This window comes from Aplidium turbinatum, chromosome 9, assembly GCF_918807975.1.
Source record: "Aplidium turbinatum chromosome 9, kaAplTurb1.1, whole genome shotgun sequence".
In the NCBI taxonomy this organism is placed as follows: domain Eukaryota; kingdom Metazoa; phylum Chordata; class Ascidiacea; order Aplousobranchia; family Polyclinidae; genus Aplidium; species Aplidium turbinatum.
The window spans coordinates 10,041,242-10,113,330 of record NC_137480.1 but is presented as its reverse complement, the minus strand read 5'-3'; the positions used below and the strand labels follow the sequence as shown (position 1 = coordinate 10,113,330).

Below are 72,089 nucleotides of genomic sequence, written 5' to 3'. Positions count from 1 at the left end.
TTTTTGTTCAAGCCATATACAGTAACGTATCTTTTCATTACCTTTGCATTGACCTAGCTTTTAGAACAGGTTGTCCCTGCCCAACTTTAAATCGATGTTGGTGTGTGGGGCACAATTGGACACAAATTTTGGGGTACAATTGGACAGCAACACACATGATAAATAATACTGTAAGAATAGTTCTTTTAATATTGCATGGTCTCATGTAATACAATGTCATTTAAACGTTGTTATAACATTAAAAATCTATTTTTTTTAGGAAACAAGATAAAATTTTAGGGAGGGGGGGTTAAATTACTTTTCCAAGACCCCCTTCCCCCCGTGGCAACGCCCCTGATTATACCGCAATAAACAAGTAAAACCTATTTATTCGAGTCATTGTCATTTTCTTGACGACTTTTGTGTTGGTTTAAACTGTTGTTTCTAAACGATTGATCAAATTTGCAAATGTCCAATTGTGCCCCATTACCGGGGTACAATTGGACACAAACAATATTCTTTTCAATTGAATATAGTATTTAATATGCATTGCCTAAGTGTTGTTTCACTTTCTCATTTTGTTAACAGTGTGATACTTTGTTATTGTGCAAAAGTTGGATTTTGTTAGACTTTTAATAAAGACGGGATTTCTATTTTACTATTTTTGTCCAACTGTGCCCCACTCTCCCCTACCCATTACTCGAAATCGATCACTGGGTAGAGGCAATTATCGTAAAGTTTCTTGCCCAGAGAAACAACAGCAAGTGCGGGTGGCTGGAGTCGAACATGCAGGCTCTCGACTGCGAGGCCAACGCGCTAACCACTCGGCCATTACTGGCAATCACCTCTTTCATTACCAAGGTTTAACATTTTATTATTTGCAGACGGTGATATGCCAGGGAGTATCCATGAGCATTCACAACTCAAGTACTGGTGAGATGTGTGCAGTTGGGCTTGTAAGCCTGCCAAACCAACGCATATCAATAGAAGATTACGAGAAAATTGCCGAAAAGAGTCAACAAAGCTGCGGTGCAAAGTTAATGCAGATGATTCGGGTAATTAGGTCATCCGTGGTCACCTGGAGATGTAACCATACCATGCTATCTTTAGGTAGCCATGGGTCATCTGGTATGCAAATATTTACATGTGACTAAGAGCAATAGGCCTAAACCAAACTCAATCAAGGGTAGACATTAAAACATAAAAAGTTTTGTAAGACAAATGAATCATTGGATCAATCAGAAGTTGCAGGAAAAACAATTTCTGATATAAAGTATATTAAGACAACATTTCGTCGTCCACAGCTTGGCTTAGAGCAATGGTTCCCAACCTGGGGTCTGCGGACCCCTTGGGGGTCCGTGATTACCTGGATGAATTTTGGAAAAAAAAAACGAAAAGCTATTTACTTTTATTTGTCTCATTAAATTTGCTTACGTTGAAAAAGTTTCGGCATGGCACTTTGGGTCACCTTAATATTCAAATACTGCTGACATTTCTTGAACAATTCATTCATTTTCTTATTTGAGCAACTGTTTAGCCTGATATTTCCCGCAGGAGTCATAGCGGCCATGCAATATGACACAGTACAGTAGTTGAGTTATTGAGTACCGGTAGCATAATTATTACAATAGTCAATAGTATGTTAATTGAGTTTCAGGCAAAATTTAGGTAGGGGTCCGCATAATTAATAATTTGTCTAAAGGGGTCCGTGACAACAAAAAGGTTGGGAACCACTGGCATAGAGGGTTAAGGCAGTGGTAGTCATTTCCATGACGTGTGTTTGATTCCCACCCAACACATAACTCTTTTTCTGTAATTACCAAACAAAGTTCAAAGTAGGATAAACTCTTTGGCTAAATGTTAGAAGGGTCACAATTGGACGGTAGTCACTTTTACATGATTATTCTGATTATTGGCGGTGTCACTCATCAGATCTTACAGGAAATTGTCGTTTAAGTGGTGTTACTTGAACCAGAGCTTCCCAAATTGTGTGTCGTGTATTTTGCAGTTTGAAGATTGCATGGACCGCGCAGCGGGGTTAATGCTCGGAAGCAACAACTTCGTAGAAATGACCGTCGTTTACATTAAGCCGAAGTATCAAAAGCTTCGTTTAGTCGACAAATACACAGAATGGTAAATATTTACTGTATGATTATAAACTCACACTACCTACCACACGTTGTTGTCGTTCCAGGTATTAATTTATTCGTTCGATGTAGCCGTCGGAGCGGACATCCTGGCATGTTTACTGTAACGCATTTTAACAAACCATAGAAGCCTAAACACGACTGTTTGAGAGTTGAGTGCGGTAAGATATGTTTACCAGGGTGGCGTTTATAAAAATAGTTCACACGTGCAATTGTGGTTACCAGTGTATACATTTTTATCTACACACCATTGGCTCCATGCACTAAGCTGGCTGTCTATCGATTATGAAAAATACTTAAACTGATTACAAATATTATGTTTAGGTGTATCAAGATTGCAAAGGAGTATAATTGCCAAGGTGTCATCAGTATCGCCAATTCTCATTACTCAGAACGGACTTTACTTCGCCACGGATACGTGCCTAAGAAAAGAATTTTTTATAAAGACTACAAAGATCCAGTGAGCGGAAAAGTCATATTTGCAGGGGTACCACCTCCTCATAATTGTTGTGTGCTTTATGTCAAGACAATGAAAAGCGAATCAAAGCTGTAATTTGGGTCGCATGATTGTTGTAAAGTTTTGACGTTGCCGAATTTGAACAATTAAACGGTTGTGTGGTCTGTTATGATACCTCTAAGCTTAACTCTTGTAATGAATTGTACAGTTTCGAGTCTGATTTCTTCAGAAAACTAAAAAGAAGATTTTCAGCCAGAACGTCATCTGAAAAATCTTGCAATACTTCGCTGCACACGATCACATTTCTTCGTGACAGCATCGGCAAAGTGGGTTCTCGACAACTGGTCGTTTCCGGTTTCGACCGGCTAAGAGGCCAAGGCAGGCCCATGTGATGACGATGAAGCTGAAATTAACAAAGATTGCTAAAAAAAATTACCAAAAGTTATATTTCCTGACAATGTTGTCAAAATATAACCATGTGACTTCTGTCTGCTGTAGCACAATCGTGGATATCCCATCGAAAAAATTGCATAAATGCGTTAATTGGACATCACTAAACAGTCAAATTGCCTTTCGAGAGGTCATTTCAGCAATATGGTTGATCAACAGATCAGACGTTGAATCATCGTAAAAATACTAAAATTTTCTGTATGGGTAAACCACTCATCTATACCTTGAACATATCACCATTGTCACACCGCCACACTACCCCTTCAACACTCCCACTGCATCGTTCAGTGTCTTTATTGAGAAACCAATCCTTCATGTGCTCATATTGCACATCAGCAGGAAGGTTAACGGCAGAGATAGATCCGTGAGCCACTAAGACGTGAAGCGGGTGTTTCTTGGTACCAATTTCTAGTCAAATAGAGGAATAGTTTGACTAAAATGGCTTATTATTAAAATGAAGAAAATATTCTCAGCTTAGCTCAGCCAGAAAAAATATTTTTTTTGCATTGTTTTAACGTTGCTAGGTTAGTGGTTAAATATTGTGCGTCTTTGAATGGGTAGACGCGGTTTCGATATTCTGTTCGGTCATACTACTGCATCTTGTTTTAGTTTGCAAATAAGCAAAAGAATGAGTTCACTGTAGTAAAATAATAGGTCATATAGCTGCGCTGACACTGTGTTTTGTGAAACGCTAAGAGCAACTCATATCTGCGATTGATACAGCCCTACATGAAACGCATTATTATTAATTAGCGTGATCTGTAGACGTCCTTACCGTAAGGATTGCCATTCACATTGGTGCCAATCAGTTCCATAGTTCTTCCTTCGTATCTGGACATTGGCTCCACAGACAATCGTAGACAAGTCGAGTTACATTCACTTTCACTGACATCATATGATTCTTTTAAAACCAAGACCAAGTCCTTAAAGACAACCGTATGATGCCAACAGTATTGCTTTATGTTGCAGTCAATTGGTACCCAACCTGTAAACAAAGTGAACAAAATCGTTACGGCAATAGTAAAATGTGAAAAACATATTAAAGAATGACAGGTTGTAGCCTATACATCTGCTTGATTGTTGAATATAAAAATCAAATTGTCAGGGTGTCTGTACATGATACATCTCATTAAAGTCATTTCATCAATCGTGCAGTGAACATAAAAGTGATCAGCAGATATCTATTAAAATGGTTCATACATCAGCATGACTGAGATGGTTTGTCAAGCTGTGATCGAATTCAAACATTACTAAAATGACTGGGACTTATGCTACAACTTAAAAAGGCATTCAAAAAGACTACAAGATTGACTGCAATAAAAACTCACAAGGTTTAGTGATATTAACACATTTTAGGCAATACTAGCAACAGCACAGCAGACCAGGTACATGTCCATTGGCATCTGGGACGATGTTACCAGTCTCTTGATCTCTGTCAACACGGTGAGCTGGTATCCAAGAGTCAGGCACAACTTTCATATCATCAGGGTAAGAAAAGTTAAATTTTGGTTCAGGATTCTAAAATTAAATGCATGCCAGATTACACCTTTCCATAATCCATATGCTTATTGCCTATGTTGTCAGATGAAACCAGATAATCGTATAACTATTTTTGACAAGCTTTTTCCTTTTTTGAGCAAGATACATGCAATTGTTTGAATCAGAGTATCCAATTATTATCTGATGATATAAAATTGACGAATCTTTTTGCAATAAAACGGTTTCTCTGTTAAACTAATTTCGTCTATACTTCTAAATCTTTTCTCCTGGCAATGACATTAAGTGCGAAAATACATAGCATAAAAGAGTAGACATTTCAAAAACAAAACTGACACAACAACAATTTACTTACCGCATCTCCATGCTTGATCTGTTGTTTTTGCCGAGAACAATAATCCTTGAAACGTTTATTTGCTAGTTTGTTTAATTTCCTGTCCAACCTGGCCCATAAGCACAACTTTCCTGCAAAGCAGCATAACCATGTTTAAAAAACTATGTATGTATAATTGTATATATATTTCATAAAAGAGGTCTGATGCAGCAATTGGTTTATCCTTATTTTCACTGTCTAAACTAGGTTGAAAGTGACTCTTTGGGGTTTGTAGGATTAAAGCTGCCCACATATTGATTTTTTTCTTCTCTTCTGCTTTTTATTTCTCCATCAGACATATCTCTCGCTTGGTTGCAGATGTATCGTTCACGTCATGACATACCTCTTGCTTGACATTGTCATCTGTCGGAACATAGAACTGATCTCTTGCTCATTTTAAATTTATGTTTGTACGTCCCTACAAGCAGGGCCATGTGAGCACCATCTCAGGACCTCCCTGAAATCCACTAGTGGGCCCCTACGTTTAATAATCGAACAATGCAAAATCTAATGTCTGAAAAAGTAACACTAAAAGGGGGTGTGGGGGGATGGCCCTCAAACAATTTTGAGAAATACAATCTTGTTTTAGTCACTTTTTAGGAGCAATGATGTGTTTTTTTTTTTATCAAGATGCACACTTTGTATGAAGACCAAAATCATTAAACTAAAGCTGGATTGGGGTAGAAGTTTTTGTTGAAAATGTAAGTTAGCTACAGAAGGATTTCAATAATTCATTTCTTGAAAATTTGCATAACTTAGTCTGGTGTAGCCTTTCAGCAGGCTAGAACTTTAAAATTTATATGAAGAGTCCCCTCCTTCACAGATAGTATTTTCATTTCATAACTCATCTCCATTAACATTTATGAATATATTTGTTAATTAACAAGGCTATATGAGTGAGCAGTGTTTACTTTGAAACATTGCATCATTTTTTTTTAGCTTTTTTTAGGACATAAAAAACTTTTCATTCCCTTAATCCCCAATCTATGCATGCCCAATATCACCGAGGTGAAGAAAATGGTGTCCGGTCGTTTGGTCGGCAGACGTTTGGTCGACAGACGTTTAATCGACAGGACATTTGGTCGACAGGACATTTGGTCGACAGGACATTTGGTCGACAGGACATTTGGTTGACAGGACATTTGGTCGACAGGACATTTGGTCGACAGGACATTTGGTCGACAGACATTTGGTCGTCAGGACGTTAGGTCGACAGAACGATTCATTTTAGAGTTAGGATCGTTCTGTCGACCTAACACCCTGTCAACCAAATGTCTTCTCGTCCAAACGTCCTGTCGACCAAATGTCTGTCGACCAAATGACTAGGTACCAAAAAAATGTGGTTGAGCGAATGAAGCGAGCAAGAAAACTTCACATAAATAAAAAAAAATATGTATTAAATGTCACCGGTATATATGAAATCACAAGCCGAAAAACGCTGAATGAACAAAATATGAGTGGGCCGGCCCCAAAGCAAAAGTAGACAATCGGTCAGTAGTTTGGAAAGCAATAAATATGGCCTTGTATGATTTAAACTATTGAATATCAAGCTTCTGTAGCAGATATTTTTTAAACATTCAAAAGACATTAAACAGACTAACATGGTGGGCCCCAAATCAGACATGCCCCTTGGCTGGGGCTACGGTTAACACGGTCTTACCTAGAAGCCCCTTATTGGTTAATGGTTATCAAAATTTATCTATATATAAGGAGTTGGGGATCTTGAAAAAGGGTGCTGAAAATAATATATCTTATGTTCATAGGTTGCGGGTGCGACCTATTCCATCTACTGAACACTTCGTCCCCCGATTTTGTTCCTTGACAAAATCGAGAAAAAAAAATACAATAGAGCTGTAGTCACTGATTGGAGTTGCCGCAACCATTTCAAAATCTTTTTTTTGATAAGACCGAGAAAAATAATACAACAGAGCCGAAGTCGCTGATCGGAGTTGCCACCGCAAACATTTCAAAGTTTTTCTTTGTAAAGACCGAAAGAAAAAATAGAAGCGCTGATATCGCTGATCGGAGTTGCTGTTGCCGGAACAGTTGACCACGCTAAGTATATATATTGAAATAATAGTTGATAAACTAAATCTCACTTTCGGGTTAGGGTTATCGAATTAAGATTAGGGTTAGAGTTAGAGTTTGGGTTAGTCGAACTTATTTTGTGGTAGCCCATAAAAATTCAATGATTAATTCAAGTCTGAGAAAATTCAAAAAATTTTGCGGAAACTCTGATCAGCGACATCGGCTTTGTTTAATTTTATCCTTAATCTTTTCAAGGGACGAAGTGTTCAGGGGACGGAATAGGTTGCATTCATGCTTTGAACAGACTATGTTTGATCATATTCTGGTGGTCAGGTCTTTCTGTTACAGCAAACATAACTTTGCTTTTCTGAATAGTTGTTCGTAAAAGATACACAAAGAAACACTTTGTTGGTTATAGGCTACAAATCAAGTTTCCGGAGAGTAAAATTTATAAATAAAACAAAGTTTACCATTAACTGGTGACACAAAGCAGCAAGTTCCATCAATTTTTTCACTTGGAGAAGCATTGGATATTTCAGACAAGATTGCTTCCTCACAGCACTGCTCCGTAGCTGATACTTTAAAGCTTTGTCCAGGCCTTTTTGAAGAGTCTTCTTGAACTATACCAGTGACAAAAACACATTTAATTTTAGACTGAACGTTATTTATGTACAGTTGCAACATTACACTTCAATGAAAACAAAAAAGTAAATAAAACAGTGTTGCCAGATTAATAAATAATGACTCTGTTTTCAAAGAAAATGAAGTGTCAAACAAAATTAAGATTTCTTCTCATTTTGAACATTCAATAACTAAAGATTGAAAGCTTGGCAATGAAAGGCTGAGATGCACAGAAACTGCAACCTCAGTTCAGTTTATTCTGTTGGCGAAAAAATAAATTCATGTAGTGCCCAAGCACTCTCTCTGACGTCACGTGCGGTGGAATCCACTTGAATCCGCGGACTTTTAACGCAATGCAGCGTCTTGCTTAGAAATCTGGGGAACTGAATTTAGGGAATTGTAAGCAATGATTCAACGTCTGCAGACGTTGATTTCAGTGGCGGCTCGTGTAATGGTGCTGTGGCGCTGCAGCTCCACCAATTTTTTGGGCTCATTCTGCCCATAAAACACGTCGTGATTTTTCATTATTTTTATCGAATTTGTTTAGGTTTGCAGACCTTTCCAACCTTTCCCTTTGTTGACTGGAAACGCGAGAGGGAAAGAAAAAAAGTTTCTCTCAGAGAGGGAAACTACCTCGTTGTCACATGAATTCCACTCAAGCTTGACCGCTACGATTTCGCTCTGTCAGGCCTTGGTCAGGCGCTGCGATTTTCTGTGCACCGAAGCGCAAGCGTCATAAAAGCAAACAAACCAAGTCGAAGTCACGTGACAATGACGTTGCTTATCAGTCTGGCAATGCTAACGTTCGTCGTTTTGGCGCTGTCTTGAACAGCGCGCCTAGGGTTGCCATATTGGCGATTTTATCGCCAAATTCAAAAAATTTGCCCATTTTCAAAGGTGTTTGTCTACATATTTGGGGTTTGGTTATTTGGTTCTTTTTTAACTATTTTTTAGAACCGATTTGGTTTAATTAATTGTGTTTGGCGATTCCCCAACCTATATTACCTTACTTGCAGAACAATACATTGCAAAAGTGTTTAGCAACGCTTTCTGCCACAATAATGGCTGCAGCCAATCCACCAATTCAATTTATTTTTGCTTGTCTTAATACAAAAGAAACGACATAGTGGAAATAAAACACAACAACGAAACCAACAAAAGAAAAAAGTTCAAACCGCAAAAGTTTTATCCTAACTTTTCATTACAATTTAACCCTTTATCCTGTGACGTATTTTGGCCAGTTGACTTGCGGACGGGGGGGTCGGTTCGACACTATCACTTTGAGCTCGTGTAACTCAAAAACTACACAAGATAGATCAATTAAATTTTCACATGGTGTAGATAATTTATCTGACAACATAACATCGAAACTCTTTTGCAATTTGTTCAACAGCGCAACTTGAAAAATCAAATAATTTGATAGTTGGTCATATTTTTTTATTTGACTTGAGAAATTGCTTCGTAATTAACTTATAATTGAGTGTGACGGGTTAATTCCATTGTGTAGATTTTAATCTCTTACGCGGAGACGTCGTCCACGCTTCAATGAAATCGTAATTGGCGTCCGACTCGCGTTTGCTTGTTGTTTTGCCGGAGGCATTGTAAAAAAAATTTGCTTTGTTTCAACATTTGCAGAGAATGAGACAAAATCACCACAAAAAAACTATTTCAAGTTCTTTTTGAGTCACATGTTTATAGTCTACACTTTTTCAAACGTACTGTCATTACTTGATATTGGAACTAAATCAAGCAAATTTTTTTTCACATTCACACTGTCGAATTTGGTTATGCATGATCAAGAAACACTTTGTATTTCACAGCACATCTCAGGAAGCTATTTATTCGTTTTTAACATTATTTCAACGTCTAAAGACGTTGAATCGATGTAAAAAGTGTCTGATTTGCTGTCTGGGTAGCGATTGAATACAGAAAAGTAAGGTAGCCTGTGGTGTCACGTGGTATTTGAACAACAACCTATCCAAAGGTAGTGACTTGCTTCGATAGGAGCTTGTTCCATTTTAGGCCATCATGCACTCCAAAAACAAAGAGCGTCTAAAACTCCTTACTGATAAACTATGTCACGATGCATTCCAAAGTGAAATGTTTCAATACTTACCAACAATGATCACTTTGAATGAAACAATTTTGCAAACAGTTGTGACAAAATGTAGTGATAATAATCGTTTAGTCAAATCGTGTTGGTAGGCTATAGAAGAGGTCGTTTGCCAAATGGAACTCCCGTTCTGCGTGACAAACTCAAAGTCGTGGCATAACGATACGAAAAATAGAAAAAAATTATTTTTCAGGCCAAGTGCTATTGTCGTAAAAAAAACAAAAAATCACTAAAGTGTTGACTTTTTCCTTGGGCAAAATTGAAGGTTGTTGATATTTTAAAAATGCACGTTTGTGTCAATATGATTGAAGTGTTTTTTTCATGTTGTTAACTAGATTTGCAAAATAACGTTTTCTACATTTTTTTTCTGATTTGTTGGACATGCATTTTGTGTCAAGTTATTTATTACGCATTAGAAGATTTCTTTCTGTTCAAATATTGAAATAGCATTTTAGATGCAGTTTGCGGTTGATGGCGTTACTGCAAAAACCATCTTTTGTAATTGACACACATCCAAAAACAAAAAACGCATAAACTACTGCTGGCTGATAGACCACGTCACAATACATCATAATGATGTTTTTCCGAACCGAAGACCCAGAAAACCAATTTTGTCGTATATTAGATTAGATGTCTGCAGACATTGAACAAATGACAAAAAGTGATTTGCTGATTTGAAACAAAGTGATTGCTGTTTCCAATGTGCAAACATTTTTATAAAAAGTAATCAAGTTTTGGCCACAGCATTTTGGTCCATTTAGGCTACTATGGTCAATCAACTCACGTTGCAAATAACTTGTTTTGTGTAAAGTCTTGCTTGTGAAAAAAATCGAAGTAAAAACGCAAAAATGAAGTAAGCTATATTTACAAAGTATTATATTCTTGAATGAACCATAGTTTTAAAAAAATAGTTTGAACAGGTTTCATCTGATAGAAACTATAATTGATATCATCGCGAAGGATCAAATAGCTGCAAAAATCACTTCAAGCAATTCTTTGGGGTGATTTTCATTATGCAAACCAAGGTGAACCTCAATATACATATTTTTATGCCAAACGATAAAAATCGTTCTTTCTTTTTTTCAAGGACAAGGAAAACGATCCGTATAAAATATAATTCAATTCAACATATTTCCCTTCTTTTGTCAGATATGCATTTTGTGTAACAATGCTTTAGAAAAATTGCTGAGTATGGCATAGCGTTTGAATTGCAGTCAGAGAATACAACTCTATGGTTGATGGCGTTATTACAAAAGCCAATCTTTTGTCACGGAAATGTATTCGAAAACAAAAAGGCACAAAAGCGCTGACTGATAGATTACGTTACGATACGTTACACAAACGAGGCATTGATTTCAGATTCTTTCAACCCAACAAACAACTTTGCTCCAAATGACACAAACGTCTAAATTTATGGAGAAAAAGATGTAGGCCTACACCGTTTTGTGAAAATAAGCTTTTGAAGACCAACATTTGAATGAAAAGTTTGAAATTATTGAGTTGGTCCTAATAGTGTTTCTGCTGAGATATATCAAAACTTTTCAATCCTCGTATAAAAAAATAATTTTGTAATCTCTCAAGCAACTGCAAAATTACCATTTAGGTAAAGATTCAGTGATGATACAATATGCACAATGCTTGTCAAAGCACAATAATTTAGCTGCGTGTGTTTTTCCACAAAAGCCAAGCAGTTTAGATAGTCTGTGTCAAGTTCTTTTCAATATCCATCAATCTCTCGTTTTCATAAAACATTTTCACAACATTCATAAACATTCATGTGAATATAAGTGTACAGGTATATGGAAAAGTTTATTGGCGGGTCAAGAACGCACTCCTTGCTTTCCGACAAGAAATCAAGAAACTTACCACTTCAGTCTGTTTGTTTTATGAGATAAACAGAGTTTTGGCAAGAATTTTCCTACTGCTTCTTGTTATAAGTTAGAAACAAAATGTATTCGCCATAGAAAACAACATAAAATTACATTTTTTCAGTATAGCTTATCGGATGCTCTCTGATAATTTCAAAGCAACTCAGATGTAATTAAAAGATTAATCAAAGCAACTCAAAACTCGAGTTTGCAAACAAAAGGCGGACTCATTACGGTTGAGTGCTTTACAACAAAGCCAACTCATGAGATATCTGCGTCGCAGTTCCACGCACGGCGGCGCTCAGTAATCCTATTAATCCGTATAATTTTAAAACAAAAGGGCTAGCTAGTAGCTAGCTAAAATATCAGAGTATGTTATGAAAATCATGCCATATCTCTAAAACTATAGACAATAGCAACGTCATTTAAAGCGGAATAAATACTTGAATAATTTTTAGGAAAAGTCAAGAAATTTTAAAGCTGTGGATCGCGTAGTTCTTCAATGATATTGCTTTGAAAAGTACCAAGTCCCCACCGACCCCCCCCCACAGGAAATAGGGTTAAAACTGAAGATGCGCACAGAATGCACCAAATAAGTGTCATTTTTCAAAATTTTCTGGGGGAGGGCTCCCAGACCCCCCCGCCGTTTTACTCGCCTTCGGCGAAGACGCGGACGGGCTACGCCCGTCCGCAGCACCACCACTTTCACACCTCACGAGCCGCCACTGGTTGATTTAATGTGGAAATGACGGAATTTTCTGTCTGGTTAGTGCTTCACGGCAGGGTATGGGATGGAAGACGTTTTTTCCATCCTTCATCCTGAGATCAATTTTATGAGGTTTCTGTATTAAAAATGTCTGTTTTAGTGTATGAAATAACACAGAATGAGTTGTACAGTATAGCATGCGTAAATAAATGTATTTATTCAAAAGTCAGCGTGAAATTTGGGCTTGACTTCTTGCACAAAGTCCCTTAATATCTGGGGGCACATTCGATAAAACCACCCGCATTTCTTCCCCGACTATAAGCAGTCAATCTCGATTTTTAGTTTTTATGTTCGTTAGTACGGAAAATCCACTCTCACATATCGGTATGACGTGGAAAACTGCACCAAAAGCACAATAGCTTTCTTTCCGACCCGGTCATTTGGTTGACAAGACATTTGGTCGACAGGACAATTGGTCGACAGGACGTTAGGTCGACAGAGAGAGAGAAACCTTTTATTTTGTTTGTTGCGACAATAGTACGGTACAATTATACACAATACGAATAAAATATACCATAGCTATATAAATACCACAAACAGACAGGAAGCAGCGAAAGACTATATCAGTCATCGAGTCAGCTGCTTCCCAGTTCTTAATGTGACAAATGTCAAGCATCGGAAAATCACGTTGAAACAACATAGACTGATGTTCAGTAATATTAATGAAAGAAAAGAAGTCATGTGCTGCTGCGATCCTCAAGTGAAGTCCTGTGGTTTTATTCAAATATAAACTTTATTCCGGGTGATTAAAAATAGGAAAAACTTTTGAAATCAATAATACTCTTGTAGCAAGGGCGTTTAAACTTCAGTGCAACCAAGAAAAGTTCAAGCCAATAAATAGTACAAGGCTACGAGTAAAAACAATTTCAGTACCGGTAACAGTATTACCATAGATAATGGTATTACAAAACAAAGATAATCACAATTTAAAAAAAGGTATAGGCCTATTGTTTTGTCATAAAAGAAATGGCTGAGTGACTCTCAGTGTGACCAGTTAGGCTGCATGAAACTAGCGCAATGTGACCGTATAATTTGACAAAGAAATTGAATAGAATGTAAATGAAAAATAATTGAGTGTAACCGAATAACACAATAGGTCAATAATGTTTTCTTCAGACGAAATTTAACAAATCAAATCCAGGCAACGTATCATTACAAAGTTTGAGCCAAAATAACAATTTATGACAATTTTTGTCACTTTTCCACTGACATAAACCAATAAAATTTAAATTCAATTATTTTAGAACAAAACGATTCATTTTAGGGTTAGTTAACTAACCTTAACCCTAACCCTAAAATGAATCGTTCTGTTGAACAAATGCCTGTCGACCAAATGACTGTCGACCAAATGTCTGTCGACCAAACAACCGAACACACTGGCGCCAAGTCCCGGGCGGGCGGGCCGCGCCCGCCGGACATTTCAGGAATTAAAATAAAAATTAATGCAATTTTAAGTCCCAAAATTTCTGTAACCATCTGCCACCTTCTGATACTAGCCTACTTACCTTATTCGCAGGGTTTTGTCGCCATATGATATACCCCACTACACCTAATAATTAAGCGATTAGTTCTCGTCAATTATTGCCACTGTTACATTTATGCAACGTTAAACAACGTTGATTCGCCGTTAAACGAGCAAAAGTGTCCAGCCGCGCCGTTTGTTTCCACTCCGCCGCTCGCAGCCCAGTGCTATAAATCAAGTAAATTGCGCAAACCTGCGAGGAACTTCATTCGCGGCAAAAGTCTGACCGCAATTTCCACTGCTTTTACATCGCCAGATGTTAAATCGGTGTAAAAACTGTAGCATTGTTCTTCAAAGGAGTAATTTTCTCTTAAACGACGTTATCAATTAACTCTACTGCCAAAATGCTCTATTTTGTCGTCTCCAATCATCACAGTTGTGGCTGTTACGTCACTGATAACTGTGCACACGTGTTGTTGGTTTGGCCGGATGAAACCGTTGGTTGTCATTAGTTGCAATTCAGCTCCTTCGTTATATAAGGGGAGATCCTCCAACAATGCCCAGTGTCCTACAATGCTCAACCTCCATTTTTGGCGGCAATCCAATCTGATTTAACGCTTTAACGAGTTTGAGGTATTGCCACGTGACCAATGATATCCCAGTCACAACTTGAAGGCTTAGCTAAAGACAGGCAGCTAGCTGCGAAAGGATGTTAAATTTGAAGGAAATTATTATTATTTTACATAAAAAGGAAAACCGTGCTCATCAAATCATCATTAACTATATCAGATATTCAGCAATGCCATTGTGAATAGGTAGCCTATAGTCTTATATGTTACGCTTTGGCAAGACATAACTGCAGCAATTAGGAAGTTACAGCTTGCTTTGTTCAAAATGGTGTCGGTGTCAGTAGTGCCCACCAACGATAGTTCCAACAGTGCTCAGGGTGGGCACTGTTGGAACCTTGCGGAATAAAATTGTCAGCTGACAACTCGGTAGGATAGGTGGTCTGTAGGCTATTAGCTTGATCAAAACTACATTATCAAACGTTTTACGGTTCTCCATTTTCAGTTTTTTCCTTTGACTACATATGTGTATACGTATAACTTAATTGCCTATTGTTGCAGAGTGATCTAGAAAAATGGCTAAGAAAATGGTCAAACATTCTCCGGAAATCATGAAAAAAGTTTGCAAAGAAGTCCGTAGCGATAGAAAGTCTATCAATTCTGTTTTCAAAGAATTCGGCAGGACACTGAGGCGTTATTTAGAAACGTGCACCAACAATAAGTTAGAAACTTTAGCACTGAAAAACGTTCAACCGAACTAGGCCTATACTGTTAACAGAATATTCTCCAACGAAGAAGAGAGGAAGCTTTGTGAATATCTTCAAGACGCGCAAAGCATCACTTTGGTTACAGGACCAAGACAGCTAGAATAGGCTACTGGCATTCGAACTTGCTGTAAAATACAATAAAAAAATGCCGAAATGTTGCTGGAACGAAAATAAAAATTCTGGAAAGAAATGGTTCCGGTTTTTCATGCTAGTTAGTAGTGGTCACAGCGGTAAACCATAATCTCTTCGTGGGAAAATTGTAACATAAGATTTCCGAATCCGTTCGTCTGTATGTATCGACCGAAAAAGAAACACTCCTTGAAACGTCTATTCAATAAGTGTATTCCAGTAAAATTAGCCCGCGGCTATCGAAATCGAGATGCAACGCCGTACACCTCTAAAAAACTGTCACTACGATACAGATTACTTGGATAAAAGACGGAGAATTTGTCCAGCTAGCAAGCACCAAATAAACCAGTTAAATGTGCGACCGACTTCCAACAAACAACTTCAAGAATGAATCAGAAAAATTTGTGATAACTCAAAGGCACGTCAGCAGTTAGTGTGACGCAATATTTCATGTTTAAACAGGTTTCAACTGAAACAGGTTTAAACAGGTTTGACACAAGTCTTACGAACGATCCCAGGTAGCAATAGTCGGCGTGCAGCTGGCGTAGTCAGGGCTGCGAGCGCTCACATTGGCGACATCGAAAATCGTTAGCTGTAGGACAGCGCCTCACTGGCGAATATCGTCATGATTTTTTTCTTTAAATTCATGACGATATTCGCCAGTGAGGCGCTGTCCTACAGCTAACGATTTTCGATGTCGCCAATGTGAGCGTTTTCTGCTAGCTTCGCGCCGTCGACTTTCGAGCAAGAGACGCGCTTTCGATTTTCGCTCGCTTTCCGCTGGCAACGCGCCGTCGACTTTCGTCAGGTCAGATAGTGTTGGTTTCGTACGAAAGCCGAGCTTCGCGCTTGATTAAAAGAATGACATCATCATACCGTTTAGTTGCGCTTGATTGAAGTCACGTGCCAGTTCAAACACGCGGTTGATTTGAGTTGAAGCCTGTTTGTCTAATTGTCAGTGGTGCCACTCCTAGTGTTTTTCCACTAGATCTAGTGTTTTTGGATTGCCTCTAGTGTTTTTTTTAGCGATTTAGCGCTATGTTGGTGTGCATAAGTTTGGACAGTGTTCAAAGTAGCCCCACTTATTTTTTGTTTGGCTGCAGCAATGTGTTTGTAGGACGGCGAGCGCTCACATTGGCGACATCGAAAATCGTTAGCTGTAGGACAGCGCCTCACTGGCGAATATCGTCATGATTTTTTTCTTTAAATTCATGACGATATTCGCCAGTCAGGCGCTGTCCTACAGCTAACGATTTTCGATGTCGCCAATGTGAGCGTTTTCTGCTAGCTTCGCGCCGTCGACTTTCGAGCAAGAGACGCGCTTTCGATTTTCGCTCGCTTTCCGCTGGCAACGCGCCGTCGAGTTTCGTCAGATGGTGTTGGTTTCGTACAGATGTCTGTGGTTTCGTACGAAAGGCCGAGCTTCGCGCTTGATTAAAAAAATGACATCATCATACCGTTTAGTTGCGCTTGATTGAAGTCACGTGCCATTTCAAACACGCGGCTGATTTGAGTTGAAGCCTGTTTGTCTAATTGAGTGGTGCCACTCCTAGGGTTTTTTTCACTAGATCTAGTGTTTTTTTAGCGATTTAGCGCTATGTTGGTGTGCATAAGTTTGGACAGTGTTCAAAGTAGCCCCACTTATTTTTTTGTTTGGCTGCAGCAATGTGTTTGTAGTGCTTTTCAAAGTGGACAGTGAGTTTTTTGTCTGGTTACACCCAATGATGACTAAATTTGAGATATTTAGCATAAATACTTTAAAGAATACACACAAATGAATGTGAAAAGTGTTTAAAGTAGCTAGCGTAGCCTATCGTACCTTATGGTAGGCTTACATTTGATGAGTGTGGAGTCCTTAGATTAGACTACACTATAGATCTCAGGGACTGTGAGTAATATTGCGTTTTTGACAATATATTTACAAAGGCCAAATTTGGGCAAAGTTTGTTCACCCCCCCAAAATGTTTTACTCTCCGACGGCTATGACTTCAGGGCTCTCACTTTAAGAAAATTCAGTTCTATTTCAAAATTTTAAGGACTTTTAACACTCACTAACGCCATTGGCTGTCATTTTGTACATTATGCATGTATTATAAATGATCGTGTATTTATGATACTAGTGTTTTTTTTGTGAATCTAGTGTTTTTTTCAGTCAAATCTACTTTTCCATGACAAGGGAGTGACAACATTACTAATTGTCTTTTGCGCTTGCTCAGTTATTGGGTAGCGCTGTGCAATAAAGCTTACTCTGCATTTATTTTGCTGTACCCGGTTACGCTTATGCCTATAGCATGTAAGAAAGTGTCGAAAAAGGAAGCTGTGTCCTAATCTATTGTGTTTTAACCTTAATTAAATGAAGATTTAAGCTTTGTCTGTCTCTACAGGTACCAATATGTCTGCACATAAACAACAATCTTATTGGACCAAACGACGCATTGTTAGAAGGAAAGTAGATGATTATATGCTTTTGTTAAGAACTACATCACCTGCAAATACCAGCGTTTGTCAGAACTCGTCAATTTCATATCCTGAAATTCAAACATCTACTTCTGATTTGAATGAAGTTTCTGAAAATATTGTCATGTCTGAAACTGGTTGTAAAAATGATCATGACTGTGCTTTGAACTTTTTTGAAAACAGTGAAAAGTCTGTTGTTGAGAATTATGAATCTACAACTTCTGTTAACAATGAGTTTGCATGTGCAAGTACTGACAATGAATATGATACAATTGATTGCAATTTTGAAGAAGGTATGGAGAATGATTACTCTGACACTGAGAGCATTTATAGTGATCAATCTGATAGTGATTCAGAGACAAGTAAAGTAGGCTTGGCTGAAAAATTAAGAGACTGGGCTGTAACTTTTGGTATCACAGCAGTTGCTCTTACTTTCCTTCTGCATATATTACAATTTCATCATCCAGAATTGCCAAAGGACTCCAGAACACTACTCAAAACTCAGATCAAATATGAGATAAAAGACATTGCAGGTGGCCGATATCATCATGTTGGCTTAAAGCAACATCTCCTACAACTCGTAAGGCAACTACCTTTGACTATATTAAAATCTTGCAAAACAATGTATCTGCAAATAAACATTGATGGCTTGCCTCTCTTTAAAAGCTCAAATCTTAGCTTGTGGCCTATTCTTATGAGAGTTTCAAAACCATTTAAGAGCAAGCCCTTTTCAGTCGGATACTTTTTGGGTAGTAAGAAACCTTCCTGTGTTAAAGAATATTTAAATATGTTTGTTGAAGAAGTTAAAAACTTAAAACTAACTGGAATTTGGAGTGAAAATAAGTTGTATTTTTTTAATATAGAAATAGATTGCTTTATATGTGATGCTCCTGCACGTGCATTTTTAAAATGCATAAAGGGTCATTCAGGCTATTTTGGATGTGAAAGATGTGTACAAAAAGGAGTATATTTAAGAAAACTCACTTTTCCTTATGTCGATGCTCAGCTACGTACAGATACAAATTTTTACAGTAAAACCAATGTAGAACATCATACTGGTGACACACCACTGACAGAACTGTCGGTTGGTCTGGTGTCTCAATTTGTTTTGGATCCAATGCATTTGATTTATCTTGGAACTGTCAGAAAGATGTTATGGTTATGGTGCAAAAGTCCGTTGCCACAAAATTGTAAAATTGGTTCTGTTGCTATTAAAATGATCTCTGACAACCTAGAAAGATTTTCCCAATTCTTACCAAAAGAATTTACACGCAAGGGTCGATCTCTAGTTGAGTTTGAGCGTTGGAAGGCTACTGAATTTCGTACATTTTTGCTCTATACTGGCATTGTTTCTACTAAACAAGCTCTCCCTGAAAGTACATACCAGCATTTTCTTTGCCTTTCTATTGGTATCTATTGCTTATCAAACCCTTATCTTGTTACCACGCATCGTGATTATGCAAACAAGCTATTACGTTTTTTTGTTGAGAATTTTGCAAAAATCTATGGTTCAAATATGTTAGTTTATAATGTGCATAATTTAATTCATTTAACTGCTGATGTTGAAAATTTTGGACATTTGGAAAACTTTGCAGCATTTTCGTTTGAATCTTATTTGGGTAGTATTAAAAAATTAGTGCGATCCCCTAATCGCCCACTGCAACAAATTATCAGAAGACTTTCAGAAAAGCAAACAAAGTACATTGATTCTGATAATAACTATTCTAACAATGTGTCAGTAGTAGAAGCATCTGCTCATATAGATGGTCCCATCTTGCAGAGACATGTTTTTAATAATGGCCAGTTCAAACATGTGATGTTAAGAGGTTTATTTTTGTCAAACTCTGCAAAAGATCACTGTGTACTAATTAAAACTACAATTGGACTAATTAGAAATTTTGTTGTAATTGGAAATGATGTCAAATGTGTTTATGAATCTTTTAAAAAGAAAGAAAATTTTTTTACGCATCCTTTGGATTCTTCACAATTGGGTATTTTCTATGTTTCACAGTTAAGTGGTGAATTAAATGATGTTTCTATTAAAGACATTCGTTGTAAACTTGTAAGTCTTCCATACAACAATGGATATGTTGTAATTCCTTTAATTTCTTGTTAGCAAAACAATGGTGTTGTGAAAGGATAAGCTAGTTATGATAATAAGCCTACTATGTGTAAGAAACAGCTAAAATAGTGATGTAACCATGCACCAATGTGTTGTTGCTACATACCACATTACTATTCTAAGGGTCATTCCATGTCAAATCACCCAATGGGTTTAACCCCTACCTCTTCGATTTTGCTGAAATTTGGTATATAGGGAAGCCTTAGCATAATTAGCCCAAATCCAAAATATTAGCTCAATCGGACCAGTGGTTCTGGAGATATATGCCCTCGAATTTCCACATTTTGGCAAAAATGGGCGCGGCGGCCGATTTTTAGGGCCCGATATTTTGGCAACCGGTGGGCCGATTTTGATGAAACTGGTGACCTTTTGACCTATTGTTTGACCTTGTGGCCCACGTGACCTTGAAAATAAATTAAGTGTCACACATATTTAACTTGCTCCTATCAAGGAAAGAATTACAGATTTGGATTCCTTGCGAAATTACCTTTCCAATGACACCAGTTTCATTAAAATCGGCCCACCGGTTGCCAAAATATCGGGCCCTAAAAATCGGCTGCCACGCCCATTTTTGCCAAAATGTGGAAATTCGAGGGCATATATCTCCAGAACCACTGGTCCGATTGAGCTAATATTTTGGATTTGGGCTAATTATGCTAAGGCCTCCCTATATATATATACCAAATTTCAGCAAAATCGAAGAGGTAGGGGTTAAGATTTAACTTTTTTTTGGGTGATTTGACATGGATTGACCCCTAAGTGTTTTGTCCAGAAAGTTGTAGCAAAATGATTTCCCATTGGTCTCTGCGATATTCAATTGTGTTGCTAACAAATTCACTAGCTAGTTGATTTGATGCCTAATGGTGTCTGGTATTCTAGTCACTTACGGTAAACCACTAAATAATGTGAGATATAATTTATGTTAACATGTTTTAGTACCGTATTGCATTAAAGATGTAACTACCAATGAACATAAGTGGGCAGTTCTACTTAGAAAAAGAGAATTTCGAATTTTTTATTTTATTGATATATATATATATTGGAAATTTATCGTAGATTCCGAATATGCAGTCAGTTTTTACCGATTTGCCCTCATTAGGCTTCAAACGGAAGGTTTTCTGAACGCACCTCAGTTTAAAATGTGAATAAAAATTTGCATTTTTGTGAGAATGTTAGTTGCAAGATGTTTTGTATTTTCCCTTACAAAATCTAATAATCACTGAATTCTTAACAGCCTGTTTCACCTCAAACGGATCATCAGAAGGGTCTTATTCAAAGAATTCTATTTGAATAAGACCCTTTTGATCATCTGTTTGAGGTGAAATAGGCTGTTAAGAATTCAGATAGTAATAACTATATTTTGATTTAATTCGCTCTGCTTTGCTTTTTTGCTTAGTTAGCATTGAGCACTTTTTGTAGTATTTTGTAGTAGTAGAAGAAAAAAAGTCACATTTAAAGTCAAAGGCATAAATTTACCTAATTCTATTTTTCAAATGCGATTTACTCAAAATCTTGTTTTTTTGCACTAAAAATGTTTCTTCTAGAAAACTGCTTGTCAGAATTGGCTAATATTTTTAACAGATGTACAGTAGGCCCTTACGGACATAATGATTGAGTTTTGTTTCAATATTCAGAGTAATAAATATTTTATTACCAAATCCTGAAGTCAAATTTGCTCTCGATGCATAGCAACTATGAAATTTTTTATATTTAAAAAAATAAAAGAGTTAAAATAAATCCCCTGTAGGAATTTATGGCTAGGATACCCTACTAGATTTCCAGTTTGAAGTCCCTACCTCTAGCCATTTTCGAGTTTTTTAGGGCTGCAATGTAGAGACAATCGGTTGATTTTATGTACAAATTCAAAATGGTATAAACCCTTAATGGATTGCCCCAGCCTAACAAAGTAAATATTTTTGGATAGCTTGTTTCCTCCTTTTTCCAGCAATATATATGTGGTTTGTGGATGAGCTTTTGTGTGTAGATTGTTATTTATGACAAGTATGAAAAATGCGATTCTAGTAGAACTGCCCCCTTAAGGCAAAAGTAGATAAGGAAATAGCTACAAAACAGATTGGGCTATCGTGTTTTTCAGCAAGTTTTTAGGCACATTGATAGACATTTTGGTGATGTAATTACTTTAGTGCTACAATGCAATAAAAACCTAAGTCTGAAGTTAGTTTGTGGTACAGGTATATACTAGTTGCTGTATAGATTGTGTATTACTAATTTAACTTTTGTATATGTATATATTATATTACAAAATTAAGACTGGAACAAACCATATGACGAATTATTTGTTTTACATGTGTTTTGTTTACAGGTTTATTCTCAACTTACTGTAGTTTGTTTATAGCCTATACAAAGTTTTCTTGGACGAGAGATATAGAAATGGAACAATATCATGTAATAGAGTTTGATGGAGAGGATGGCGCTATGGCAATTGTCCATAATAGTTGGATAGTTGGATCTGAAACCTGGTGGCCGCCATTCAACCAGACAAACGCAGCAAAGAATGGCATTCAACCTATTCCTGGAAAATGGACGATGTTTCGAGTTGTAAGAAGATATAGCTGCGGTTAGTTTTGAAGTGTTCACAGTGCTTCTAAAACTCGGTCCACGACATTAAGGCACGAACAAAACGGCGCGAGACAAAACGGCGCAGAGGCAAAACGGCGCAGACAAATTGTATCAGCTTGGCAGGTAGGGGCGTAGGGCAATGCTTTTCACACAAAATATTATATTGAACAGAAAAATATATTGTTTTGTTAATGCGTGTGCGTTGTTGGTCATGGCTTCAGTGAGTGAAGTTGCTTAAACCGGCAATGCTTTTTCACACAAAATATTATATTCAACAGAAAAAATATATAGGTGAAAGTGCTTAAACCGAGAATGCTTTTCACACAAAATGTTATATTGAACAAAAAAATATGTCATGGCTTCCGTGAGTGAAGCTGCTTAAACCGGCAATGATTTTCACACAAAATATTATATTATTACCGTAGCCAAAAAAGGACAGACAAAGACTATGGATCTGCCATGATTTACAACGTAGGGATACTTCCGTAGGATTACTTCCAATAATGTTCGGAAGCTTGAATAGTTTATTGATAAAGCTTTCACCAACGCAAACCTGGACTAACAACAAATAAAACAATAATAAATCAATAAAACAACAATATATTTTTCTGTTTAATATATATAACATTTTGTGTGAAAAGCATTGCCGGTTTAAGCAGCTTTACTCACGGAAGCCATGATATAATTTTCTGGCAAGCTGCCAAGCTGATACAATCCACAGACTTTACTAGGAATAGCACCTAAACGACCGGGCGCCACAGTGCTCCGCACCTAAATATCCAGACGCTACAGTGTGCGCGCCTATAAGACCAGCGCCTAAAAGACTTGTTCCCCCGTTTTGCCTCTGTGCCGTTTTGTTCGCGCCTTAATGTCCTGCTTTGTCTAAAACTAGAGATACACAGGAAAGCACCAGAAATAGTAGCTTACTGGTTTATTTAGGTAAAGGTCCCATACTCAGATACTAAGCTTTGGGGAATGAGAAGATAAGGTTCTCATTGTACTAAGCCTTCGGCACTAAGGAGAGTAGGGTGGCCAGTTCCTTTCTCTCGGCCGCCTTTACTTCAGCAACTACGCCCACCCAATTTATTACACCCTGGGTAGAAGTGAGCGGTGTTTTTCAACAACCAGCTGAAGCCGGGAGTCGAACCAGGTTTGTATAATTGGAAAGCCAACGCCTTATCTGTTGCGCCATCCCATCGCTACTGGTTTATTATCATGATGTAAAAAATGGCAAAACCTTTTTTGATGCTAACATGATGCAGTATATACTGTTACCGTAGCCTATGCTTTTCACGAAAGGATCGACCCAAATTGTTGACTAGGGTCACTGCATTAGCCAACACTGTACCCAGTCAGCAAATCAATCCCTTTTTACATTAATTCAACGTGTGCACTGTGCAGACGTTAAATCAATGAAAAAAGTGATTGATTTCCTGGCTGGGTAGTAACCAAGACTGACTACTCTTCTTCTGAAGGTTGTCCTACCGGTACTTGCTTTTCAAAACTGTTCTGATTCTTATTGCAATTTTTGGCATTTTTCTTTGTTTTTGCTGTAGTGTACGGTAGCTTCTGAATTCCAATTTCGAATATCAAGTTAAAAAAAATTCAATATATATATATATTAGGGTGGCTCTTAAAATTGAGTTTTTGAATTTTGCTTGGGACACCCTTTCAAATGGTGAGGTTGTCAGAAAAAATAACTCTTGCAAATTTTTTTTTAATTTGAAGTTGATTTAGAGGTGGCCCTCCCCCCCTAAAGTTCTGTGCCCTCCCTCGAAATACCAAATCTGCATAACTCGAAAACCACTTGAGCTAGAGATACAGTTATTGTGTTAAAAGATGCAGAAAACATGGTTTTCTATCTGCTTTCTGAACATTGAATGCATCTATCTTGAGTAGAAAAGCAGTTATTTAGAAAAAACGCATTTGACCAAATCTTGATTTTACAACCTTTTTTGTGACCACGCAACCGTCTACAAAATTTCTTTTTTTTTGTCTTAATTTTTGCACCTTAGAGGGAACACTGGTAACGATATTCATTTCAAAATGTAATTCTGGTCAGTATCATACTGGAAGAAGCGATATTATTGACAATATTTTACATATTGCCTTGCGTATCGTGACAGGATGTCTGCGACCTACACCATCGGACAATTTCCCTGTCCTTGCAGGCAACCAACCAGCTGAGTTTCGTCGCGAAGAAGCCATCCTGTCTCTCTCTCGCCGCACTACGAACCCCAACCACTTGCTCCACTCAAATCTCTACGAATCTGTGAGCGAGCAATCGAGCATCCTCGGCAACTGAAATCGAGACACCCATTTGTATGTGACGCACAACTCCTGATGAAAACCGCTGAAGACCAATCCATCAGCGCGGCTACCTGGGAGGACAGCAAATGGAGCTCAGAGTGAAAGAAGAACTCCTCAAGACTCTAAAGTTGTATCTCCGACACCAGCCCCCATCCAACCGGAATGGATAATTTGCCAAGGAAGGCCTGGGTGCGGCTCAACCGCCTGCGTACTGGGCTAGCCTACTGGAGTCAGACTATTCCGCTTCAACATGCACAAATGGGGGATGGCTCCATCCGCAATCTGTGAGTGTGGCAAAGAGGAACAAACCACAGACCACACCATCTGTAACTGCACCAAATGGTGTGCGTGGTCTGCTTGAACTGGATGACGAATCAATGGACGAATCAAAGGATTGCTGCTCAACACCTGCTCAAGCATCTAAACAGCATCGCCACTGCCCAAGAGTGGTAAAAGACAGAGCCCTTGACCCCTGGAGTAACAAAGAAGGTTTAAAGTTTAAACGAAGAAGAATAGACAATATTGTTCTTGTTGGAATTTGGAAACAGTTTCCTGTGTTCAGTAACAACTTGCAAAAGAAACTGAAGTTGGTACTCATCTTCAGTTAAGATTTTGTTAAAATCCTGGATTAGACTTTGAGCAACTCCTCTCTCTGCTCTGTCATTGACTACTGAAAGTCCCTTCGCCATGTGTAAAGCTTGAATAAATGCACCATCTTCAGTCCAATGAGCAGGATCCTTTGAAAGTATAATTATTGCTTCATTTTCACCCAACACCAACAGCTGAAGAAGCCATTTTGAATTAGAGGTGCAATACTGATCTAGACCCTTATTGCTAAGAAACGCATCTACTTTGATGCTTGGTCTCCTTGGTGGACGTTCTCCTGTTTCATCTAACATGGTTGCCACCATTAGCTTTTTACTTTCCACAGACAATCGAGAGTCAAACAAGGCTAGACCAACCATTTCTTCGGACAGATACCATAAATGCAGACCAAGCTTTTTGCATAAATCGCCTTCGTCATCCAACAAGTGCGATGCATAGCACCTGAAGCTTGAAAGCGGATTCCACGCTCAGGAATTTCTCCAAGGAATATGATAAAAAACGGGCATTTTAGCTATGCATGAATGCATAAAAGTTTAGGAATACTTATTTCGTTTATTGCTTTACCAGTTTTACAGGTTAGTTTATGAACTTTGTTTATTGAATAGCTTGGGCCACAATACTTGTTTAGCACTCTTTTGTGCTAGAATACCGAAAACAGGTTTTTTCTAAATAACTGCTTTTCTACTCAAGATAGACGCAATCACTGTTCAGAAAGCAGATAGGAAATCATGCTTTCTGCATCTTTTGACACAAAAACCGTATCTCTAGCTCAAGCAGTTTTTGAGATATGCAGATTTGGTATTTTGGAGGAGGGCGCAAAACTTTAGGGGGGGAGGGCCACCTCTAAATCAATTTCAAATTCAAAAATTTTTTGCAGGAGTTATTTTTTCTGACAACCTCACCTTTTAAAAGGGTGTCCCACACAAAATTCATATTTTTTTCATTTTTTACCAAATAAGAGCCACCCTAATATATATACATGACAGAGTCAAAAACCACTGACTTTGATTCGCCCTTCCTGGTCCTAACAATGCCCCATTATCTTTTTGTTTATCAAGGCTTCCTAACTTTGTATCATTGACCTGCCTAAGCTGCTTGCTAATTTGAATCATCTTTGATTTTTTATCTGCTTGTCACAGATAACCAACGGCGGCACTGAAACTACAGAATATTGCAAGCACAAATTTGCTTTCAGTTTTTTTCTGTGTGTAGGACTAGGTGTACCATAATATATCGGAATGGCCCGTTTCGGTGAGTCCGATTCAGTGAGTCCGATCCCTTAACGAGGGATTTTTTTTTAAAAATTATCGTGTACCGTAGCCTAATTATTATTGCCGTTTTAGGGTTAGAGGTTAGGAACTCACCGAATCAGACTCACCGAATCGGACTCACCGAATAGTAGCAGACCCTAATATATTATACACACTATGACCTGTTTTCAGATAATTTGCTGTTTGTTTGATTTTTCCAAGCCCAGATAATTTACCATCAAACACCATAGGCTATTCAGTATTCAAGCACACAACAACAATAACATACCTGGAGTATAAATTTGAACTTTAATTCTATTTTGCATCGATAGATTATTTTATGTAATTAACATTAATCTTGAAATATATTTTTAGAAACATTCAAAAATGCGCAAAAAAAATTAAAACAGGCAGAATATGAAAGCGATTTGAAGTCGGATAATGAAGTTGATGAAAGGCGCCAGACCAGGTCATAGGCTCACATTTTTATCCTTTTGTTTATATATATGTTATGCAAGACTTCGTTGTCAAAAAGCTGTGTTGTTTTTTTCCAATCAAACTCTTCAGATCATTTTATTATTAGGTTGGATTGTTGGTAAGTATACACAATAATTGGTTATTAAACCTTGATGAATGTATGTTAATAAATAAGAATTTCCTTCTCTTGAGCAGGATAAAAGCAATCGTGTTTAGTTTGGAATGTAACAAATAAACTTATCAATTAGGCCAAATAACATTAAATAGATACCGATATTTATTTTGCAGAAAACCAAAAAGGTTTCCCAGTAGTTCATCTTGTGGCACGGATAATGAGTAAGTGAGGTGTTCTACATAAATTGCTATTGGTGTGAGATAACTTATGGTGCAGGAACTGTTTTGCACTTTCTAATAAATAAACTATTTTTTGTAATGTGCATCGTTCAAGCATACAAATTCTATATTGAAGAAAGGTGATGTACTGGATGGGTGAAGGGTTTCAGGCAATGTCCCATCATGAGATTATAGTAAAATCGTGATTACATTTATCCTAATGGCCTATACAGTACAAGTTACTTGGCTTTACTATCAGCATACGGTAATATTCAAACTTTAGGATGACTTTTAAATCTAAATGCAACTCATAGTGTTTGAAAAATCTGTTTATTGCAATTCGAGGTCATTCTTCAATACTAATACAGTGCATTATGTTGCGGCTTGATAAGAATGCATGGCTGCATGCACAAATGCCCATAATTAAAGATATTGCTTTCATTTCCTAATGTCTCTTCAGTGTTGGAAGGTGAAACAGGCTGTTCCGGGCTAGGTTTTAGATCTGTTTTTATTCACTGTGACAAACTGATAATGATTTTTTGCTGTGATATCATGGAGCATTTTCTGCATGTTTCATCTTCAACCAGCAATTAAAGGCTTTGCGAATTAAAACGGAATTAATAAATGAAATTCGAGCTTTACGGTTCCATCGCAAGTTAAAATACAGTGTTGAGCTAGTATTATGCAAGGTGTTTCCCTACACTTGGCTAGTAGCATTCAACTGTAAAACATGTTTGAAGGCAATCGGATTCGAGCCTTGAATCCCTGCAGCCCAATAAGAAGAAAGGCAAAATGATGAAGCAATCAACGCCAAACACCAAATCTCGCCCTGCATCTTCAAGGTAAATTCACTAATAATGAGCATATATGATACTGCACTTCAAAAGAAGAAGCGTTGAGATTAATTTAGTAGTAATGCCTATGCCATTTGCCATCCATTGGCTGAATGGGTGAAGAAACTGGGTTTGGAGTTAGTATATTAAGTGAGGGTTCGATTCCCCGTGGGACCAATAAAATTGCACACGCTCTGCTTCAGCATTGCATTGTGTGCTCTGGTGCCAGTGAAATGGGCGTGAAGTGTTGTTCCCAAGAGTGCAATGAAGGTATTCACTAGCATGTGCATCAAAGTGGTATTGATCAGGCAACCTTTCGATGACCAGCACGACACTCGAACCACTTGATCCGCCAAGGCATTATATTGCAAATTGTTTATGTTAGGAGCTGTTTTTCAGAAAATGGTCTGCACTTTTGCTTGATGATAAAAGTTTTCGAGTACTCAACAGGAGTAGCTCTAACGTTATAATATAACGGTATATTTACAGTAGTTGATAATTGACAATTATAATTTTATGCAGATCATTAGCAGTCAGTTTATCAAATCCACCGACACCTCCTACTCTTGCTCCCCTCCAAACAGTTTCTTCTGGTCAAAATGGCTCCTTTTTAACTAATTTTCCTCCTCCCCCTCAGACCTATCCAGCTACTGATCCATCTGTTTCGTTTGGTCATGATAGCTCCTTTTCTGGTAGTGCTGCTCCTCAGTCTCACCATCCTACCCAGCCTGTTTCTTTTTGTCAAAATGGCTCCTTTTCAGCCAAATTTCCTTCTCAGACCCCTTCACCCTCCCCATCTGTGTTATTTGATAATGACAGCTCCTTTTCTGGTAATGTTGCTTCTCAGACCTATCCAGCCTCTCGATCTGTTTCATTTGATAATAATGGCTCCTTTTCTGGAAATTTTGCCCCTCACCCTCACCCCCAATCTGGGTCTCAGTACCTTACTGCTCCTCACGTGCAACCCGTTTCAATTAGTCGTGATGGATTCCCTTCGACGAATGAAATGGCATCTGCTTCAAGGTAATGATCATTGCATTTTAGTTGTCTGCTGAGCCTTTGACGTCTCACGTACTGGCGTCATCTCCAAATAATCGCAAGATACATTTTGTCTGTAATGTTTGATATGAATATTCTATCAGCTTCCATTTGCAGTTTGCTCAATTCCAAAGAATAGTTTTAAAAATTCAAACACGCTGATATTTCACTGACACACAAGTCTGGCCAGTTTGCATGACAACAGCTGCTGCTGAACAAAGTAAACTTTTTGCTTTTTCCAAACTTTTCTGAGACAATCAGCAAATAAGGCTAGTTTTGCTTCCGAAAGTTATTAACTACACGGGTGGGCCATTCCAGGTAAAAAAGAATGTTTGAAAAAGTTTCCACCCGACAAATTTTGATTTGGCTATAACTATGTCTAAACGTCAAAAAGGTTTAAACGTTGTTTGAGGTAAATGAGTAATAGTTTGAACATTTTTTGCATTTGGTGGCAATTTTTTTTACTTCTTTGGAGTTTTTTTTGGTTTGACTTACAAAGCTAAATTAGAATCCGGCCCATCACCCTGCAATGTATGATTAAACATCTTAACCTCAACTCTTTTTGCCTCATGCTTTAATACGTAGACCATTGTTGTCTCGCATAATAACTATATGTCTTTCAAGCATTGCCAAACCTATATTACTCAGATCTAACAAACAGTGAACGACATGTGTCTAGGTTGTGTAGTGTAACTTGCAAGAGCTGTTTAAGTCAGACTTGGACTAAACAATAGGTAGACTAAAAAAAAGTTAATTGACGTCCTACGTGGTCGACTCCTGGGAAGTCGGCACATAACCTCGGTTATAAGACCAACCCCAGCAAAGTTGAGTGCTGTTGATGAAGGCTATAAAGCCAAAAATAGGTAGCCTGTTGGATCTCAGGAAATTGTGCTTGGCTTGCCATTTCAAGGCCGAAGTACTTTCACGCATTGAAACAGAAACGAGCTGACAACTTTTCAAGTTTAAACAAAAATATGCATTTTCACATATTCGAATTGAAAAACCTGTAATTTTCTATGTTTCATAGATTGTTGATAAGCTGTGTACTTACATAATGTTGCATTAATACCTGATTTATATTTTAGTGAAAAATTGGTATATCCTGCTCATGGGTCTGAATATCAACCTGGTGCATCAAAACGTGGAGCTGCTGCTTCTTCAGAAAGTGAGTTAATGTTGTCTTAAGAATTACAAATGTTGAAACCAATTTTAGCCACGCAAAGTTATACTATTGTATAACATTTTATAAATGTCTTACAGATACAATGGAAAGACTACTTTTCACTGCAGTTGAGGACATGAGAGAGGAGCTGAAGGCTGTGAGGAGGACTCAGTCCACCATTTTGTTTCTTTTAAAAAAACAAGTTGATTGTGCGCCCTCAGATCCCGTTCTCCCAGAAAGTATTGTTTTGCCCTTGGCAAACAAACGCTCACTTTTTGATCTGGAAGAAAAGTTAGAAGAAGATGCGGATGTTTTGGCAGCTATTGTAAGTCACTGTACCCATTTGTTATACACTTTTATGCCACAAACTACATGTTTGGTATTCCGACATGGCTACACCAGCCTTATGTCATGCAACAACCGATCAGTTAAATTCTAACATGACGTGTTGACAAAATATTTGTTATTGCACCTATAAACTAAGTGTTGTCATATTAGTTGCATGTTTTTTTTTCGCTTTGCAGGTGGTAACTACAGTAAATTATACTCCAAAAAGATTAAAACCTTCTAATTATTCAACTGCTCAGTTTCAATTTTTAAAACTTGTTTATTTTGCTCTAAACGCTTCCACATACATTTTGTGTGCAGAAATAATTTAGTTTGTAAAATAGAATCATGTTTATTAAACCAATTTATGATGATTTTTAAAGAATAACCTAACGATTAACCAATATATAGAACGTGTGGTTGTTTGGTTTGAGTTCATGATCTAGACTTCGCTTGTTACCTTGTTCAGTTTTAAACTGACTATTGAGTAACGTGTGGATGTTCATTTAACAGCGATGGAAAATAACAGCGGTTGGAGGAAATGACTGTACTGAAACTGTGTGGAGAGTTATGCGACTTTTAATGAATGACGATCTGGCCGCTCAGTTTAATTGGAGTGGAAAAAACGAAAAAACTGCCTTTCTTGGTCTGAAAATAAAAAAAGTGTTATTTGGTAAGTTTGTATTTATATAATTGTATATTTAAGTAGTTTTACGAGCTACCGTCAGTAATAAGTGCTGCAATGCTAACACCATGTATACTACGTACGATGGTGGAAAATGCCAGGCCTCTTTGTTTTTATGAATGGAAGTTAAATATAAATCAAATCAACTGAGGATTGACAAATTGGAAGATTTATCAAGGGATGGAATATTTTTCTGTAATATAAACGTTAAAATGTGACAACGTCCTGTAATATATCAGTTTCTACTATTTAGCCATGCCTTCCCAATATCACATGCGTGGTTGTTTTTGCAGGATAAAACACGGGTTTCAACAGCACCTTATCACAAAAGATGTTTCAATAATGCTGAGTATTATCACTGATGAATTATATTAAACCCCCTCCCCCCCGATGTGACGCTAACGTAACGCTTTACATAATCCCCCGTCGAAGGCGTTACGTAATATTTGAACGTTCCCTAATTACAATTTTTTTTATATTACTACCCGTCTTGCTACGTCATTAAGGGGGTTTATACAGTACATTTAATTGTAATGAACCCCGCTCATGTCCTCATGCAGGTTAAGGATACTTGCCATCGGTTCGATCCTTAATAATGAGTTAGTAGTGTGGATGTTGTTGTTGTTGTTGTGAGAAGTTGTTGTTGTGAGCGAAATTGTTTTCACAGAGAGCTCATATTGTATTATTACAGAAGTGATTCGAAGGCAAGCCAAGGCGACGGACAAAGTTATCGAATCTGTAGTGAAGCGGTATTTGAAGGCGGCTGGTGACAGAAATGAAAAAAAAAAAAAGAACCGGGCAAACAAAACTTCCGGCGCAGATAAAAATTCGGACGATACATGAACGCTATCTGTTTTTTGATTGTTTGTTGACCTTTTAGTGTTCTCTTTTAACATTTTGCTGCGAATTATTATTTTTGCGTGTCTCTTAATTCGGTCTGCTTCCTTCGTACAGTAGTTGTATTTGGGGACAATTTTATCGCCACAAGCTATTGCCAAACACTATTGTGCTGTCTATTCACTAATATTAATTCTTGTAGTGAAGTCGAGTTTAATGTTATTAATCATTTAATTAATATGTTTAATGTTGATATTCAAACGTGTTTTCGGAGGGGTGTTTTGCCGCCAGTCCTAATCCCTAACATTACCCCGAACCCAAGCTCTTTGGCGTCAAAACGACCTGTTCCCATTTTTTTATTTACCTAATGGATGTCGGAATGCAATAATCACTCATGATTGTTGGTATACTGCATGTATCCTACGTGGATTTACATTTTTTTTCATGCAATGGTATGTTATGAGGGTTTGAATTTTGTGCTATCTGGCTTTGAAGGTTGCCAGCATGACAGCCACAACAGATGTGCAAACGAAAATGCGTTATGGTCGTCGTTCAGGCGGCCCTTTCCTATAATTGTGGTTGCCGTGCTGGCAACCCTCAAAGCCAGATAGCACAAAAAACTCATTAATTTGAATTTCTCTGCTGGCTACGTATTAATCTTTATTACACCATAGAGTACAGTGGAAGCAATAGTAGTGTTCTTGATGTGGCCGTGTATTTTCTTCCAGTGCTGTGATTTTGACGTATTGCAATACCTACCATATATGCTTATAGTTATGATACTGTAGTATGTAGTACACAATTGGTTGCTAACCGGGAGTAAATTTTACTTACCCCTACCCTAGGGTAAATCTTGCAAGCAAAAATTTTGATCAAACTCATTATAGTTTCGAAAACCAAGAAAGTTTTTTTTAATAGAATTTTTTGCTTAAAAATTATTGTTTCGCGAAAACTGTCAAAATTCACTTAACGGCTGTTGGACTTTTACAAATAATCTCATGTTTATAGTCTTTAGCTTTGCTCTCACGTGGCTTGGACTTGTAAATTGTTTTGTTATTTGTATTACAAATGATCAGAAAAACCGCCATTCATTAATTACTGAAACATTTTTTAGCATTGTGTTACGAAAATGGAGCTGTGGGAAGACTGTGTATTAAAAATCTTCATTGTTTTCGTTGTTTTACATTCTTGAATTGCGTCTCGCTTTAACCACAAAAAGACAATTAATACACAAAATGCTTCAAAAAGTTTTAGTGTTTTGTTTTGATAATTTCGCAAAACAACAGCTGCTGCTGGTGGCCGAAAAAAAAGGGCGTCAGCAGGGCGACATTCGTCAGTCCAGCGACAGCGCGCGCAGCCGCAAAAACGTGCTAGTAAGTTTAGCGAAATTCGTTGGCGTACAGACAGCGCGCCGTTAACTAACTTGAGCGACTTTCGCCATCGAGGCGCTTACGCACAGCCGACTTTATTGTAAAAGGGCTTCAGCAGGGCGACATTCGTCAGCCCAGCGACAGCGCGCGCAGCCGCAAAAACTTGCCAGTAAGTTTAGCGAAATTCGTTGGCGTACAGACAGCGCGCCGTTAACTAACTTGAGCGACTTTCGCCATCGAGGCGCTGACGCACAGCCGACTTTATTGTCGAATTTCGCCAGCGATACGCCGGCTATGCGATGAGCAGATCGGTGGCGGCTGGCTGGCGATTATCGCTGGCGCGTCGCCAATAACTTCGCTAGCGTTGAGCTGGCTAGACGCCAATCTTTGCTACTTGGGATGGTGCAATTTTGGCTCATGTTTTAGGAATTTCCATGACGTAAGATTCAGTAGACTTGAACGGTTTTTATATGACGTTTGATTAGGTGAACAATTGTCTGGAACATAGCGGCCCCTAGTTATGACAGTCTGACATGGCATAACTAAAAAAGAATTGACGACAATTGTGAGCCAATGAATAAAAACACATGATACACAAATTGTTTGAATCACTCACGTTTAAGTTAATACGCAAATACACAGGGCATGCAAAGAATGAACAGCAATAAGAATAAACACGACGATACATGAAATTGGTACCATAGGTAGTAGGTACACGCAAAAAATGACGCTATATACAATGGTTGCGATAATAACCGACTGTTCTGGGCTCAGACAAGTGTCGGCCACCGCAGACAAAACCAGGCTCAAACCCTAACACTTAGGTGTTCTTTACGGGGACGAGGCACGAAATATCCCTCAACACATAGTCTACTTTCACTTTCCCCGTACTCTCATCATAGTTGCAGACGGCAACTTTAGCTCTACGAACCACAGGCTTCCCTTTCCTAATTTGTGGAACTACCTCATGCACCCTCCCAAGTTGATACTTCCCACGTTTACCAATGTCCTGGAGAGAACCTACCACTACAAGTTGACCAGGCTCCAAATTCTCGGCCATTTTTAGCCATTTTTTCCGGCCCTGAAGACCTGGCAAGTAAAAATCGATCCATTTACTCCAAAACTGCTGAGAAAGTGACAAATTGAACCGATAATCCCTTCTTAATTGGTCACGATCATGTGGTTGCCCAACAGCACAGTATGGGTCTAAAGTATGGGGTCAAAAGTGAGGCAGGGGTGATGACAGTAAAATCTCTAGGGTTGTCACTCAAAGGTACCAAAGGGCGTTCGTTCACGATCCGAACGGCACTGCCTGTGTACGTAAGCAGTTTAATAAATTTGGGCTTACGAATTGAAGAGTCCAAAATGTGAAAAAATGCAATTTTAAATTGTTTAACCATTGCCTCCCAGGCGCCACCTTGCGCCGGAGCATACGGAGGTATAAATTCCCAGTTTATCTCTCTCTGTCTCAGGGCGTTGTGAAATTCAGGTGATCCTATCAACTCGGGTAACTTCTTAGATGCTGCCTGAAAGGTACTTACATTGTCGGAATAGATAACATTAACCTGCCCACGTAAATCTGTAAACCTTGTAAAGGCAAGTAAAAAATCACTCAGCGACAATGACGTAACCAGCTCAACATGAATAGCTCGAGATGCCATACATGTGAACAAGAGTCCCCAAGCTTTTTTGTGACTTCTACCTTCAACAAAGGTTAAAGGTCCAAGATAGTCTAAGCTGCAATCAAAAAAGGGTTTCCTATGCGCAGTTGTGCGAGACAAAGGTAAATCAGACATGAGCTGCCTTATAGGCCGTGCTTTCTCAATCGCACATACACCACAATCATTAAGATACCTCTTCATGGAGGCATTACCATTAGCGATCCAAAACTTCTGTCGCGTAGACAACAAAGTGTGCTGTACTCCACAGTGCGCATTTCCATTATGATGCGACAGTACAACAAGCCTTGTGAAGGGGTGCTTCGAAGGCAAAACAATCGGATGCTTTGCTTCAAGAGAGATCTCAGGAGAATTACTTAAGCGCCCTTCAATGCGGATTACACCAGCGTCATCTACACAAGGTCTGTACTTTTTACGTGAACGTAATTCTTTCAAGCGTTCCTTCTCACGTTGCGAAGCGCCAACACTACCTCGCTTTATCACTTCCTCAAGGGCATCCGGCGATCGTTTGGTCATTAAATGTACCACATCGCCATACACGCTCTTCTGAACAAACTTCACAGCCAACTCTGAAGCACTGTTAAGATAAGATGCATCCAGTTTTGGCTTCACAAAGCTACGCTTTCTCGTTTTCTCTATGGTTAGAGTTAGGGTCAACGGAAACTGGGGTTACCGGAAACTGCGGAAAAATGTTTGCGAAAACTGCGACCAGCGAAGGTTAGAGCATAGATTATTCTATGGTTAGGGTAAAAGTTAGCGGAAACTGCGGAAAAATGTTTGCGGAAACTGCGATCAGCCAGGGTAAAGGTTAGAGCATAGATTACTCTATGGTTACAATCAGTAGCGTAGCCAGGAATTTTGAAAGGGGGGGGTTTTGACGAACCAACGGCGGGGGGTCTGGGGGGCCTCCCCCAGAAAATTTTGAAAAATTACTTTGAATTTGGTGCATTCTGAGAGCATTTTCAACAAAAATGTAGTTACGAATATTTCTGTAAAATGGTGGTGTCTGGTGGCATAGCAAAAGGATAAGATCATGTTTTCTTCGGCATTTTTCAGAAATAAAGCTAAGTCTCTATGTTTTCTTGTTGCTAATTCCTGGTTGAGATGTTTGGTATTGGCAAAACTTGCTCTTTTAATGCAATTTTGTTTAAAATTAAGCAATTTTTTTTAGACTGAAAGCATCATTCTCAATATCGTGACGTCACACGCGTGCCAAAGGGGGGGGTTGTAACCCCCAAAACCCCCCCCTTGGCTACGCCACTGGTTACAATTAGGGTAAGGGTTAACGAAAACTGCAGAAAAAATTATGCGGAAACTGCGATCAGTGAGGGTTTGGGTTAGAGCATAGATTACTCTATGGTTAGGGTTAGCGGAAACTGCGGAAAAATGTTTGCGGAAACTGCGATCAGCGGACTTCGGTTTTGAGCTATTTTTTCTCTCGATCTTTTCAGGAGGAAAATTTTAAAATGATTGCGGAAACTGCGATCAGCGACTTCGGCTTTTTTTAATTTTTTCCCTCGATCTTTTCAAGGTACGAACTGACGGTACGAACTGTTCATGGTACGAACTAGGTTGCATCCCATAAGGTAGACAAGTGGTTTTCAACCTTTTTGGCAATAAGGGTTGTGACAAATTTGTGGCAGTGGCACCTGCCGCGGCACCTGCCACCAGTTTGCGTGGCACCTGTCACAAGTTTGTGCGGCACCTGCCAAAGTTTGTGCGGCACCTGCCACAAGTTTGCGCGGCACCTGCCACCAGTTTGTGCGGCACCTGCCACAGTTTACGCGGCACCTGCCACAGTTTACGCGGCACCTGCCACCAGTTTGTGCGGCACCTGCCACAGTTTGCGTGGCACCTGCCACAAGTTTGTGCGGCACCTGCCACCAGTTTGCGTGGCATCTGCCACAATTTATGCGACACCTGCCACCAGTTTGGGCGACACCTGCCTCCCATTTGCCCAACTGCCACCAGAGATGTACATGGATTCAAGGCCTTTGAGAGCGAGAGGGGGCTATGGCGTACCCTTGAGGGCCCAGGCCTGTGATTGTTGGGGCCCAAAATTGTGATTTTTCAGTTTACGCGCAGAAATGTTTGGTTAGGGTACCATCCTAAACGACTAAAATCAAGCACAAAAATTCTTATATTTTAGTCTTGGGGAGGGGGGGGGGCGTAATGCAGCAAAAGGTAATTGAGTGCATTGTGCACAAATTAGGGGCCCAAAATGGTGATTTAATGCTTTACGTGCAAAAATGTTCTGTTAAAAGTACCCTAAATTAAATCATAAGTTGGTTATTCTCCTGTTCGGAGGGGGGGGGGGGCATAGTGTAGCAAGGCTCAGCATACAATGAAAGTTAGCCAGACAAGTTAACTTTGACAAAGTTATTAAAGTTTTTGCAGGAACAAAAGCAAGACAAATCTGTTTTGCTGAATAGCCTAAATATAGAGTCAGTGATTTACGAAATACTGTTTTTTGGTATAGTTGACATGCAAACATTGGGTAAGACCCTCAAAAAGTTTATTTTGGCCAAATTATAAAATTTTTTGAAGGAAAAGTCCAGACAAGCTGTGAGAGCTTAATTCTGGCAGTTTCGTACATACTTATAAAGGACCGCTGACGCAGGCCCGGTCACCGAGATTGACAGGGTCAAGCTTCCGCTTTAGGTATTGCCGTCCTATGTTGTCCTATAGTTTTACACTTGATTCAAAGTTTTGGTATTTCTACTCTTTCTATCAGCAATGTGTTACTTTCTTCACTTTTTTCATGCTTGGCATTTCTATAGTGTAAGGACAATTTTGAGTTAATTTAAACCTTATATTATGTCATTATTCAGATGCATAGGAGTAGAATTTAATTTAGGATAGGCCAATGCCATTCTCTGTTCTTATAAACTTGTATTTTATGATGCTCAGTCTTATCTTATCTGGCAGCAGGGCAGGGTAGGCCTATATCACATGAGGTAAGTGACATATTTATCCTCTTTCATATTCAGTATTATTGTGCATAGCCTATTGCATAATAGTTTTATTGCAGCCTGATACTATTGTTGCGCACAGATGTCCACTGCTGCACTTAAATATTGCACGGTGTGCAATACGCCTGAGCAAACATCACGTGTTTTGCCCAAGACAAGGGGGCCCGGAATAACTCTTTGTACCCCTAGTGAAAATTCTTCTCAAGAGGCCTTGCATGGATTTGGACTTAAATCCATCAGGATTTGAGGTCAGCAATTGAAGATATTCCAACAGCCGGATTTGGATTTCTGCTAATTTGGATATTACTTTAACCAGTAGCGCACCCAGAAAAAAAGTTTGGTGGGTGCTAATTCAGAAATGTCGGCCGAGTGATTTGCAACAATAGTGACAGAGACAATAGGCCAATACCCATCCCTTTGATTAATATTTAAAGGCACTCACAGGTAGTGGCGTAGCCAGGAGTTTTGAAAGGGGAGGTTTTGACGGCCGGCGGGCAAAGCTCAACGGCGTATTTTCCAAAGACGACACCCAGCGGCGGAAGGCCTGGAGGGTCTCACGCAGAAAATTTTGAAAAATTATTTTAAATTTGGTGCATTCCGAGACCTTTTCAACAAAAATGTGGGTATGAATATTCCTGTCAAATGGTGCTGTCTGGTGGCATAGCAAAAGGATAAGATCATGTTTTCTTCGGCATTTTTCAGAAATAAAGCTAAGTCTCTATGTTTTCTTGTTGCTAATTCCTGGCTGAGATATGTGAATGTTTGGTATTGGCAAAACTCGCTTTTTTAATGCAGTTTCGCTTAAAATTAGGCAAACTTTGTTTTCAAGAGATAAAAAAATTGAAAGCATCATTCTCAATATCGTGACCTAACACGCGTGCCAAAGGGAGGGAGGGTGGTGTTGAAACCCCCAACACCCCCTTGGCTACGCCACTGCTCACAGCCCACAACCCACCGGTTGCCGATACATCAGGATTCGTTCTCTCAATGAGATTAGAAGTTGGCCTAGTGAACCCCATGCTACTAGCAGCATCAGCTTCTTCATCCCTACGTCCACTCTTGCAATCTTCTATAGATCTCGACGTTTTCGTCACGTATGACAAAATAGAATTAGCTTTCCGTTTGCCAACACAAATAAGAGCGAAAAGAACAACTAGCACGAAAACAGTTTGAAACAAAACACTAATTTTGTAAACAGTATATTTGATGTGGACGTTTTTTCTTTCAAATTTGGTTCGTATTTTCAACTAAAGTACCAGACGCCCTCGTCTCTCTGCTCAAACGTCGTATACAGTTTTACATGTCCGCGTGATTCGGCATTGACGTACGATACATCGGTACGTATGTCCGAGACATTTGACCACGAGAGTACAGGAGCAACCGAACTTTAGGGAGTTAAAGAAAAGTGTCATTAAAGACCATATCATGGAGTGTTCTTTTTGTTCTGATCGAAAATCCTCTGCCGACTCATTTAAAATTTTACGCAAAGACAAATCCCAATTCGACACCAAAATTTAGGAAGCACTATGTTAATCAAACGTTATAACTCAAATTTATACAAACAATTATTTTCTGGAGGCGAGACCATTCTCTTCAACATTTACTTGATGTATCACCTTCCCTGTGGAGCAAATTTTTGTCCTAGTTATTTATGTAGTTGCCTTTTCCTAATGTAATTTTAGCTTCAAGAAGTCGAAATTTACTGCATTTTTATAAATATTTTCAGATTCCTGATGAGGTCTTAAGTTAAACCGAAAACGTTCAACTGTTAAAAATATTTGTCAGTTAAATATGCAAAATATATTGTTGTAATGCTCAGCCCTGTTGTATTGTTGTGTCTTATTCATAACTAACCTGTAAGCAAAATGTATACATGAGGAGCATACAAAAACTTTATATTAGTGGCGGGTTTGGGGGGGGCTTGAGCCCCCTTAGCCCCATGCTGGGTGCGCTACAGACTTTAACGTCTTTCTAAAAACTACCAAAAAATGTTTTTTTTTTCATTTCAATTGATAAATTAGCTGTATTAAAACGTCAAACCATAGCAATCTTTTTACTTTCAGATTTATAATGTTAGTTTATTGTCGGATTTGTAACTAGATTTGGATTTTACAATGCTAATAATGTGGATTTGGATTTTAACTTGAAATCCAGAAGTGGACTTGGAGTTTGGTCCGAACGGGATTTCTCTGCTGACCACCAACCTGAGAAGGGTTGCCAGTTCCACAATTTCTCTGCTTAGATTAAATCGGACTGGGAAAGGTTCTGTGAGAGCTTAATTCTGGCAGTTTCGTACATACTTATAGAGGCTTTGAACCGCTGACGCAGGCCCGGTCACCGAGATTGACAGGGTGAAGCTTCCGCTTTAGGTATTGTCGGCAAACTATTCCATACGCTTGGTGAATTTTATAGGCTTTTAGGCTACCTAATTATTGACTATAAGCTATTGTGTTGGTTCACAGAGGATCACTTGACTTTTTGTTACATTTGTTTAGGTTGGTATGAAAAAGATGCTTCAATCAACTCAACAACACTACATCTCCTGCCAGCATTACAAAAAGACAACCCATCACCGGCACTACCAACGACACTCCACCTCTCATTGCGATAGCAAAGACATTTTGCTATATTATGTACCATGTTTTTCTTATACTCCTACATGTGCAAAAAACATTTTTTAAAGTGATTCATTTGCTATTTCATCTTGGTAATTTGTGTTTTATCCCATGTAGCCTAATTTGTAGGCTACTCACTGTCGTTGCTGCATACACTTTATTTTTATATGAAATCTGTAAACACTCCTTGCATTATTCTTGTAAATTATAGATATTGTTCTTGTTAATAGATATATGTGTGTAGTTGCCTAGTCAGGAATGGGAAAGATCACCAATTTGGGTGGTCTTGAAGATGAAGATCACCAAGAATGTGTGATCTTGAAGATCAAGATCAGATCACCGAAGCAACATGCGATTTTGAAGATCAAGATCAGTTTTTGTGTACTAGAAAAAATGAAGTTTTTAATGAATGATGCTGCAAAAAAACAAATCTTACTAAAAGCAACCTGGTTCAAGAAAGTTGGTAGACCTATTGATAACTATTGCTTTTAATTACTCGATCGATGGCCTAAGAATTGTAATAAGTTAGTGACTGTTGCTATTAGGCCGACTAATCGTTGTCGTAGTTTGCGTAGAATCGCAACGTTGCACTCAAGGCCGAGGGTTATTGCAGTAGCCAACTGAAAAAGTCACACAACTTGCAATTGGTTTTATGCTTTTATTAAAATAAAATACAATGAAAAAATGCGTTTTTACGCGGCCCATAACTTTTTCATAGTAGGCTAATGAAGTAATGATAGATAGCACATGGCCCACTAAAAACTGCTGAAAGGCCCACAGTTTGGCGACGGCGACACCCAGCGGTGGGGATTCTGGGGTCGAATTTTGAAAAATTACTTTAAATTTGGTGCATTCTGAGAGCATTTGATTGATTGATTGAATCTTTATCCTCGGACTGGGAAAGCTTCTTGCAGAGCTTAATCCTGGCAGTTTCGCATACTTGTAGAGGCTTTGAATCACTGACCCAGGCCCGGTCACCGAGATTGACAGAGTGAAGTTTCCGATTGTTGAAGTCTTGTTGCCGGGGAATTATTCCATCCATTAGATGCCGCTGAATGGAGAGCAGTCCTTAACGTACGTTGCTCAAGCGCACACCCCGAGAGTCGAACCAGGGCAGCTTGATGTTGAAGCTTCTTCGTTCCAGAAGTGACGCACTCTTGCATCTACACTAAGGAAATGCAAAAACGTAGGATGGCATTGGCCTACGTTCAAAGATGAAATCGATCACGAATGGAAAGACGTTTTGAAACGTAAGATTGAAGCTATTCCTGTTAACAATCGTGGCCTGTTCAGTGGCGTAGCCAGAAAAAAATTTGGGGGGTGGCAAATATTTGATGGATCGAAGAGACCGACAAAGTATTTGATTAAAGACATCGCCACCTGATGTGCAGTGGCGTATCCTGGTGGGTTGAGCAAGGGAAGCAATAAAACTGGTGGGGGGTTTAGAGCGTGCCGAAGGCACGCGTTTTCTAGGAGGTCAGGGGGCATGCTCCCCCGAAAAAATTTTGCAAAATTACACTCAAATAATGGATTATAGCCCTTTCTGAAAACACTTTTAGGATAATATTTGTATGAAGTTTATTAGCAGATAAACAGGCAGCCGTTAACTTATTAAAGGTAGCTCTTGAACACAAACGGGCAAAAACTGTGGCTGCAAACCAAAAACTCAGCTACACAAAAACACAACAGAGTAAGCGATTGTGAAATTGCTTCCACAGATTAGTTAAAAGAAGTGTAAATCGCGTAAACTTTGCACGATTTACGATTTGCAAAATTTATTGGTGTCTTTCTGTGTGTCTAAAACAAGTCCTGTGGGGCGTTAATAGCCAGATGTCTAAAAAACGATGTCTGCAAAACGATATAAATTTCTACAAATTTTATTATATTTTCAACAAAGGGCTCAACTTCGGAATCCAAACTTTGAAAATTTGGGCGGGCTTAAATGTTCATGGTAAGGCTTAAATGGGGCATTCATGGTAAGGCTTAAATGTCATAAACTGACTGTTGTTGTATGTAGCCTATTCTTTGACTTGTGTGTTTAAAATACAATTTTCTATTCAAAGCAGTGTGATACACAACACAATCTTGAACACAGAAAGGAATTTAGTTCCCTTTGAAAGTAAACCCAAAATCTCGTGAAACTTCGAACACCACATAGGCTAATTTCAAGAAAAGGCTGTTCGTGCAAAAAATTTTTAACACTCCTTGCACATGCCAATAGGGGTAGGCTATATGTAGCACCTAATATAATATCGGGACGATTGGTTCAGAGTGTAAAAATTTGCGATATAAAAAGGACGAAAACTGTTCAAAGTATCCCAAATTTACGGTATCCTAAAAGGTCAACGCAATTTTTCACAGCTGGGGATATTGCGGTGTTTCCATGGACTGCACGAGTTAGTTGCAGTCTATGGATACTGAACAGCTGTAGAGCGGTCACACCCTGCTATATAAAAGGTCATTCGAATTATAAAGCATATGACACACAAGTTCTTACTCATTTTAAAAGATAAAGCACCAAAATTGCTTTAATACGTCGAATTAGTAGAATCATGCTTACAGCAAACAGCTATGAAAAATCGATCAACACAAACAATAAGAATGCAAACTTGGAAAAATGTCTGAAAATCGCCAAGTATGGATACATTTTACTGATGCTATTTTACAACCAATTGTTGTTGTAAAAGTAAATTAACATTAGCGAATGAGAAATTCTTTGTGTGTACGGCGCACACACAGGCACACATGCGCAAGAGCACCAAAGCGAAACGATGAGAGGTTAATCTAGATCAGTGGTTCTTAACCGGGGGTCCGCAGGAACGTCTTGAAAAAACGGGTGTCACAGGAAAAGTGTCTTTTAAAAAATTAGATTTCCTCTAAAAAAAAAAGAAAAGAGGTATTTAACAAAAAGAAATTGGTGTGCTAAAAAAAAATTTTTGGTTGGTGGTCCGCGACCGCTTCGACGGCACCTAAAGGGGTCCGCGAATACAAAAATGTTGAGAACCACTGATCTACACCGAACAAGCGATCTCAGCAGTTAACAGATGGCTTGCATCCTTGTACAGTTTGACGTGAAATGGCATCATAAACCTTTCTTTACAAACAATGTAGGCTATTAACATCCGTAAATTCAATTGTTGCATTATGGATCCTATACCGTAGGCTACTAATTTCATGTTGATTAGAAAATTAGAAAGCACAGAACACTGAAAGCATCATTCTCAATATCGTGACGTAACACGCGTGCCAAAGGGGGGGGGGGGGAGTTGAAACCTCTCCAACCTCCCCTTGGCTACGCCACTGAACCGAAGCATTAAAGTTAATCAATCAGTATATCTTTTTGGCAAAATCGTAATGCTCACCCGTGGATTTTCGGACCAAGGAACGTCCCAGACAGCAAATGAACCGTTTTTCACATTGATTCAACGACTGCAGTCGTTCATCTGCTGAAAAGCGGTTCATCTGCTGTCTGGAGTAGGCTACTTCAGGAGATAAATCTTTTTTTGTTTCACGACTTTTCCAGCAGGCAACACATATTTGTTGCAGGATTGCTTGCTTTGTCAATTTAAGTCGGCCGTAGAGACGGTATCTGCGGTAGTTAGCTCAATATCCGTGGCCGTTTACTCAATATATCAAAAACAAGCAACTTATATATGCGGCAGTTAACTAAGGCAACATATATCTATGTCAGGATTGATATCTTCATACATTGCTCCGTCAAGTTGACGTCTGTAGCAGTCAACTAACTATCCGTGGCAGTTAGCTAACTATCCGTGGCGGTTTACTCAATATACCCATAACAGGCAACTTAAATATGCGGCAGTTAACTAAGGCAACATATATCCATGTCGGGATTGATACCTCGATACATTGCTCCGTCAAGTTCACATCTGCAGCAGTTAACTAACTATTCGTGGCAGTTAATTAACTATCCGTGGCAGTTAGCTAACTATCCGTGGCAGTTTACTCAATATAACCATAACAGGCAACTTAAATATGCGGCAGTTAACTAAGGCAACATATATCCATGTCGGGATTGATACCTCGATACATTGCTCCGTCAAGTTCACATCTGCAGCAGTTAACTAACTATTCGTGGCAGTTAATTAACTATCCGTGGCAGTTAGCTAACTATCCGTGGCAGTTTACTCAATATACCCATAACAGGCAACTTATATATGCGGCAGTTAACTAAGGCAACATATATCCATGTCGGGATTGATACCTCGATACATTGCTCCGTCAAGTTCACATCTGCAGCAGTTAACTAACTATTCGTGGCAGTTAATTAACTATCCGTGGCAGTTAGCTAACTATCCGTGGCAGTTTACTCAATATACCCATAACAGGCAACTTATATATGCGGCAGTTAACTAAGGCAACATATATCAATGTCAGGATTGATACCTCGATATATTGCTCCGTCAAGTTCACGTCTGCAGCAGTTAACTAACTATCCGTGGCAGTTAACTAACTATCCGTGGCAGTTTACTCAATATACCCATAACAGGCAACTTATATATGCGGCAGTTAACTAAGGCAACATATATCAATGTCGGGATTGATACCTCGATACATTGCTCCGTCAAGTTCACATCTGCAGCAGTTAACTAACTATCCGTGGCAGTTAGCCTAATTCATTTTCCATGCGAGCTGATGTAAAATCCATACCAGACAAATTGAATCCGTGAAATTATTGAATCCTTTGGCATTTAGTCAGATATCGATGGCATTTAACCCAAAAAGTTGCAAGCAACTCACATTCATGGTAGTTAACTAAATATCCATGCTAATTAACTAGGCGTCAGTGGAAGTTGACTCTAATATTTAGGCTAAAACTTTTACTTTAATTAAAAAATATACTTAGCATTTTGTGTTTCATCGGCAATTTACTTTGCACACTACAGTCAATCACAATGAAACTTTCTAATTTGTCGTCTGCATTATTCCTCGGCTAGCAAATTAGACCCTTTCAACATTGATTGAACGTTAGCACGCGGTGAATTAATGTTAAAAAGGTGTGATTTGATTGCTGGGAAGAGTTTTGCTTGACAAAGGGTGCAAGCTCATAAAGTGTCATGTTGGAAAGGTGAGCCCTAGGTGCCAACATTTGAGAGATAATGAGCGAATTAATTGCTGAGCCCCAAATATAAAGAACATGTATGACAAAAAAATTGTATCGTATACGGTACGTTAAAAATTTTTGAAAAATTTAAAACATTTACAATTGCAAACAAACTACTTTGTTGTAAATGGTAAACATTTAAATTGATATAATGATGAAAAGAACTACCATCCTAATGTCATCCCAACTTGCAAGCAAGTTTTGACATGTCACTTTGTGCGTTTTGCCATTGCAAGCATGAGCCACCTATGTTCTGCTCTTTGCGTAGCCGTAGCGTAAGCCTTTAGTATTCGTGTGAAAATATGTTGAAATGTATCAGTTATGCTACAATACTTACCCAAAACAGTCTACTTTTTCAGAACTTTTATATCCTATAGTTTAAATTTTCATCGAGTTATGGAAAATTCCAAGAATGTGTATTTATTCGTTTCGGATATTGCTTTAGCATTGGCTCAACTCGACAATGAAAAATCATGTCCGCTTTGCCAAAATAAAGTTTTTGGTGACTTGATGGGACACTTCAAAAGCAGGCATGTTGCATTCGCTGTGCCATTGCTAATCAAAGCCAAGTCAGGTATCTATGCAAATTCATTCATTTGATGTTGCAGTATTCATTAAGTAGGCTAGTTTACATTTTAACGACAGGTATTTCCAATTTACTGATTGTGATGCACTGGTAAAGATTAAAAGTATATTCTCACACTATGTAGAGAAGTGGTGGACAAAAGTGAATCTAAATCACTTTTTTTTGTATCAAAATTTGGTTTCGAAATGTTTGTCTATCGGTCAACCACATTTTGGTCTATCACAGTAGGCGTAATCACAACCTTCACGAGTACTTCCTTGCTTGGTCAAGTACCTTTCGAACGTAGTTTTTCATCTGATCTAGAAAAGTTAAATTTGTTGCATTGTAGTCTATAGTAGGCTAGTCCATCTTTCTTGCTTAGTCATGTATTAATGTGGTTTTTGTAATAACCGAACCTACTTTTTTGTTGCAGTGTATGCTATGCCATGCAGAAATACTTGCGTTGACGGAAAAGGTGGTTTTTCGCGGTCTCACTTCCACTGTCCTACCTGTAGCAAAAGTTTTACAAGAAGCAGGGGATTAAAAGACCATTGGGGTAAGGCAAGGTGAAACCACTTCCAAACATTAACCTGGTTGCACTGTAAGTGTGCACGGTTTGCATTTTGTCATGGCTGGGGTAGGCCCAAAAGAGTTTTGCTGTAACGCCTTAACCTATGGTTAACAAACATTAGAAATTAAAAGAATACATATCAGCCTACTGCATTTGGAAACCGGCCCTGCGTCAAAAGCCTCTACAAGTATGCAAAACTACCAGGAATAACCTATTAAAGGTTTTGTCAGTCCGAGGATAAAGATTCAAAAACCAAACCATTCCAGCTCTTTTTCTCACTTGCAAAACTACGAAATAATCAGTTGACAATTTTGTAGAAGGATGTGTCAACACAAATGGACGAACGGGCACTCCAGACATTGATTGCATTCCTGACAGAAAAATTGGTGAGCCTTACTTCATTCTTGCATGGACTACCGTTTTTTACTAAAGCTTGACAAATTTGCATTTAAAGAGAGAAATGAAAGTAAAAAGATCGCTTTTCGTTTTGTTTTTTTTCAAAATTCATCAAGGTAGTCACGGACCCCCAAATGCTTTCTCACAGACCCCCAAGGAATCCGCGGACCCCAGGTTGGGAACCACTGATGTAGGCCTACATAACATTTCTGGGCAATGTTATGCTTAAATCATCATCAGCGAATAACATCTTATCGCAAACCGCGATTACCATTAATTGAAATGGCAGTTAGGTGTACACTAAAAATTACAATTATTCAAACTAGGATTATTTAAAATGATCACTTATTCAAGCTTCATAGTTAAATAACATAAGCACGAAGCTCGCAATTCTGAATGGATTGCTCTGACTACATTTGGTGATGGAAAAGCGAATGGGCCGCTTGATAAAAGGGGACGCGTTTACTTTGAAAGGAAAGTATAATTTTCATGCTGTTGGACACCTGCACATCATGTAATTGCACAAAATAGGCTACTGCTCATACAATACTGTATCGTCTAAACGTAGCCACAACCAGTAGGCTCAGCATTAATATGCAGTCAAAATAACAAATATATAATTTGTAGAAGCAAGTAGCAAAAGAGGAAAAGATTCAAGCGCCAGTAGTGTACAAGTGGATCTATCATCAATCGATAAGTCTGGTAATTGCTTTGATGCTGCGTTGATGCCATTTCATTAAAGTTTTTACATAATTTTGTGGCTAATACGTCCGCTTTTCATCAGGTCGAAAGGAAAATATGTTGGAATGCCGACTTTGTGGAAAAACGTTTTCAAATACAACGACACTACGACGACACGTTCATTCTATTCATTTTAAAGAGACCATCAATTATCCTGCCGTTTGCGTCGATTTTAAACAGGGAATCTTTGTTGTGGCAAAAAGTAAATGTGGACTTCTAGCGCCTGTTCATGTACAGAAGGATGTGGTCAACCAAAAGTTTAATTGTGACAGCAAAGATTGCCAAGATCTAATGAAGGTGGCTGCCCTCGCTAATCCAGGCATTGAATGTGAACATTTAGAATCTGTTAAATATGCGCACATACAAAACCTTAAGCCTTTACAAAAACAGGATTTTGAAGAACTCGTATACAATCAAGTCATTTCTGAAGTCATAAAAAATCAATGCTTTCGTTTGTTGGCTCTATGTGTTCAAAATAATCGCCCATTAGTTGTTTATGCCAATTTTGAAGACTTGGGATATTCCAGTAATATGCTTTACTACTCGGTATACACCCACGAAAGGAAATACTTTTGCCAATTGCAAAGACTTCGCGTGACCTACAACGCCAACAATTCCGAATGGTCATGCCAGTGTGATGTGTCTGGATTCAACAAAGGATGTGTGCATGAAGCGATATGTAAAGCATATATGAAGAAGCATCAAAACGACATCTTTTGTAACAACCAGCACAGGTGAAAAGTTTTGTTTTTTCCGCTATTTGTGGATAAGGCACGCGATTTGTATAATGATTTTTTCCTGTTTAAAATTTGCATGCTTTTGTAGTTGTAATGAAAGCAGTTATCACAAAACTCTTCAACCAAAAATAACAATAGTTTGTAAACTCATTTAGGTTTGGAGAAATATCTCTTCAAGACAACGATAGAAAAATGATGGAGTACTTCTGCAAAGAAAAACGCATTCCCGAGATAATTCCAGACATATTTCTGAAAGAAGTCAATCCACCATCTTTGCTTTCACCTACTGAAACTCTTTGCCCTTTGTGCGAAACGACATTGATAAATAAAAAGCGTACCACTGGAACTGTCTATGGAGTCGGAGTGATACATCGTGGTAAGTGTATGGGAATGAAACATGAAACAAATATTGTTTTAAAAGACAAAAAGGTGGAAGCTATCTTGTATTCCGCATTATGCAAACACACGACTAGCCTAAATGTGAAACATGTTGCATCTGCACACAACATAAAATCGAACACAGTCGCACTACTACCTATAGCCTACTGTGGAGCTTTACTCTGATTTATCACATTGGGCAAATTTAGCAGACTGTTGTTAAAAGTTGTAAGTTATTCAAGTTTTGGAAACTTCTCTTTTTCTCATCTTCCACTGCCTTTTTCTAGGCCACATGAAAGTTATAACATTTCCTGACAATATACATCAAACATAAGGTTAAGAATACACATAGGCAATGTGCATATCTTACTGCAGTCATATAATATATATACAGCATCTATTAATGCTTTACTTTTAACGAATTTCAGATGTACAACTACAAAACAAAATATGCCCGAAGTGTGAATTCTCTGTTCGATTTCAAGACTTTCGATCAAGTTTTCACAATTTTGATAATGACATCCTATTATCATTGAAATTGTGTGACCATCTTATTAAAGCAATACGTGTGAGTGATGTTGCCATTGCAAGTGATGATGTTGCGTTCAGCAGTGGAGGCTTGCATGTTTTGTAAAGTGCTTAATTTCCAGTATCCAGTAATAAGTTTGTAATCATGACCCTTTCTTGGGAAATGTAATGTATTTTGTATACACAGCTGCACGTGTCTGTTGAAACAGCATTAAAACTGTTATTTGATGATCAATCCATACCGTTATCACGAATAAGAAACGCATTTTATCATTTTGCTGCCTTGCAAGAATTTGAATACGATTTCGCATGCGTACTTTGTGGAATAAACCCTTCAATTCTGGTGGCAGATGGAAATTGGAAAAACACAACTACTGAGTCAGGTGAAACAAACATGAAACTCTTCCATGTCTTCTCTGTTTGTGTTTTATAAGATAGTAGGCTATACGAAAGAATCAAGTTGTACGGTTGAACATTTCAACCCTGATAAAAGACAACATCGTTGAAAGTCAATATCCACTTTGTGTGTCTGTGTATTTCACGACTGCATGCACAAAAAAGGCAATGTAGCTATTCGTGTAATAGAGGAACGTGGGGTAAAGCGGACCAAAAAAATATAAAATTGACTTCCTCGAAATTCTGCAGTAAAAACTTTTTAGGCTGTTTCAGTGTGTTTTCATCACTTTTATATAAAGATTCCTTCCTGCCAAACATGATTTAAGTCCACTTTTGAACTTTTACTAAGTTTAAACATTAAGAATGAGAAATTTTGGTCTGCACTTTTGGTATTTACCCAGAGCTTTAAATCTGATTTCATTCCAACACGGTTGTGGACGACTATTGCTAATTTATTGCAAGGCCTACCGAAAAATATTGGAGTTCGTGACACGCTGTTTTCACTGGACGGGTAGTAACACTGTTTGCATAGTGCCATCATGAAAACAATAGGCTACAGGCCTGCTTAATTTAATCCTTTTTGTAACAGTGGAAAGCATAAGAAAAGAGTCAGAGGAACATGAAAGTGTGGATGTAGAAGATATTTGGAAGTCTTACCTTTATGAAATCGTTGGTCGAGGATTCTTTGGTAAGCTTTTTATGTAGCATTCTAATGCATAGCCTACATGAAATTAAAATGCAGTTGAGAAACAACAATGACATAACTTTCCAAAGAAATAAACTGCGAGTTTGATAAAAAAAAAAGAAAACGTTTCGTACTGCGTGTAGAACTAGCAGCTGATTTAGAAAAATAATGTAAGTTACATAAAAACATTTCCACCCCTGTAAATTTTTTAAAGGGGTCACCTAGACAAGAAGGTTGGGAACCACTGGTGTACAGGAAACACATTTTTATCACTTAGCATTGAGCGAGTGGTGCCCGACTAATAAACAATGTGTACGACTATGAAACGTACATAGCCTACGACCATTATAGCCCTTTCATGTAAATACGACAATAACTTGCAGCCTACTTTAGCAACAATACACCTTACGTTATAGGTTCGAGCAAAAATCCTTGGAAAGTGAAAATACGGTATAGTACCGTAGCACCTTGGATTGGCTCTGGGTCAAGAGTTGGAAAAGAGATTGTAAATACGGAGTTTCGAAAAGGAAATGCTTTGAATGGTGTTGCTACTCCTCAGGGTGAAAGCAAGATGTCGCATTCCGACATTTTACAATGTATATATGATCCTGTAAAAGTGAGTGGGCTACGGTTTTGTAAATGCTATTTTGGTTGTAACACGTTTGTGCAGTTGAATCAGCCTTGTCCTGTCGCAGCAGGCAAACCTACAGGCTAAGGCACTTGGTTAGCCTACGTAACACAACAGGCTACATTTCTGTTTTCTTTAATTCTATTTATTCCACCTTTCCCACTCGAAGCCAGCTTCCAAGAGAAGCTAAGTTGCAATGATAATAATAATAATAATAATGTTATGGTTTTATTTATTGTCGCTCTACAACAGCTAAGGTCTTTTAGCGACAGGGCTCATTTTTAATTTATATCAGGTTTACGATGTTATCACATTATTACCCGACTCATTCTCACTGCGCTATGCAGGATAAAACACAATCAGTAAGCCTACCGTTTTTAAAGTCTTCGGTTTGACCCGACCTGGAATCGATCTCAGATCTACCAGCACCAGAGCCGAAGGCGAAACCACTCGGCCACTGAGCTGGTAAGCTGCAATAAAATAGGTGAGCTTACAAAACTTTAATAGGCAACAGTCCTCAAAGTAATTTTACTTCTCTTTCAGAATACCTCAAGTGATTTAAAGAACCTTGCACGAAACTTTGGATTGTCTCCTTCTGGTAGTTCTGACGACATCATTCTACAACTTTCGGAACTCCTTTTGTTTACAGACTTTTTTCCCAAGGCTTTTCGTTCAATTAAAAAGTGTGGTGGTAAGCAGTTAATACCCGCATCTACATTTAGTGAGGTTTATAAGGGCACTTGCTTTTGAAGAGAAATTGATTTAGGCTATAGGCCTACTGAGGGACAGATCCAGCAAGCAGTTTTAACAGGGACGATTTCAACAAAACACAATGATTTGTAAGTCGTCTACATTAATCCGATCTTGCAAAAAGCACTATGAATACAGTTACTTTTCTGTGCTTTAGAAAGGGCGATCGCCCCAATCGCCTCCCTCCTGATCTGCCACTAGCAGGCCCGGATTTAGGGGGGGCAGAGGGGGCAGTTTGCCCCGCCCCCCCCCCCCCCCCCGACTTTTGAAGGCCCTCCCTATGTGGAAAAAAATGTGATTTTGTGTTATTTTTTCCTTTTGGCCTTTAAAGTTTCTGCAAAATGCTATGCAGTACTAGAGCTGATGCTACTGTAGACGTAGAGATGGTTTTTCGCGCCGTAGGCGCGAAAAATTTTTTTAAAAGGAGGCCCCCGATCTAAAAGTGCCACGGGCCCCCCATCAGCTAAATCCGGCCCTGGCCACTAGGCCTATCGCTTTTTGTTGGTGTGTGGTGAAAGTCTGGGTTGTCCTTTCTTGACGGCCAGTTAGCTTAAGTCAAGTAGTGTAAAGAAATTTTATTTCAGAAATAATAAGTTCAGAATATACTTTTCTCAATGATGCATTGCAATTAAAGCTTATGCTATCCTTATGTTTGAAATGTTAACTATATTTTTTGTTACAACGTGCAGGAGGGATCGTTCATTTTCGTTGCATCCATGGAGTTTGCACTTACCTAAAATGTCTTTTGAGGCAAGAAAGTGCTAGGGATTACGTTGATAGTATATTGTCGTTCCAAAAACAGCCAAAGGTTTTCATCAGTGATATACCTTCACAAGTAAGGAGCTGAATTTGTATTGTATTAACCGCATGTCATTACGTTTTTAGCGTACCGCAACCGCGGAAATATGAATCAAATTGACTGTATTTGAGCAACGTAACAGTGGTCTCATTTAGGCCTAATCGTAAAACAGAGGAACAGAGTAACGTAACACGTCACAGTAACAAAGTAGAGTAACGAGTAACAGAGTAACGTAACAGAGTAGAGTAAGTAACGTTGAACAAAGTAAAATAAGTGGGCCCCCCCCCGGTCGGGGGGGCGGTTAACACGGCCCTGCAGCTATTTATGAAATTAAACTGTTAATTTCAACTTGGACATTTTCTAAGGTGGCTTTACATGGGGAACGAAGAAAACCTGGCATGTTTAAGCCTCACAAAGGAATGCTCTACGAGTGGAACACCAAAAATTTAGAACTAGAGAAGAAAAAAGCATTGCCTGTTGTTGATGTTGACTTTAGTGATGAAAGCAAATGTTTTTATAGTTTGTGTGATTCTTTCCACTTGAGGTCAAAAAAAAAAGATTCTCATGTATCATTTCGAGATGTGAAGAACACAAACTTGATGATTAATTCGAGCGTTTGTGAACAAAAAAATGCCGAAATGGCTAAAGACAGGTCGGTTGGTTGATATTTATACCGATTAAAACCTTAGGGTATGATTTTATATAACAGTATTTCACCTGTTCCTTACATGCCAATACAAGTTTACATATTTCAGAAGTAGGCCACGGCAGGCCTGAGCCGTTCCTGTGGTATACTTTAATTCTACTCTTTTTACATTTAGCCCAAAAAGATTACGCAATGCTTTATCTAGTCACGTGTAACCTATGCTACAGTACCATTATTTTGAGTAGACCTAGGTGCATATTTAACACTTGTTCAGGTGTATTCATAACTAAGTAAAACTTAAACTTAATCTTTGCAAGCATTGCGAATTATTATGTGCGTGTTATCATTTCATTTCTGTTCACACGTGAAAGGCACATGTACACGTCGATATAAAATGTATGTTCTAACACACTTTGTTTTTGTATAGGCCTTCTGTTTGTGGAATGGACTTTGTCAACTATCTATTTGTGAGTCGCCTGGTTACACATCTTCGCAATGTGCAAATTAACCGACAATTCACTAAAAAGTTGAAGCGAAGATTTCATGAAGTTGATTTCACAGAAAAACATATAGCATTTCCTATGCGCAAAGGTACTTTAGCAGTTCATAGCCTAGTAGAAAAAAATTGAAGAAACTTATTTTTTGAAAATTCATAATCACACAAAATCAATCTTGTCTCTTGTGCGAGCTTTGCCACCAACTTGCCAAAGAACAAAACACTTTCAGTTAATGTCATTCTTAAATAAATCATGCTTCATTACTTCTATCGATGACAAAAGAGCAATTTCAGCGTCCAATGGTAAGTGAGCGGGTGCATGCGTCCCACACCATTGGACAATCTCTCCATTTCTGCTGGCATCCAACCTGCTGTGCTTCGTCGCTTTCTCAAAAGCTCATCACGCATGTTACCCAACCCCAATATACAACACAGGCCTAATGCATTCAAGCACGGATTCACTAAACTTTATTTTTAATAATATTTTCAGATAGAAGGATTTTCCTTCATCCCAAACCACAAGTCAATGAAAAGAATAAACATGGAAGTGGTGATGGTGTCGCAGCTGCGCCTGAAAAGCTATTGTCTTCCCCCCTTTCAAAAAGTGAACCAGTCGAGGACTTGGCTGAAGAAGCAGAGCCTTTGTTTCCCAAAGAAGAAAAAAACGCTGTTGTTGAAATAGCGAAGTCGTCTTTTGAAGGCGAAGAAACTTCAAACTCCGTTGAGTTTGAAAATGTAAGTTTCTCTAACCATTCCCCCAGCACTATAATATGCTGTTGTTTTAAATATTTATGAACGTTGTTTGTTCTAATTATGTTTTGGTAAGATCAAGGCTAATCTATGCTGCACTTTGTAAAACGATTTGGAATCGGGGATGAAATGACTTCGACATTGTTGGTGATTTACATTCAACATCTTCTCATTAAACTTTGCGACGCCAAACTTCCACAAAAATTGCCGCACATTCAACCACTTGCTGTATTTGTGACGCAACAGCCGCTCGATGGAAGTGGAATTGTGACTAGCAACATTTTAGACTTCAACGAACATCGTAGGCTACGTCTCACCAAGGAGACTAACTTTCAGCCATCTCACTAAGAGTTTTTCTGCTCGTTAAATGTAAAACCATTTGTGTGCTTCGGGTATTTCTATACGGAATTTAAAAATAAAAAACTATTTGGCCCGCCCGAATTGTTGTGCGTTTCATGCCTCCGCAGTACTAAGTAGGTTCCCCACCCCTGGCTTCGATTATTTAAACAAGCGTTTTGGTAGAAATGTTAAACAAACGTTATTTTTTTCTAATGATGGCTTTTGTTTGTTTATTTGAATCTAAGCTATTGGTATGTTTGTTAGTTGGTTTACTTGTTGCAAAACAGTTTTTATTTCAACATAAAACAATAATAGCAACGCGAACTGGGAATGTTTTACCTGTACCCTCCTGCTCCTAGCGTCAGTTTAAACTGACAGAAGTAAAATCATTCATATTTCACGAAAACATAACTTCTCCAAAATCTCCAAAATAACATTCGTTCCTTTCAAGTTACACCTATATAAAGCTCTTGAAGAAATGAACAAAACAACTCGGATTCAGGAGGATATGGGTTAAACGATTGAACATTTAGGAATTGATCTGCATAAGTTGTTTTCTTTTTGCATTATTCAACATATAGCTATATCTGCGATTTCAATTTCATCATTAAGGTAAGGAATCTTTGGAACACACAAAAGCATGATCTATTAGTTGCTTCAAAAGGTGATGGAAAATACAGACTCTTCCATTCATCATTTTGTACTCTGGCAGATGGAAACTGGTTGGATGATGGCGTAAGTAGCATGTCAGAAGACTAAGCTATGATGTTTTGAAGCTTGTCCATTCGCAGACTTTTAGTGATCAAGCAATGATTTTACCACGTTTTGCAGATAATGAATTTTTCGCTACATATGATTGCAATGGGAAGTCATCATGTTGACAGCACATACGTCCTTGATTCGTTTCTTTGCAGTACGATCTTGAATAACCAACGTCTTTTAAAGGGAAGATGCCTGTCAAACGTAAGTGTTACAGGGAAAAGTATGAAGTTACAGCCAGGTGAAATGCTCAACATAGCGGACGACAGCACAACCCAGAAGGCTTTGTGGCATTTCGAAATATTGTATTTTACTGTAAATGGTAAAGGCGTAAAGTTTTGTCTGATAATTTCATTTGTGGATTATTGTGTTATAAATAAACTTTCCAAGGAATGAGGTTTTTTCTGGAAGCACCTACGTTCTTTTCGATGTCAATTCATGTTCAATTCATGTTTTTAAGTTTGAAGTAGATTAGCCTGTCTGATGCAATTCGCTTTGTTTCAGGTAAATTTTAGCAGGATAGAAGTAGCCTATTGATGGGAGCTTACAACAAAAATGGTACCCATTGGAATCTACTGGTATGTAGGCTATACTTGTGTAGGCTACTCTGTTCTTACCGTATGACTTTGCGTTGCGGTGGTATAATGTAACTTTGCCCATGCGCATGCCCAATATTTAAGATAGCCTATAAGTATTATTTTGTACTGCAATAGAAAAACTTCGCTACCGTAAACCAGGGCTACTTTGAACAGTGAGCTAACTTTGAACACTAATTTAAAAATCCGACTACCCATTGTATTACGGCCTGTAAAAGGAACACTTTAAATTGCATTTCGCCGAAAACTTCATCAAATGATCGTTATGAATTGTCCTTTCCGAAAATGGCAAAATAATGATATTGTTGACAGTAAAAACTGCTTTGAGAGTATTTTCTGGAAATTTTAATTTTTTGCCTCCAAATAACAGTTTTAAGTAGGCCGGAAACTTTTATGCCGATCTTGGAAAGTAAATTTTTTAGAAAAAGGTTTCAATTTTATTAGCATGTCGAGGATAATTGAAAACTGGATTTGTGTTGAGCATATCGCTTGTAATTACGAAAGTTCTGGATCTGCTTTAGTTACTGCTTTAGTTTAGGTTGCCTAACTTTGAACAGTGTTCAAAGTAGCCCGAACATTTTCTTTAGATTACACCAGGGGCGGATCTACCGGGTGGGCCTGATTGGTACAGGCCCACCCAAAATCAAATTCATGAAAAAAAAACAAATTAATGTTTAACACTAGAACAACCAAGCGGCACTGAATTGTCTGTGGCATCACTATTTCACAGTATGATACCACTTTAACAGCCCATAAACAATTTACACAAAGCGATGTTTCCCAGGAAAAAAGTTAGCCTTTCGCTAATGTCGTCTTTGATGGTTCCCACTTTACAGTCTACGCTCTTGTCCCGCTGTTTTCTCCCGTTATAAACAGCTGGAATTAAATTATCTTTCGCACCTGGATCTGCCCCTTTTGGCGAAAAAACGTTCTAAATGGTGTGTGTGCACTGTATGGCATTGAGATCGCAGATGCTGAATATGCTGTATTCATTCAACACATCAGACGGAAAATGGATCGGGAAAACTTTCCTACATTAATGGAAGTACTGGTCAGCTGCTCTGCTGACATTTTCCCGAACATGAACAGTGTTTTAAGAACCATCATAACACTGCCTTCCACGTCCTGCAACGTTGAGAGACTTTTCTCCGCAACAAACAGGATCCAAACGCGCTTGAGATCATCCATGCTGACTGGACGCTTTAACAACTTGACACTTTTGTCTTTTGAAAGACAACTCCTTGACAGTTCGGATTATGATGACATAATCAACTTTTTTAACTCGAAACCGAGGAGAGTCCGCCTTGTGTAGAAGCTCCGGCAACACTGAGTTTTGTATGCTGGCCCGCCGTGGCATTGTTGGTAAAGGCCCACCAAGATATTTCCTAGGCTCACCCATAAATTACGTTCTGAATCCGCCACTGGACTACACCACTGTGATTTAGCGATGGTCAAAGTAGCCCTAACATGTGGCTGTATTGAGGTTGTTCGTTTGCGCCATGTTTCTCATGCACATGGCATGAACTGTTGTGTTTGTTGTCATTTCAGTTCACCCTTTCTACATGTTGTACATTACCATTGAGTGGGCTGGTGTTTTGATCGCTATATAAAACTGCTTTTTCACGTGATCAAATTTAATACCATTTGCTCCTTGATTTATTAAACCTTGCAAGAAAAGTAGTAATTATTGCTTCATGATTACATTACGTGCAGTTTTGCTTCATGATCCAGGGCAGTATAATATTCATCAATATTACGAGAGTCGTCCTGGAGAAGTTTTGCTGGGGGGGGGGGGGGGGGGGGGGAGGTGTAGTGGGCTTGTTATGGACTTTTTTGAAGTTATTTCATCATGAAACTTTTTTAAATGACAAAACTTGTTCAAAATAATGCTACGTGACATATAGGGGAAGACGGGGCAAAGCGGGACGTCGCGATTTCTCACGTTTTGTATTCTTTGGCTCCCTCTAACCGGAAGCACTAGTTAGGCAACTATAAACTGTATTTGCTGTAAAAAAATGGCGACTGGCAGAGCACAACGCGTGTCGTGAGGAAGTAAAATGTGTTTTGGCATGGTTTGTTATAAGAAAGAGATGGAAAAGTAGCTACCACATTCGTTAGCATAAGCGAATTTGTTGGTAGCTTTGTTTTTGTCTTAGACATTGAGACAGTATATGTTGGTAACAAAAGCAACTTTTACCTAAAACTTTACAGGTTTCAGCAGAGATGTTATTTTCTAAAAGCTATACTTTGGGGCAAAGTGGGACAGCTGTATTAGGGCAAAGTGGGACAGTGCATTAGGGCAACATGAGACTCTAGAAGTCTAGATTGTATCTGCGGTTCTTCTGTAAATTGAATGTTTATTTATACCTCTTTTAGCCTTCAAGATTGTAAAATATTTATCAGCATTCATTTATATTGTACCGGTAGACCTACACAATTTAATTCTGACAATGGTTCGTCGCTATAAGAGAAAAACTGACATAGGTAAATGGACGGACAAGCTATCAATATTAAGAATGCAATAGAAGATGTGAAAAGCAAGAAGTTGTCTTTGAGAGAAGCGGCTAAACAGTACCAAATCATGCAAAAATGAAGTGTCCCGCTTTGCCCCACGGCTGGGGCAAAGCGGGACATTTAAAAAAAAAAATCTTTTTTGATTTGTACTATAACAGTAGAAAGATTCCGCTTGATCTTCGAACTAAATATGCTGACCAACTAGGCTAAGGCTTTCGATTAAAAAAGATATTAACTAAATCCAACCATCACTGTTGCTGAAATTACGTTTTTACGAAAAGTGTCCCGCTTTGCCTCGTCTTCCCCTAAGATTGAACAAACTGCTCAATTAGGACCTAAAATATGCATAATAAGTGAGTATTCAAAGATAGAATACCCAACCCTAACTTTGAACACCCACAAATTTGGAGGGAAAAAGCCCCAAATTTTTACTTGTTTAAAAATTGCTTACACCTCCTTGAGTGTCTACACACATCCCCAATTTTGGCTAAATCTGAGCTTTCTAGCTTAAAGGGCGGGGAAACCCAAATTAACTTTGCGAGTTTTTTGTTTCAGCGTAATGTCATTGTGTACAACATGCGTTTTAGCAATAAAAAAATCCAAATTTTGTTGCCCTCGTCTCGCTAGGGCCGCTTTTGTTTGATACCCGTTTGCGAGGTCTCGTTGCGCATCAAGCTGTGATTCTGTTCGCTGTGACGTCACAAGGTACATATAGTTGTGGCCAAAACTTTAAGACCAGACTTGATTTATGACGATTTTTGCGTTACTTCAAAATACTGCATCAGATATAAGATGATGCATAAAGATGATGCAACTGAAACAATATATGATGCAGTATTTTGAAGTAATGCAAAAATCGTCATAAATCAAGTCTGGTCTTAAAGTTTTGGCCACAACTATATGTACCTTGTGACGTCACAGCGAACAGAATCACAGCTTGATGCGCGCGAGACCTCGCAAGCGGGTATCAAACAAAAGCGGCCTTAGCGAGACGAGGAAAACAAAATTTGGATTTTTTTTTCTAAAACGCATGTTGTACACAATGACATCACGCTGAAACAAAAAACTCGCAAAAAGTGAATTTGGGTTTCCCCGCCCTTTAAAAATGCGTGAAAATACAAGCAAATAAATGAAACAAGTGTATCACAGTAGCCCGGGTTTACGGTATGTTAAAAAGGCTGTTCCTCTCTCTTCATTGTGTGTGTTTAATGCAACTAATTCTGTTCACAGTATGTTCACATACCTTCTTCCACGGTGTATCTGGTTGAACCATATGGGACTACAAAAGAAGGAAGTTCTAAAGCATGTGACAGTTTAAATGAGAGTAGGCTATGATTTTAAAAAAGTTTAGCTTCGCATAACTCACGCTGTTTTGCATTGCAATGTGTGCACTGCAATGTAGCCTATAATGTTTATAATGTTCATGTGTAATGTTTTTGCCGATTATGGTACATGTTTAAGGAAAGCCTAGTTGCGATTTCTGTGTGTTAGTTAGGCTACAATGTGTTTGCTTTAGAACATTCTTTACCACACGAGTGAGCAAAACGGACATGGCGTTGAGAGAGGTGTGCTGGGTACCAGGGGAATTGTTTCATTCGAAACAATACGACGCCAACAATTGTGGCATTTTTGTGATCAAGGTAAGAATCCAGCTTGCTTAAACAACACAATCATACTTCTAAATTCTTATATTTTCGACAGCCCATAAAGGTGATGCTACTAAACAAAAATATGTTAAAAATCCATTTCTTGAAACAACATTTTCTTTTGAGATGCAAGAGAAATTGGTTTCTTGCGAGGAAACATCCGTGGCGACTGACGATGGTAATACAATTATTGGCACTATTTCAGATGTTTATCATATACGTAATCTTTGCTGTAGCCTATATTAATATTGTATATAAACCTATTGGTTAAATGTAGCCCATTCCATCCAGATGGTATTGTGCTTAATATTGTTTTGCACTACAGATTGCCGAACTTTTATTGTCCACCCATGCACCCACTCTTCAACAATTGGATTTCAGTAGTTCTCTTTCAGACTTAACGCAGCTCCGGTACATATACGCCAGTCAATTGCTTTCATTTTCTGGTAAGCTTATGTGGGCAAGTGATTAGCTTATTTGCATAGTATAGAGCAGAAGTTTCCAAACTGTGTGCCTCGGCACATCAGTGCGCCTCGAGAGAGTCAGTCATTTTTTGGGATGCAAAACAAACGTAGGCCTACATAAAAAAATGAAGCGAAATCGTAGCCTAGGCCTACACTGTGCATTGTGCAACCAATGGGAGAGTGCGAAAGACCGTAGCCCTGTGTGAACGTATGACAGCTTAATAATAAGCTATTACTCATTTGTCTGGCTGTCGGTGAGCGTGCCGAATGGTCAAGCTTGTTTTTATTTTTCAACACTTACCAAACAATAGCCTAATCTTCTGACACATCTAGTTGCTTTTTCAGCTAGCCGACCGGTTTTTTGTTACTTGTCATCACATAGCACTAACGTCATGGTTAACTCAATCACTTTATTTTTATTTTTGCAGATGATCTGACCGGATTATGCAGCATTTGCGGACAAAAGGATGTTTGTAAAAACACCAGTTGGGTAAGTTGATATTTTTCAGTGGCAAACAATAATTGATTTGCTTTCAAAGGCATACTGCACTTCATATTATCCTTTAATGGGTAAAAATGCTGTTTTGACAATGCGTGTATGAATCGTTAGCTGGCTGTGGTAGCCTGCAGCATTAGAGATAGCGAAGAAATGGAATATCTTAACTTAGCTATTGGTTGGAGTAGGTTGGTTGGTTTTGTAATGTTTACCCTCGGACTGACAAAGCCTTTGATAGATTATTCCTGGTAGTTTCACTTATTTGTAGAGGCCTTTGACGCAGGGCCGCTTACTGAGATTTGCAAATGTTCATTGTAGGCCTACAGTAATTTTCGGCCTATTTTTTCTTTTTGTAAAAGAGAGAGATTGGGCTTGTTTTGTTCAACTTTAGCTCGTGTTTAAAATCGCTCTTGTTGCACTGGCAAGTGTTGATTGTAATTGCAGGCATACTTTCACATAAAAAAGTTTTCTTCTTTCTATCTCTTTTCGATGTTTGGTGGCTGTGCAAATTAATGATAGTGATATCCAAACACTGTGTTTGCATATTTTAAACTGTTTGATTTTGCAATCTTTACCTTTTGCTGGTGCCAAATTCGTGTGTTTACTTTGCCGTTCTCTATACATGGTCGCGCCAGCAATGAAAATAAAGTTGAATTGAGAAATTGAATAGAGTTTGTCGTTGTTGTTTTATTATTATTTTTTTCAAAAAAGAATGCTTCACGATATTAACAGTTTACAATAGGCCTACATATTGGTGCCAAAATAAAAGTTTCAAAGAAACATATTTTTGGCAGATTGGATGTGACATATGTTGGAGGTGGTTTCATCAAATTTGCCTCAACGCAGTTGACACCGTCAGAAAGTGGAAGTGCCCTGCCTGCGTAGCCTGTGACGCGTGTTTTTGAATGCGGTATGAAGGGTGGCAATATTAAATACCTAAGCCTACGGTACCTAATTGCTAGTTACCCCAGTACTTTGGTCACGTCGTGTCTATCTTTTCTTTCATGTCACTGATGTAACAGTGAAGGTTTATGGCAAGCTAACATGTTGTTATGACATAAGCCAGTGCTTTTCAATCTTTGAAACAGCGATTCACATGTTTTCATGTCGCAAAAATTGCCTCGGCAGAAACGAAAATTGGTTAATTTGCAGCTATGCTTTTTCCCTATTTGTGAAATGGCAATGGAAGGGTTTATTCAATATCATCGTAGGCTACTATTAAGCCGATTTGTAAATCGATAGTTTAAGTTGCAAATTGCAATGGATTGATTTGAATTGAAGTCTGATTTACTTCACTCGCTGTCGCTACTGCTTTAAGTAAATAGGCCTTAGGCACTTCAAGACGCGTTAAAAAGTAATTTATTTCACTGGAAACAATCTAAATTAAAACGCATTGAGAGAATTGGCATTTTTTATTCAACCATCCAATGTATCAACGACTCGCTTTCTACATAATATTTCAGACTCACCCAAAATCCGATTCAAGTGTCTGAACTTCAGTTCGTTGGAAACGAGTTGGTGCGTTACGAACAACGCCAAGCTTTTCCGGCATGGTTCTTGTCACTGCCAAAAGGACAACGACCAAAACAATCAAAGACTCAGGTAGCGCCGATGGAGAAGTTAAACCCAATCCTGGACGGTAACACCCTTCGAGTCGGAGGTAGACTTGACAAAGCAAACTTACCTTATGAAGCGAAACATCCAGCAATGCTTGCTCCCGGTCGACATCTAACGGATGTGATCATCGACTACTTCCACGCTGAAGAGGCGAAACATTTTGGTGCATCTCACACAATCAACCTGCTGGCTCATAAATACTGGATTCTGAATGGAGAAGTTGCTGTTCGAAAAATACTGAACAGGTGTTTACGCTGTCGACATAGAACCGCAAAGCCAAGAGTGCAATTTATGGCGGAACTTCCAGAAGCACGACTTCAAATTTCAGTGCCTCCATTTCGCAACAGTACTGGCGTTGACTACTTTGGACCAATAGTCGTCCGCCAAAGGAGAAGTGACGTGAAAAGATACGGCTGCCTGTTTACTTGCTTAACCACTAGAGCCATACATCTAGAGTTGGCGCCAGACTTAACTACCAACTCATTCATGAACGCTTTGCGACGATTCATTGCTCGCCGTGGACCAATTACCAAGGTCTTTTCCAACAATCCGACAATGGACGAGAACGCCGTCTAGATCAAGATGATGAGATGCAAAGGGACGATAGATGAACTGCGAAGTTCCAGAACTTTTTTTTGATGTATTGTAACTATTATTGTAACTAACTGTATGCGCTTACTATAATATGTATATTGTATACCGTAGCCTAATGCCAAGCAATTTGAAGTTCAACATTTTAATAATGGTTTGATAAAATTTACTTTTAATGAGAAGAAGGCCTTTAAGGTTTTCTTCGGGCCGGGAGTGTGTTTATTTTATAATCGACTTGAATATCATGTCAAGTATCAGCCGACTAAGCGAGTCTTTGTTGTTTTAAGAAAACCTCTGAAACATCAATCGTGTCTTTGTGTTGATGGAATCATTACGTTACTTTTACAGACATAAAGCTCGTGTTTACTTAAATTCATATCTCCTTTCCATAGAGTTGGCGGTCCATCGAATTGTACAAAAAGCAATTACATTTTTAGCAATTCCTTATTCTTTTCGAAAAACAAGTTTAAATAATTGCTGTCAGTTTTTAGACAAAGAACTGGGCCTGAGGCCTGACTCATAAAACCAGGCGCCAGAGTATGATTGTCTTGCTTCAGAGACGCTATTTTTAACCTTTACTTCTGTAAAAAACAATTTTATGTCATTTTGTGGGCTGAAAATTAATCGTTGTTTTTCATCATCCATTTAAACGTTTGCATGCACGGTCAACGTTAATTCAACGTCTAAATGCCGTTTTGTCTGTAGCCTATGTGACTGAAAATGTTTGGTGTAGCACAATATTTCTTCGAAGCTTTCGCCGCATCTTCAAAGATGTTGTATCAACGTTGGCGAACGATTGTTAGCCGCTTGCTTGCTTCAACCAGGCATATTATTGAAGCTATTTTTTTCTCGTTGTCTTTATATAACGCATCTTCTCTGTGTTTTGCAATATCAGCATAAAAGCTTAGCAAAGCGAACGTTTGTTACTCGTGAAGGCATACACCAGAAATTCTCTTGAGAATTATATTAGCTGCATTTTCTAAAACGAGATGTTTAAATCTTAATTCTTAAGCATAAATTGAGAAACTTTATGTTAAATAATTTTTGACCGTATACTAATTGTAAATTTTGTATTCTATTTGAATAAGATGCACTAGTAGAATCAATTGCTGTATTACTGTTATGACTTTATTATCATTTGGATGATTATTGTACGGATTATCACTTCAAGCCCTGTTGCTGCCTCGGTGAAATGTACTCACCAGCTCTGTTTAGGATTGAAGTAGCCTATCTCTGTGCACTAAGTTTCCCAGCAAACATTGTACTTCGGCCCAACGTAGTGTGACAGTTGGTAAAATAATGCTCCTCCGTTGGCACTACGTTGTGGCCGAAGTTGACCCAACGTATCTTGCACCATTCGTCGCAGTTGGGACAACTTCTTCAAAATGTTTGGGCCAACGTTGTCCCAACTCTGCACCCAACGTAGTTCATCGTTGGTACCCTACGATGGCCCAACGTATTTTGCACCATTCATCGCAGTTGGGACAACTTCTTTAAAATGTTTGGACCAACGTTATCCCAACTCTGCACCCAACGTAGTTCATCGTTGGTACCCTACGATGGCCCAACGTATTTTGCACCATTCATCGCAGTTGGGACAACTTCTTTAAAATGTTTGGACCAACGTTATCCCAACTCTGCACCCAACGTAGTTCATCGTTGGTACCCTACGATGGCCCAACGTATTTTGCACCATTCGTCGCAGTTGAGCCGACTTATTTTAAAATCTTTGGGCCTACGTAATCCCAACTCTACTGCCAACGTAGTTCATCGTTGGTACCTACGCTGGCCAAACGCACTTTGCACTTTTCGTCGCAGTTGGCCATACATATTTTGCACTAATCGTTGTAGTTGAGCAACGTTGGTTAAACTTAACCTGCAATTTCAAGTTGACACTGTCCTGATGATCCAATATGCCAATACGATGACCATCTTCTTATACTGAGCAAATTTAAGTCAATGATGTAAACAAACGTAAAGTTGTTGAAAAATACATTTATTCGAATGGTAAAATGCACCACCCATGCACAATTCACAGCTACGACAAGACATGCATAAAAGTCTAAAAACACAGTGGACTGAGGTACTTCATGCCTCATCAGAAGACTGCGCCTGGATGTAACAACGTGATCTGTGGCGGCTCAAACGCAAGTACCTATAAAACAATATGCAACATTTGTAAAGAAAGCAGGGATGAAAGAAAATATACTGTACAGTGCAAATTAGGTCGTGTTTACAGCACCGTGAAAGAACAGACTCTAATTGCTACATATCCCATGGATATGTGTATGCAACACCGGTTATGTTACAATAACAAGCATTTTTTTAACACATCCTAACATTCCTCAGTATGTTTTAATTCTGTAATTCGTAGCCTATACGATGGGGTGGGGAATGGGTATACCGTTATGTTCTATCAACCTCTAACATTAATGCACATTCGTTAATCGTGTTAATGCGGTTTGCCTTCTCTAACCAGTGCAAATTATTATTGTTATCGTTTGATAGATCTTCGAAGTCAAGTCTTAAAATGTGTGTATATTTCTTGAAGTTCTGCTCCAGCAACAAACTAATCGCTGGTTAAGTAAATAAAAATGCTTTTATTGCCCTTATTGAGAGAATAGTAACGATTTGTCAGTGACGGCGAGAACAAATGAACATACCCGCAGTACTTTTTGTAGCAAGACGTTTAAGCCGGCCCCCATCGCGGTCTTCCCACGTCTTAAACCAGTCGCCCAGTTTGTGGTCGATTTCTTGTAGAGTGCATGATTTCGTATTGCTCTGGACAACATCTATAAGTAAAGCAGTTTTGTAAACAAATAATGTTACATCGATTTTTATTTTTACACAATCATCTACAGCAGTGGCCAGCGGCTCTTAACCTGTGGGTAATTACTCAATCTGGGGAAGTTTGAGGTCTTCCAGAGGGCAATGAGCAGGACAGTGCAAATTATTACCAATTTTTAATCAAACTTAAATCATTGTTGGGTTTGGCTTTGGCTATTCCATTCAATTGATTGCCAAAGACTAATAAAATTGGTACGAATGGAATTAATTTTATGCTGCTGTTTGGAAGTCTTCACGAGAAGATGCAGAACAACGTGTTCTTGTCGAAGGTTGCTTATTTGTGCGACTTTTTCTCTGACATAAACGCCTTGAACTGCTTGCAGGGCAAATGGACAAGGTTATGGGATTTAATAGACAAATAATAGATTTAAGATGCCCAACATGCTTAATTGCTTAAAGTGGGGTAACGGGTCAGAAAAGGTTAAGAACGTTGCTCTACAGAGTCTACAGTCTGTTTCACGTGCGTGGCACGATCATCAGGAGAGCTGTAATAAAAATAAAAGCGAGGACATCACCATAAGCATAGCCGCCGAACCCAGGAAGGTCGGCCTTCCTGACCTTTTCGCAGAGAAGGCCACCCTTCCCTGCGAAATCGGCCAGATCAACTTTCTAATCTCATCTTTTTTACTGCACACGAGTAAACAGCAGGTGTTTTTCAACTAGATCTAGACTGAGGCATTAATCAGGGATAGTAAACAGCAAATTGACAAAAAAGATTACGAAAAAGGTAAACTTCAGATGCTGCAAAACTTATGATATATCCAAGGTTGTTATTTCATTGAAAATTAATCATGAACAGTAAGTATTCTTTCTGGAGACGATATCATACCAACAAGAGGTGAATACAAAACTTAAACAAACACTTACCTACGACCATGTTCTTTAAGTTTTGCATGGAATCAAAAGAAAACTTTTTCTCTCCACTTAATGTATTTTCCCCTTCCCGGTCCGCGAGACGTAACTTGCGACTTCGTTTAACATCACCTGAGGCATCAATCGATTAACCGTGTCGTATAGGCTTTTTCCTCCTAGATACGACACAGTTGTTTGAACTGCAATAGAACAGATGGATGTTGAAATGCATAAGCCGAGATCGTTAAAACAGCATAGAAAGCAGTCCCATCAAACAGTCGCGGTGCGTACCAGGCTACCAGCGTACATAGGTGTCGAAATAGGGTGGGCTTTATTTTAACAAAATATGTTTTGCCCACCCTGTTTTCATGACACCTATGAAGTGTTCGTTACAATTATTTCCGTTTTTGTTTTTAGCTGAATTATCCAACCAACTGCAGTGTAACCTCTGAAGACTTGCAATAAACAAGATCACAGATATGCGTAAATCAAATGCACAATACCACATTCCAATTGACAACTTTGAAGGTGGGTATGTAAATGAACCCAAACCTCCAAACAGTAACATTGATACCAACATCAGATTGTTCCAAATTCCAGTTATTAACATCAAGGCTAAATATTTTCACCAAGTTGTCAACTTAAACCTCAAAGATATCAAGCATCTGCTCATGTATTTGGATTAAAACATAGAGATGGACTCATCACTATCAGACAAAAACTAAAGTCCCGAAAGCTGACGAAATTCTTCAATACCAAACACGATTTTAATGTTTGTGCAGACTAATACTGCACAAACTCCATGTTTTCAATATGGAGTTGTGTGATACAAACCATACAACAGCATGTCTGTAAGAATGTGAAGGACTGATTCACACTAAGCGTTTTGACTCCAATATGACATTTGAAATACAAATTAAATATGCACACAATGAATTCAGTTTATTTAAGAATTTCTAAAACAAAACTATATTCTGCCTCATTGAAGCCGAACTGTGACAGTGTAAATCAGCCATAAAAATAGTGGGTTACTCGAAGTCCACTTTGAAACTAGACTGTTTTATTGATTCTTTGATTGCTAAGATCAAGTGTATTTATACTAGAAGAGGACTTCATTTGTTTGAGTAAGTTTTTAAAAGTAGTTCTACTTGATGGGGTATGTTTCACAGTCATAACATCAATCATTATACACTTTTGACATCGCATCCACTGCATCAGTGCTTGATTTTACTTTAAAAAATCAGTAATTTGCTTGTAACTTTTTTCTGTACATTTTTAAGAGAAAGTTCTTTGGAAATAAGATAGAAACATGTTACTTCTGCAGCATTTAAGCCAAAAACTAACTTTCTAGTATAAGCAGTTATCAAGATATGGCAAAATTAGCTATTTTCAGCTCGTTTGGTGAAATTGCACGGCCACTAGAAATTATGATAGAAGTATTTCATTTGATATTTGGGGCCATATATCAAGACCACTTTTTGAAATTCAATTTTTTTTATTTTTCACTCCACCCTAATGAACAATTCGTACCCTCAGTTACCTTGAAAAGATCAAGAGAAAAAATTAAAAAAGCAGTCGCTGATTGTAGTCGCTGATCGTAGTTTCCGCAAACATTTTAAAAGGATTAGATATCGATTAGCTAGGCATCGGTATCCGCAAACAAACAAACTGAAAAGATCGAGAGAAAAAAATAGAACATTGCTGATCGCAGTTTCCGTTTTTCCGCAAACATTTTAAAATTTCCGGTAATGCAAACATTTTAAAATTTCCGGTAATGCAAACATTTTAAAGTTTCCGGTAATGATTCTAAGAGTTTGCCGAAGTCGCTGAACGCAGTTTCCGCAAACATTTTAAAAGGGTTAAGGTTTAGGGTGTTTCCGCAAACAAACAAACTGAAAAGATCGAGTGAAAAAAAAATAGAACAAAGCCGAAGTTGCTGATCGCAGTTTCCATTTTTCCACAGTTTCCGCAAACATTTTAAAATTTCTGGTAATGATCCTAAGAGCTTGCTGAAGTCGCCGATCGCACTCGCAGTTTCCGCAAACATTTAAAAAGGGGTACCTCTAAATACCCATTGTCAGGCATTAGACAAATCCTAGACAATGCCTTGAAATTACCGACAATGCCTGAAAGTAGCTACTCTACAATGCCTGACAACCCCTGAAAATGCTATAATGCCTAACAAACCCGTCAACCACTGATAATGATCGACAATGCCTGGAAATTCCCAACAATGCCTGAAAGTAGTTAGCCTACTCCACAATACCTGACAACCCCTGAAAATGCTCCACAAACCCCCAAAAAGCCTACTATGCCTGACAATGGGTATTTAGAGGTAGGCCTACCGTTTTAAAAGGGTTAGGCTTGATTAGAGTTTCCGCAAACATTTTAAAAGGGTTCGGGATTAGGGTTGATCAAAGTTTCCGCAAACATTTAAAAATTTCTTTAAATGATCCTAAGAGTTTTTGTTTGTTTGCGAAAAAATTTTAAAATATTTGCAGAAACTGTGATCAGCGACTTCGGCTTTTTTTAATTTTTTTTTCGATCTTTTCAAGGTACGAACTGACGGTACGAATTGTTCATGGTGGTACTAATTAGGTTGCATCCGATGCTGCGCAATCTACTTCATAAAACAATCTGCAAAAAACTTGTGGTATATACATAATGCGGTGATAGGAGCAACATTCGAATCCTGATAAAAAACTTCTCGTTGACATAATAGTCATTTTTATGCCACTTGAAAGTGAAGATACCACTTTTTGAAAAAATCGAGTAAGCTACTTCTAAAAATGTTACTTCAAAACCAATAAACAGGTCACGTAATTGCCGTAAAAAGTATTAAATAGTTTACCCTGAAGAATAGATTAGAGTCAAATGCAATAAACCTTACCTGAGTTTCATGATGATCATTCATTTGGGCAGTGCTCTGATAAATGAAAACCTGAAAGTCCCCAAAGCTACGTCTAAAAATTCCTAGATTACATCAAAGTTCCCTAAATCATTATTACATTCAAACAGTTTCACGTTCTGAAACAAAAAGCAAAAGTTAAGCGGTTTAAACAACAACACTAGCAAAAACCATTCTACATAACTTTGTTGTATTAGTGGGCAAAGTCTCACAGCAAAAAGCAGTACGGTATGTTAAATTACAGTGATGTTTAACATTACAGGGATACAGTGAAGATTTCCCAATGCTTATCACATGCTAAAAATGACATAAACTGTGCACGACTATCGACTTATTCATGAGAGCTAATTCGACTAGTAATTAGTTCATGTGCTTCAGCATCTGTAGCTGAACTCTTCATGAGCCCTTGCCAACTGCAACAATTTAGCTCGATCCCTTAATCCCAGTTTGTCAGCTGACTTCATACCTTGGGTGTGTAGCAAACCAACTAAACTTTCTGACTTTAAACTGTTCCTGTAGTCAGTTTTAATGTTCTTCAAGCTATCCGTACTAAAAAGTCATTCAACTGGGGCATTTAAACATGGTAGGGACATTAGGCAACTGACTACTTTGCTATGAACTCAAATACGGAAGAAAACTTGACAAATAAACTTCCATTGATTCTGCAAGCGAACAAGACAAAACTGCAAATGCAAATGGCGTCCAACTCCATTTGGGTTTTCGCGCGTCTTTTACGATTCACGTCACAGACAATTGTAGTTTCTGACTGCGCATGCGCATCGTCATCTATTTTTAGCGAATTTTGAAAAAGCACGTTCAGATGTCCGCCATTTTTTACAATGTACCAATTACTCGCGTTTGTCAATGCTTTAGATATGGTGTGCTGTGCATATGGATGTAGAAAACGAAGAAAATACAATTCAGATGATAAAAGGAGTAAATATTATTCCAAGATATTTACCAATCTCTCGGATCATGTGTTTGAATGCACCGTTACCAATAATCATATTTTTACACTAGTCAAAACTGTGTACAAATGTTATTTAAAAATTAGGTTTTACCGCATTGGTAAGAAAACTTGCAAGCAAATACAAGCTAAATTGGTTCGTAAAACGCTTAACAAAAATTCTGTCTTAACAAACGTCTGTAGACGTTGAATCAGTGTAAAAATGACAGATTTTGTTGTATGGCTTGGCTGTAACAGCGCAGCTTTCACGCAAATTTGAGACAGTAACAATGGCGAATGCCTTTTTTTAATTTCTTCAATGGAGATGCGCTGTCCAGTTGTTATAAGATGTTTATGGTTTTTTTAAAGTGCTTGCCTGAAACACATGGTACGGGAAACTGTGTCCAATTATTCAGCTCAGTGTTGTCATAATTTTTTTCGAAAATA

General features: G+C 38.4%; 2 protein-coding genes and 1 long non-coding RNA gene across 4 annotated transcripts; 1 reads left to right on the top strand and 2 right to left on the bottom strand.

The window, feature by feature from the left end:
• Positions 1 to 2,010: 2,010 nt before the first annotated feature.
• Positions 2,011 to 7,619, bottom strand: LOC145777292 (RNA ligase 1-like). Of its 2 annotated transcripts, none has more exons than XM_082588643.1 (6): positions 7,402 to 7,619; positions 4,886 to 4,995; positions 4,452 to 4,551; positions 3,809 to 4,018; positions 3,257 to 3,441; positions 2,011 to 2,986 (listed from the first exon to the last, which is right to left on the bottom strand). In XM_082588643.1, the coding sequence occupies exons 1-6, from the start codon at positions 7,613 to 7,615 to the stop codon at positions 2,750 to 2,752; spliced, it is 1,056 nt and encodes a 351-aa protein (XP_082444769.1). In that variant the 5' UTR covers positions 7,616 to 7,619; the 3' UTR covers positions 2,011 to 2,749. The 2 variants fall into 2 exon arrangements, with proteins under 2 accessions (XP_082444769.1, XP_082444767.1); XM_082588641.1 differs by having other exon boundaries at positions 2,013 to 2,986; positions 4,416 to 4,551.
• A 40,712-nt stretch (positions 7,620 to 48,331) lies between these two features.
• Positions 48,332 to 64,074, top strand: LOC145776667 (uncharacterized). The gene is made up of 14 exons (XM_082587897.1): positions 48,332 to 49,008; positions 49,167 to 49,387; positions 49,818 to 49,957; positions 50,105 to 50,300; positions 50,903 to 51,001; positions 51,415 to 51,614; positions 52,170 to 52,317; positions 53,066 to 53,211; positions 53,541 to 53,827; positions 54,249 to 54,412; positions 54,808 to 55,052; positions 61,247 to 61,367; positions 61,814 to 61,875; positions 63,382 to 64,074. Exons 1-14 carry the CDS (start codon positions 48,332 to 48,334, stop codon positions 64,072 to 64,074), a joined length of 3,399 nt encoding a protein of 1,132 aa, XP_082444023.1.
• Positions 64,075 to 66,064: 1,990 nt separating this feature from the next.
• On the bottom strand, positions 66,065 to 71,767 carry LOC145777273 (uncharacterized). Its single transcript, XR_014290323.1, has 4 exons — positions 70,679 to 71,767; positions 67,804 to 67,988; positions 66,753 to 66,881; positions 66,065 to 66,244 (listed from the first exon to the last, which is right to left on the bottom strand). It is a non-coding gene; the product is annotated as an uncharacterized LOC145777273 (long non-coding RNA).
• Between the last annotated feature and the right edge of the window lie 322 nt (positions 71,768 to 72,089).

What these genes read in the sequence shown, in the direction of transcription:
- LOC145777292 (XM_082588641.1), bottom strand. Translation starts at nt 7,615, where the DNA reads ATGTTGCAACTGTACATAAATAACGTTCAGTCTAAAATTAAATGTGTT. An exon ending in CTTTGTGTCACCAGTTAATG is followed by an intron (nt 4,996 to 7,401) that starts GTAAACTTTGTT and finishes GCTGCTTTGCAG; the next exon opens with GAAAGTTGTGCTTATGGGCC. An exon ending in AGATCAAGCATGGAGATGCG is followed by an intron (nt 4,552 to 4,885) that starts GTAAGTAAATTG and finishes ATTTAATTTTAG; the next exon opens with AATCCTGAACCAAAATTTAA.
- LOC145776667 (XM_082587897.1), top strand. Translation starts at nt 48,332, where the DNA reads ATGTTGGAATGCCGACTTTGTGGAAAAACGTTTTCAAATACAACGACA. An exon ending in CGTTGGTCGAGGATTCTTTG is followed by an intron (nt 51,002 to 51,414) that starts GTAAGCTTTTTA and finishes CTTACGTTATAG; the next exon opens with GTTCGAGCAAAAATCCTTGG. An exon ending in TTCAATTAAAAAGTGTGGTG is followed by an intron (nt 52,318 to 53,065) that starts GTAAGCAGTTAA and finishes TACAACGTGCAG; the next exon opens with GAGGGATCGTTCATTTTCGT.